Source organism: Helianthus annuus, chromosome 1 (assembly GCF_002127325.2).
Source record: "Helianthus annuus cultivar XRQ/B chromosome 1, HanXRQr2.0-SUNRISE, whole genome shotgun sequence".
NCBI classification, from domain to species: domain Eukaryota; kingdom Viridiplantae; phylum Streptophyta; class Magnoliopsida; order Asterales; family Asteraceae; genus Helianthus; species Helianthus annuus.
Genome location: NC_035433.2, coordinates 53521228 through 53593316, shown reverse-complemented (window position 1 = coordinate 53593316; position 72089 = coordinate 53521228). Strand labels below are relative to the sequence as shown.

Below are 72089 nucleotides of genomic sequence, written 5' to 3'. Positions count from 1 at the left end.
AGGATACTGACGACTCCAAGTTTAATCGACATATAGCTACTCTAATTGAAATGGAAGATGCTAAAAAGCTGGTAAGTGTATACGTTCAAATTATTAATAGATCTTATTATATCTATTAGATAAGTACACTATTAATTCTGTTCTATGCTTTGTTAATGTTAAAAAGAGTATGCTTCACTATTGGTGTGTTATTGTTTAAAAATAATTTTTTATTTGGTATGTCAACTTCATAAACTAGCAGTTAACATGTCATATACTATTTCTCCATGTATTCCAAACCAATACTGAAATAATTTTAATTGATTTATGTCATCTTCTTTTTTTGAATATGGTTTTTTAAATTAAATATTTTATAACTTTTGTGTTATTTGAATTATAAATGTATATTTTTGTATTAACTTAATATATTTTAGTAAAATTTCATCTATCTCAAACTAATAAGGAAACAATAATAATTGATTTATATATATTATTTTGGGAATATTTAAATCATTTTTTTCCAAAAAGGTGTTAAACAGTATTTGAACTTATGTTGTTATATAATATAAAAGTATGATACTTAAATTGATTTGTTTACTAATTTACAATCAGTTTTAGCTAATACGGAAACTAAATTTGATAGACTAATAATTTGATGTATGTTGTATGTTTTATTTGATTATAATCTTTATTATATAATCTTTAAAATTTTAAATTACGGTAATTTTCATTCTTTTATATATAGATATCGAATTTTAATAATTGTAAATAATAGTTAATTTTGTAAAGTCAACCCTTTTTATTTGATGAATAAGATTGGTTATATGATTATACAGTTTCTCTTTTTATGAATTTGTATTTATGTTAATTTGTTTTATCTAATTAAAAATTTATACAGTTTCCTTAATTATGATAGTTTTAAAATCGATTTTTTGTGATTTGAATTTTTCATCATATATTACTAAAAATATTATCTTTTCTAATTTTATATAAAAAGATGATCATTTGTTCTTCAATCATTATTCCATTTAAAAAAAAAACAATCTCTCTTTGGTTAACGTATATTGGATAAGTAAACTATGTTTATTTTTAAAGTCATATTATTTTGTTTTCCACAGTCTATTAATTTTTTTGTTGTCTTCATAACTACAATGGAAAACCAAGGTGAAATTACCTTGCTGAACGATGTCGATGCTCTTAGTACAAACTACACTATCAAAGTGAAAATTGTTAGTTTGTGGAGAAAGAAGATGAGAGGTAATGAAAGAGAGACATATCGTATTGATATGATACTGATGGATGAAATGGTAATTTCTTGATTTTTTTTCTTTTTGTTATTTGTATTATGTTTGTTACATGTTTACAATACCATAAATCTTTTTTCGTTTAATTATACTGATTGTGAGTGCATTTTAACATTTCCTTTGCGTGCTATTATTTATTTACCCCCAGGGTACCAAGATTCAAGCTTATTGCTTACATAAGCTATTTCCAAAGTTTGAGAGACATATAAATGTCAATGAATGCCTTATCATAAAACGGCCATCTCTTGGTGCGCACACTGCATCGTTCAAGATTGTTCTTAACAAGCAGAAGCTATCTTTTTACTATCACACGTTTGTGGAAAAGTGTAGTAAATGGGAAGGTCCGCAGTATGTTTTCAATTTTGTTGATTTCGATGATGTTGTTTCACAGAGAATCAAGGAGGGTACGACAATAGGTATGTTTATTTATATTTACAAAGTTTATATACCACAATATTTGTTGACGTTTTATTTAGTTGTTTGTATGTTATTATATATGCTCACATCTTTTTTCTTTTATTCTTAGATTTCATTGGTTACATTGTTGTTTGTTATAAGATTGAGGACACTAACAAAAAGGATGGTAGTAAAGGGAAACGCCTCAATCTTAAGCTTCAAGATCTCGACTAATATAGTTTTAAAATTTTAGTTTATTTTTTTTTTTTCATATTACGCTATAATTTTTACAAAATGTTGTTAAACTTATATTTTTTTCATATATGTTATTGTAGAGATGTTCAGATCGATTTAACTCTTTGGGATGATTACACTAAGGACACGTATTCTTACATGGTTAGTAAAAATCGTAAAGCACGTGTTGTCGTTGTTGTCCATTTTGGTGTTGTTAGACCTACAAAGGTATTTTATCAATTACACAATTTATACCATACAATATAGATAGATGTTCTTCCTTTATATATATCTGATTGATTGTTTAATTTATTTTTACCTAAAAATAGGTAAATGGGGGATATCTAATAGTTTTGATGGTTCATGGCTTTTCATTAACGACAATTTTGATGAGATGCTATCGTTCAAGGAAAAGTGAGCAAATTATTTATTTATATTTTTATAATTCTATCAACTTTACGTTTTGTTTGTAATTTTTTTAATTACACATTTTGGTTTCTTCAAAACTTTTTGTAGGTTTCTTACAAAACTTGCTGCTTCAACCGAGTCAAGTAAGAACACATTTATTCGTGATTTAAAGAGCATGTCCCATGATTGAGATTATAGGATGGGAAGTTTGTTTACAGACTCATCTATCTTAGCGATCTGATGCGGTTTTTGACACAAGATGAAGTTGTGATGACCACATCTCTTCTGGTAGGATCACTGGGAGATGAAAAGTTAGTAAAAAGGGCTTTGAAGACTTTAGGTGGTAAGAACTTAAACTAGAAGTTAAGCCTAAAATCCAATGATCATTTGATTATAATTTGCTCACACTTACTTGCATTTTTATTCAAATTTTCAGGTTAATACATTAAGAGAAGGAAAAGCAATGGCCTTAGACACTAAATGATACGAAAACAATAGTCAACAAACTGCACCAAATGGTGAATTTGTTTGCTGGCATCATTATTGTGATTTGCTGGCATTTTAGCTTTCAAAATTTTAACATTTATTTATTTATATTTTTAAACTCTGGTTAATTTAATTAGGGATATGAGGCGTTTATAGCTGTTTTTAGGTTGCATCAACCTCACATACTCATTTTCTTCTAGGCAGACTTTCATGTTATTTACGGGGCCCTCACGATGATTTTGAGAAGGAAAATGTTACAGTATAAGTAATTATAAAAAATCACATTTAATTTCTTTTAAAGAAAATGATTAATCATTAAGAACACATGGTAATGTGATCATAGAAGTGGTAATATGTACAGCTTGGGCGGGTTGAGTGAGGGCATGGGTTGACCCGCTACCACCTTTTTTTTATTTATTTTATATGTACTTTTTATGAACAAATGAATGCGAAAATGGTCATAATAAATACAATATTTATGTTATGATAATCTAAACATTTGAATAAAATGCAAAGTTGTCAATTCATTTTTTTTCATTCATTTAATTTAATATTTATCTAAGTAGTGAATCGTTTTTTCTTTTAAAAGTTTGCTTAACAAATTAATCTACAAGGCACTTTTATATTTGTATTCATGATTATAACATATAACTTTATGTTTTTTAAAGGCATATAATTTTTATATTTTATAGATAAAACTTATTTAATTTGTTATTTCATCAAGTGTACTTGCTTCCCTGCTCAATGCTGGCCATGGTGAATAAAGATATCGACTATTATCTTCTTCAACTTTTAAGCTACTCAAGTAAAATCCCCACCAAAGGTTTCTAACCCGTGAATATCTTTTTGTGAATTCTATCGTAGTATTTTCAATTCACACATGCAATATGTGTTTTATATATGTTATTATATATACCATTTTCATTGTTCAACCCGTGTATATACAGGTCAATAACCTAAATAATATTATTAATATTGGTTCGGGTTAAAATAAAATATGACCAAATATGGGTTCATGAACATATGGTTACTGTCTTAGGGGCTGTTTGACAGCCTCTTAATGACCATTCAGATGCTACCTCTTTTTGGTTTAAAACCTCTAAATGAATAAGAGGTAACCTCAAATCTGAATGGTTAAGAGGTAACCTCTGAATGATAAATCATCACATGTCATATTCTTCTACCATCTCATTGGTAAAATTCTTAATGGTTCCATTAAGAGGTAGCATCTTAATGACCATTCAGAGGCTACCAAATAGCCCCTTAGTCTTAATGGGTCATTTTTTTTAAATGTATGAGTTTGTTTCGGGTCAAAATAAATCTGAAGAAATATGGGTTCATGATCACATGGTGATTGTTTGTTTTAAAGAGTATTAATTTGGTTTACGTCATCGCAAGTCAATTCATCTTTTTTATGTTGTCAGGACATTGTGTATAGTGTCGACTTCGAGTGTCACACCCCCAAAATACCACATGCGGAAACACCGCGGGACGTATGACGTACCAGGATCTTAGCCACCAATCACATTGGACTCATAAATGTATTTAAATAAAATTTCCATTCAATAACTTAAAGTGTTACAAAGCGTTACAAATAATTCAAAGTTTACAGCGGAAGCATATCTCATTTGTTAGGTATTTTATAAACCACTTGTAAAGGCCATTAGACCTGTATCGCGATTTCGTGTACCTCGACCCATGACCACTCCGGCCTTCCAGATTGCAAGTTCCAATGATATGAACCTATAGACCTGCAAGCATGCAGACAAGTGTGTCAGACGACGCTGGTGAGTTCAAAGTTTTGTTAACGTGTTTATTTACCAGATATGTGTATAAGACTGTTCAACGATTTATTTTGATGTTGTTATTAACTCGATTACCGTATGTGGCGACTGGATGTGAATGCCCAACCCCAATGCCTCCATTTAGGCATTGGTCATGAGGTCAAGGTATCAAACAACCTTGAATAGATGTAAGGGGTCTTATATGTACACGATGAGAATGCCCAACCCCAGTGCCTCTAACTAGGCATTGGTCATGAAGTCCAGGTAATTAGTTCACGCCCGTCCTTTCGGCCCGGTGTGAGGGTGCCAAACTAATAGCGCTATCAACTAAATAGCTCGTTGCTTCTTCAGCAACATGGTAGATGTATGGGGTCTTACATGATTTATACTGTGTTCAATAACCAACATCCCAAATAAACAGTTTACCCAGTATTCCCTTTAGAAACGTTTACCAGATGTCCCAAACCACCGGGACGCATGCTTAGAAAAGAGCAGTGAACTCACCTTGGTTTGCTCGGTAAGATTAGTTACTCGTTTAACAAAAGTGGTCACCCAACCCTACCGTGGTTACCAAAGTTAGTCAGTTACATGAGCACACAATACATATGTACTTGCATTTACTACACAGATTACGAATAAATAGCACGTATATTATAACGCAGATCATAGCAAGCGATTGGGTGTTAAAGCAATACAAATTCATATCACACCACATCATAAGTGGTTCAGTTTACATTTAAGTACCCTAGTTAATTGTAACAAGTATTCGCGCATTATAAATTAACAATTCATTTTCATGTTGTTATCTAACAAAGATCTGGGCCATGCTTGCAATTAACCCAAAAAGTCCAACCAGTCACCTGTTATCGGGCCACTCCATCTCTGACCCAATCCCCAAAAATATATAATGCATGACCGGTCCAAGTGGAATACACGGCCCGGCTGTTTGTGTGATCCCCACTAAAGTATAGGTCTATGAACTTGTGCCACTTAAATAATTTGTGTAGCCCAATTGTAACAGGCCCAGCTAATGCACTATAACCCACACTTATGAACGGCCCACCATCAATTATGAAGTTCTAATCATGAATTCAAAAAGATATGCACATAACAGTTCTAGAACAATCAATCTTGCATTCTTAATTTTCAACCAATGACAAGTTATCAGTTTAGTAAATTCATGGACATCCGAATCAAGTATTTATTCAGTTTTCAAATAATATGAATCAATTACGTCAAGAACATGGATACATACAGTTTGTCATCGTGAACTATAGCAAGACAGGTTTAGGGTTCTTGTTTACTTTTACTACTTAACATGCCCCTAGGTTACTTATTAATACTATTACTCTGATCATCAACATAACAGGAACGCTATTTAAGATGTGCAAGACCCTAATTGCCTTTTAACAATTTCGAAACCAAGAACATCATACACACAGTTTATCAAAACATGAACTAATCTAACAATTATTCACCCTCATACAAACAGTTCAGCGAAATCCCTTATGTTAAGCACACCACAGTTTTATAACTATTTACATAACCATTTATGCAACACTAATTCATTAAATACATAACAGTTTACCACCATTTATTATAATAAAACCAATTTAAGGATATTTTTTTATCACCACCACTACTCCACGTGACCCTAAACTACTGATTATTATTGTCTCCTTCATGGTTAACACCTTTTTGTCAAATTTAATAATGTAACAACATCAAATCACCAACAGTTATCGTTTTATTCAACCCAACCATGCAAGACCATGGCGACTAGTAAAACCCTAAGTCATAGCTAGTCACATGTTAACAAGTATCGATCAATGGGCCTAATCACAGCCATGAAGATTCGAATTAAACCATAAAAACATACTAACCGGGAGACGTGAAGTCGAAGGAGGTCACGGAGCGGAGCGCTGGAACGAGAGAGAGAGATGTGCGGCTTCGAGAAGAGAGCTTTGACGGGTGCAAGGAGTTGTCGCCATGTATGTGTGGTAGAAAGGGAATTAGGGTTTTCAGATCGAGCAGTTACGTGATGTAGTACAACCCTGCCATGAATTATATACGTGTAATTGTATTGGGCCCTTACTGGGCTTCGAGGGAAGTCTGGGCCGACGAATCACCCCACCAGCGGCGAAACATCAAACTAGCGACGAAACTCCTCATGCTTCTTAGTATTTCGTCGAGGCATCACTACTGGCGACGAAACTCCTCAATGTTTCGTCGAAGAAGAGGTTGTGATGAAGACTCGGATCCTTCTTAATTCATGTGTGCAACAACCAAAGTTACAACTAAACATTCAAAGTCTAGGCCTTAAACATTCCAACACAACGTACAAGATACCACTTGAGACAAGATTGCGAAATAAGTATACGTAGAGGAAGGACCTTGAAATCTCGGGGTGTCACATCATCCCCAACTTGAAAGAAATTTCGTCCCGAAATTTGATAAGCAATCTAAAACAGTACGGTGCTAGATCAAGATGACTGTGGATTTTCTCCAGGTGCCACATCATCCCCAACTTGAAAGGGAATTTCGCCCCGAAATTCACCAATGATATCGGAGGTTGATTCAACCGTTTGGATGTTTCGAGTTCCAACTGACTCTCACGATTGGAATTCGACTATGATAACGAATCTCGACTTCCTGGTTCATGCTTTCAATAGGTACTTTGACAACTGCAATTTGTCGTTAACCTCAGGCGCTAGTAGGTGCATCACAAGTGTTTCATCGAACAACACTTCTTAGATTCGAGACATCAATGACATGGTGAACATTACTCGATTTGTCAGGTAACTCGAGTTTGTAGGCCATGTGACCGATTCGTTCCAGAAATCCGAATGTCCCAACGCATCGTAAACTAAGCTTGCCACGTTGTTTATAACATACCGCACCCTCCCAGGGTGAAACTTTCGATTATGACACATTTGCCCACAACGAACTCCCAATGTTTCCTAAGCCTATCAACTTTCCTGACAGTCCCGCGTTGCCGTCAAACAATTTTCGATCTACGAAATCTTCAAGAGTTTCGAGTATAGGTCCTGGACCTGTGATTAGGTTGACACCCACCTTAATCCAATAAGGAGATTAGCGTTGCTGTCCATGCAATGTCTCAAACGGAGCTGTCTGAATACGGTAGAATGGTATCGACTGTAGTAGAACTCAACCAAGGGTAAGTGTCCTTCTAACTCTTGCTAAAGTCAATCACACACATGCCCGCAGCATGTCTTCGAGTGTCATGGGGGTTCGTTTACTCTGACCAATTGCCCCAAGGTGATAAGTAATGCTCATGTCTAGACGTGTGCCAAGAGTGTTGTGTAATGCCGATCACGCATCAGGTATAGATCAAAAAGCGTCTCTCTCAGAGAAAAATTCACAAGCTGTGAAGACTCGTCAGTTTCCTTGATTGCAAAAGGGTGTACTGGTTGCATGAGACAATCAACGATCACCCATGTGATATTGTTTCCGTTTTGAGTTGTAAGTAGACTAGTGACAAAATCCATGGCAACCTGCTCTCATTTCCATATGGGTGTTTCTTGTTGCTGATCCTTCACCTTGACTTTCCCATAAGTCAAACATCATTCACGTACATAGCTAGGTGGGCCTTCATGCCCAATTACCAGTACGAGGTGTATAAGTCATAATGTCTCTCATCAAAACCCCCGACGATTGGAATATCGAGGCCGGTGTGCTTTGCTCAACACACATTCCCTATAGTTGCTGTATAATGAGATCCACATTCATTTCATCAGGTAGCGACCATTGTCTGACCTGCCAAAGGTTGCTCCTCCATTTCCCGCGTGGGTTCAACTTGGAATTATCTTCCCCTTCAGTTCTCCAGTTTGAACAGAGCGAGTCTGGTCAGGTAGGTTGGAGTTGATAGCGAGTTGCAAAGCCATGCCCGTTCAGGTTTCACAGTCGAACTCGTCCCAAAGTTCCATCCAGCGATGTCATTACATGATTAGTTTATTCGAAACAAGGGTACACGAGAGGCCCTTGTGATCGGTCTAAGTAGTGCATTCGGTACCGTCCAAGTAACGCCTCCAACTTGAAACCAAAGACCACGGTTTCCACCCCAGGTTGTGTGTTGCGCAGTTCCCCTTTGTAACTCTATTACGTGAGTCATTACTCTCTTGTGTTGCATCGGTCTGGGACTCTGATTCGGAGCATCATGGTATACCACTAGATCACCCGTACCCTTAGGTAGAGACGATGCTCAGTGCATTGCAGAGTTGGGATTCAAAAGCTAAAAAGACGTCCTCTTGTTGGACTCCCACGAACACACAGCACCTTGTTGTGTTAAAGAGATTAAATCCGCGCAATCCTTGAGAATCCCATAATGAGTCTGCGATAGTCTCTAGCGAAACCAAGATATTGTTGTACCCCCGGAGGAATCTTTGGTGTCAATCAGTTTCTAACAAAATGGATCCTTGCACGGTCCACGCGTATTTCCACTTCGTTGGTTACATGATCAAAATGCATCTCTCAAATCTAGATGTTATATTTAACAAGACTTCACACGTAATGACTCCTCCCTCAGGAGCTCTAAGATAAGATACAGATGTCGTCCATGATGCCCCTGCCTCTAGGAAATGAGCCAAAACGCCATCAATAACACGGTCGTTTCTCGTGGTCCATAAGTTGCTGGTGTGTTGATTATCTCGATGGTCATGGTGTACAAAATCGCACTGCCCGCATTGCGTTTGATATGCCGTTCTAAGAGCATTCTCCCATTGGACTTCCATCTGATGATAGTTCGTTCGCAGCCAATCCTTGAATGCGAACTTGACTCTCGCAACTAGTCGACAAGTTGTCAATACATGGCCGGGGCAAACGGTTCCTGACTGCCACTTTGTTGAGTTCTCGAAAATCAGTATGCATACGAAAAGGCTTATCTTCACGGACAAAAATGGGGCTCCCCAGAGCAAAAACTAGGTCCGATAAAACTTCTATCCCACAGTCTCTGTAGTTGATTTGACAGTTCTCGCATCTCTCCTGGCGCAAGGCGGTAAGAAGTACGAAGAATTAGGGCTGCCTCTGGCGTGAGATCAAACTGAGATTCTACCTAACAGTTGTGGCAGTAAACCTGAAAGTTCCCCGAGTAGCACACCGAGAGGAATCACGAGCAATTGGTGGATCCTCGATCCTCACCTCCTTAGTCTTAACATCAGTAACGTGTGCTAACATAGCGGGGTAATCCATCCATAGACACTTCTGAGCCTTCTTTGCTGATATGATGCTAACCTTTACACCACTCTGACACTTCAAAATTTAAAGTGACGCAAAATCTCCTTCCCACAGGGTATATCTACGCGATATCCAGTTAACCAATCTACACAACTCGCTGCATCGAAACCATCAAAGATAGTAGGAGGAAAGTCGATGCCGAACACTTGTCCCACGAGGTCGAGTCCGCATCCCAACGAACATATGAGGTTTCCATTGACTTGCCATCGTCCGGTTTCACAACAGGTTCGGTTTCGAGAAGCATCAGGGTTAAACAGATCCGAGACGAAGCGATTTGCTACCCATTCAAGCTACCATGTTGCTATTATTCTGCCGTCGTCCACGTCAATCCTAAATGTCCTTCCGCGAGCACCACTACCATTGTTGTTGTTACGATCACGTGGATTCCCAATACTGTCATCGTTCCCTTGGTTGTTGTCGTCTTGAATTATCAACGGCCAATCCATGCCGTAGGCACCCTCGTTTCCATACTGTTCGCTACTATTACAAGTACCTTGGTGTTGCCATGACTATTGCCTCTAGTGTCGTTGCTTGAAACAGAACCCTACGATCTTTCGCCAACCAAGTCCATCTTTCCACATTTTGTGCCACGCCCTAAAGCGCTAATCACTGTGCTGGTAGTCACACATTTCACACTATAATCAGTTGTCACCGATTATGCCCCGATTGATTCATAAGAGTCGACTCCCATAAGTCACTTACCAAGGTTAAGGATTCGATTGGCGTCAAATTGCTGATGCTCGTTGCTGGTAATCCGGGTCGTCCAAATACTAAGGTTGGTAAGGCACTACGCTCATCCTCTTATCCATCCTTCTTGCGAGTTGACTGAGTAATACACGGTATGTTTCTAGAGCGTCGCAGAAGTGATCGCGCTTCTGGGTCTAAGACGTAAATACGTTAAGTTCTAGTAAACGAAGAAGGGTGAGAAAGGTATAGACCATTCATTCAACGCTGCGACATCCAGCATAGAGACGTTCGTGCAAGCACCTAACATTCTACAGAGTTCGCTAGGCATTCTGATGGGTGTTCAGGTAATACTCGATAGCATCGAGATTTGAAAGGATTCAGAGAAAAGTGAAAAGATCATGATCGAGTAAGAGTCAATCACTACTATGACTCTCATAGACTGTTGTGTTTCACATCGATCAAGTAATAGAGCAGAACCCCCTTTTCACTTGTTAAGCCTCACCGGGACTCGCATGCACCCCACATTATTATTATGTGTGCACCCACAATAATATTGTGATTTGCATGCTCATCTCAGTTCCTCCTAACTCGTGTCAAATGGTTCCTCAAACTCAAGTGTCAAACGGGGAATATCACAATACGTAAGTCATGAATGTCTAGGGAAATACCACACCATTAATCACATAACACATGCAAGTAATACATGAATTCATACTGTTGTGCTAAACATGCAATCCCATGCAATTTCATACGTAAGTGTTCACTAGTTATGCTGTGCAATAAGTAAACGAGAGACGAACCTTGCAGTCTGGAGCTGAGTGTCATGGTCGTATTCAGAACTCGTTCAGTTATAGTCTGGTTTTATGAAAACATTTTTAAAACCAAGTTCACTATAACCAGTGGCTCTGATACCAAACTGTCACACCCCCAAAATACCACATGCGGAAACACCGCGGGACGTATGACGTACCAGGATCTTAGCCACCAATCACATTGGACTCATAAATGTATTTAAATAAAATTTCCATTCAATAACTTAAAGTGTTACAAAGCGTTACAAATAATTCAAAGTTTACAGCGGAAGCATATCTCATTTGTTAGGTATTTTATAAACCACTTGTAAAGGCCATTAGACCTGTATCGCGATTTCGTGTACCTCGACCCATGACCACTCCGGCCTTCCAGATTGCAAGTTCCAATGATATGAACCTATAGACCTGCAAGCATGCAGACAAGTGTGTCAGACGACGCTGGTGAGTTCAAAGTTTTGTTAATGTGTTTATTTACCAGATATGTGTATAAGACTGTTCAACGATTTATTTTGATGTTGTTATTAACTCGATTACCGTATGTGGCGACTGGATGTGAATGCCCAACCCCAATGCCTCCATTTAGGCATTGGTCATGAGGTCAAGGTATCAAACAACCTTGAATAGATGTAAGGGGTCTTATATGTACACGATGAGAATGCCCAACCCCAGTGCCTCTAACTAGGCATTGGTCATGAAGTCCAGGTAATTAGTTCACGCCCGTCCTTTCGGCCCGGTGTGAGGGTGCCAAACCTAATAGCGCTATCAACTAAATAGCTCGTTGCTTCTTCAGCAACACGGTAGATGTATGGGGTCTTACATGATTTATACTGTGTTCAATAACCAACATCCCAAATAAACAGTTTACCCAGTATTCCCTTTAGAAACGTTTACCAGATGTCCCAAACCACCGGGACGCATGCTTAGAAAAGAGCAGTGAACTCACCTTGGTTTGCTCGGTAAGATTAGTTACTCGTTTAACAAAAGTGGTCACCCAACCCTACCGTGGTTACCAAAGTTAGTCAGTTACATGAGCACACAATACATATGTACTTGCATTTACTACACAGATTACGAATAAATAACACGTATATTATAACGCAGATCATAGCAAGCGATTGGGTGTTAAAGCAATACAAATTCATATCACACCACATCATAAGTGGTTCAGTTTACATTTAAGTACCCTAGTTAATTGTAACAAGTATTCGCGCATCATAAATTAACAATTCATTTTCATGTTGTTATCTAACAAAGATCTGGGCCATGCTTGCAATTAACCCAAAAAGTCCAACCAGTCACCTGTTATCGGGCCACTCCATCTCTGACCCAATCCCCAAAAATATGTAATGCATGACCGGTCCAAGTGGAATACACGGCCCGGCTGTTTGTGTGATCCCCACTGAAGTATAGGTCTATGAACTTGTGCCACTTAAATAATTTGTGTAGCCCAATTGTAACAGGCCCAGCTAATGCACTATAACCCACACTTATGAACGGCCCACCATCAATTATGAAGTTCTAATCATGAATTCAAAAAGATATGCACATAACAGTTCTAGAACAATCAATCTTGCATTCTTAATTTTCAACCAATGACAAGTTATCAGTTTAGTAAATTCATGGACATCCGAATCAAGTATTTATTCAGTTTTCAAATAATATGAATCAATTACGTCAAGAACATGGATACATACAGTTTGTCATCGTGAACTATAGCAAGACAGGTTTAGGGTTCTTGTTTACTTTTACTACTTAACATGCCCCTAGGTTACTTATTAATACTATTACTCTGATCATCAACATAACAGGAACGCTATTTAAGATGTGCAAGACCCTAATTGCCTTTTAACAATTTCGAAACCAAGAACATCATACACACAGTTTATCATAACATGAACTAATCTAACAATTATTCACCCTCATACAAACAGTTCAGCGAAATCCCTTATGTTAAGCACACCACAGTTTTATAACTATTTACATAACCATTTATGCAACACTAATTCATTAAATACATAACAGTTTACCACCATTTATTATAATAAAACCAATTTAAGGATATTTTTTTATCACCACCACTACTCCACGTGACCCTAAACTACTGATTATTATTGTCTCCTTCATGGTTAACACCTTTTTGTCAAATTTAATAATGTAACAACATCAAATCACCAACAGTTATCGTTTTATTCAACCCAACCATGCAAGACCATGGCGACTAGTAAAACCCTAAGTCATAGCTAGTCACATGTTAACAAGTATCGATCAATGGGCCTAATCACAGCCATGAAGATTCGAATTAAACCAGAAAAACATACTAACCGGGAGACGTGAAGTCGAAGGAGGTCACGGAGCGGAGCGCTGGAACGAGAGAGAGAGATGTGCGGCTTCGAGAAGAGAGCTTTGACGGGTGCAAGGAGCTGTCGCCATGTATGTGTGGTAGAAAGGGAATTAGGGTTTTCAGATCGAGCAGTTACGTGATGTAGTACAACCCTGCCATGAATTATATACGTGTAATTGTATTGGGCCCTTACTGGGCTTCGAGGGAAGTCTGGGCCGACGAATCACCCCACCAGCGGCGAAACATCAAACTAGCGACGAAACTCCTCATGCTTCTTAGTGTTTCGTCGAGGCATCACTACTGGCGACGAAACTCCTCAATGTTTCGTCGAAGAAGAGGTTGTGATGAAGACTCGGATCCTTCTTAATTCATGTGTGCAACAACCAAAGTTACAACTAAACATTCAAAGTCTAGGCCTTAAACATTCCAACACAACGTACAAGATACCACTTGAGACAAGATTGCGAAATAAGTATACGTAGAGGAATGACCTTGAAATCTCGGGGTGTCACATCGAGCATGCTCGATGTAATATCAACAGAACCGCTCATGTGGAGATTGATTAAAGTTTGGTTGCCTGTGAATTTTAAAAGTGTTGGGATGTTAGTTAAATAATATAATTTACTTTGAGACCACACGTGTAACACAACAATTTTATAACCTATTTTTTCTATATACAAAAAAAAAAAAAAAAAACCATTACATATACTCATCTTGCTTTTGTATGTTTTTATGGCTCTTTATAACTAGAAAAAGTTTAAGAAACCGAATTAAAAATTTGTAGTGGAGATAAGGGAAAGAGAATGCTTTAGAGGTTAAAAATGTTATTTATATACTTTTATTTATTGTAAATTAAATTTTCCTACCCGGAAAGTTTCCGGGTTATAACCTAGTATATACTAATACTAATAAATATCCTATGTTGTTTATGTGGTAGCATGACCCATATTATCACCTTGTCGCACAATTCTTTAAATTTACTTATATTAAAAATAAGAATATTGGATTAATAATCCCAACAATTCGTCGTTGGCTGCCAATAGTTCCAACTTAAAAAATAACCACTGGTAGTCCCAACTACTGACATATTGGCCACCATTGGACCTTGACTAACAGAACTCTAACTCCTTTAGTCTCCGGTCGCCGGAAAACCGTTGTTTGGCCAGAAAAAGATTTCTAAAGGTCCAATCTAAGGATACAAAGAGGTTTGAGACGAAAATGTTGAGTTTTCTGGCTAAAAAGTTGAGTTTTCCGGCCACAAAGAAATTTTCCGGCGAAAAAGAAGTTTTCTGGTGACTTAAATAATTGAGGCTTTTACTAGAAAAAAGTTCCTAAAGATCCGTAATAAGGTTACAAAGAGGTTTGGGACGAAAATGTTGAGTTTTCCGGCCAAAAACGGTTTTCCGTCAACCAGAGACTGACGACGTTAGAGTTTTGTTAGTTATGATCCATTGGTGGCCAATATGTTAATAGTTGGGACTGTTAGTGGTTATTTTTGAAGTTGAGACTCTTAGCGGGCCAACGACGAATAGTTAGTTGAGATTATTAAAATCCAATATGCCAAAATAAAATAATATTATAACATTTACTATGATTACTACCGTGTTATTAGTTAACTTATTTGAGTCATTGTAAATATTTAAGAATTATTAAAAATAGAGCTCAATATATTTCATGAGGTTATAAGTTCATATGTGATCAAAAACCCTAATTGGGTATCAAGCCAATTACGTGCACAAAATTTCTTCCACAAACATAAATCTAGTTTATCCGAATACGGTACCTCTAAGTTATGAAATAAACGATAATGGGTAAAGGAATATATAGCTTAATGGACTTATAACTCATTTAAAGTTTAAATTCGCTAAAAAAGCACAAATCCGATCCTCCTCCTTACAAGTTACAACTCATTATATAAAGTTAAAAATTCGTCAAAAAAACACAAATCCAATTCTCCTTCTAAACATTTCCATACCATTTGTAGAATCACCAAATTTATGAAGTTATTCCTCTTTTAACCCACGCATACTTTTATAGCACACGTTACTAAAAGGGTAGTATAATTATTGTTATTGTTTGTAAATTTTTTTAAACAACTAATTTTCCTCTTTAAAATACTTACACCTCTTAAGAATTTAATCTTGGTTTCCCACAAAAGATGATTTCTCTTGACCACTAGGCTATAGCCTAAGTGACGTTGTTTTTTTAAAATTAATACAATATATCAGGGCCGTCTCCGAAAATCAAAAAAAAAAAAAATTGGCCCTATTTGAGATAAAAATTTTGGGCCCTATTCGCAAATCTTCATATAATATAAAAACTCATCAATCATTCAATCAAATATATAAATACTAAAAACGCATAATACTATGATAATTGTAATGAAGTAGATAAAACAAATTAACAAAAATAGTGTGGCAAAAATGATCAAATTATCGAACCTACTTACTAAGCGAACCGTGTGCTTCTTCTAGCAGACCCTTATTTTTGTTTAGACTAGTCACTTGGGCTTGTTAATTGAGCCATTTTTTAAAAACTTTTAAACAGACCCTTATTTAAAAAACTTTGGGTCTTTTAGCAGGCCCTTATTTATACAAACATCCAATTTTTTTAAATATATCTATATTATATATAATTTAAAAAATTTTCGAGCCCTATATTGATTTGGGCCCTGATCGCAGGCACCTCCTGCATCCGCTGATAGACGGCCCTTCAATATATTCGGGTGAGCATTGCATGACAAGCATAAATCTATATCTATACTATGTAATAAAAGAAACCATGTTAGGGACACATGGCGCTCTATGAGGCAGTCTTTAATTATTTTTCTAAATATTTATTATGGAAAATCAATTATTGATGATATTAAATTTAAAATTTGTAGAAGAGATTTTAATGATAAAGACAAAGATAACTGATAATAATAATATTTATAAAGATAAAGATTTTATTTAATTGGTAGTTTTAATTGTTTTTATATTTTGATGATAACAACAAGGATAACTGATAATCACATATTAAAATAAAAATATTTATTTTAATCAACTGTTTCATTAAAAGGATTTATTCAATACATATAGAAAATATATATTTTTTATACATGTGGTATATTTAGAATCCTACTTCTAATAAAGGATCACATTATCCCGTTTTACACTCTAATGAAATAATAATCTTAAATCATAATATCCAGCTTATCTCTTGTATATTTAATATTTTTTTACTAAAATAGTTCTTTTCTTTTTTTTTCTGCTAATTATCCAACATCAGGTATGTAACGTTCCGTATTTTTGAATTTTCTATTTATAGCTTTATCAGTTGTACTTTCCAATTGCAGTCGTTTGTACTCTCGTTTTACCCTATCTTATATTTCGAGACTTGTATCATAATGAAAAAGTGAATCGTTTTGATCATATGCTTGTTTTGATACTATGTTATGACATGTTAAAACACATTAAACTATGTCGAACACGTAAAAACAGTGGAAAGATATTCTAATCTTGGCTCTCGAAACAAGTACTAGCAAGAGATTACCCTAAACCAGACAAAATCGGGAATTCGTACGATAATTCGGTAAAATACCCAAGTCTTTGGGATAAATCAAATAATTTTGATATACATATTATTATTTAATAAATAAACTAATAATTTAAAATAAATTAATATTTTAAGTAAATAAATTATTTTAAATAAATTGATTAACATTGTAATTAATTAATTAAATAAACACTAAAAATAAAAGGGTTAGTAAACTAACTAGGTTAGTTTGTAAGGAAAAGGACAAATAACCAAGTTGGGTTAACTTGGTTATCCCTTATAAAGGGGAAACAATAACCGGGTCAGAAAAGCCAGTTAGGCCCGTTAAGTACAATCATAAACTACAGGGGCTAAAGTGTAAAATTCAGACAAAAAGGAAGAAAAGGGGGTTCTCCTGGGTGAGAACCGGCTCCAAGCTGGTTTCGAACTCGAGACCTTGACCTTAACAAACAACACACTAACCACTCGGCCGGGCATGCCACATCCAAACAAATCAGGAAACACATTAACTTTATCCTTTGATTACGGCCTTTCCTTTTCAAATGCTAACCGCCAAAACGAAAACAGCAACAACCTGTTGACTTTTTTTGAATGAACTAATTTCGGAAATCTTAATCAATTCCCAATCACTTCCTTTTTATCGTTAATTGCCAATTAAGTGGTCAAATCGTGATCTCGTTTCCGTTTTTACGTGACCTCGTAACCGCCTATATAAACCGAAGCCTCCTTCATTATTCCGACACCACAAACACCTCCGAAACCCACCACCATTCTACCCTTCTCATTCTCTCGCCGGAAACAACCTGCAACCAATTCGTTCAGACCACTGCACATTCGCCGGAGAAGAAACTGAGCCGTTGCCGGAAGACTCGCCGGAGAGGACGACTAAATCCGGTACAACCAATCCGTTTCGTCTTCGTTTTCTTTTCTCTATATATTCTGTTTCTTTTCGGTTGTATACATAACAATCGTTATTTTTTTTACTGTTATTATTATTACAAATGTTATTATTATTAATATTATTATTATCATAAGTAGAAGTATATATATATGTTAAATAAATCAAATTTCTGTTAATAGTATTAGTACACATAAAACCAGTAATATTTCAGCATTATATATATATATATATATATATATATATATATATATATATATATATATATATTGTTAATACAAATTACTGATAGTAGCATATACGGTTATAAAAATATTTATCAGATCCATTATTTCTACCAATTTACATAAATTAGAAATATTACTGCCAAAGTTAATAATTAACTGATATAAAATTATTATTATTTCTAAAACAGAATTATTATTATTGTTATTATATATATCAGAAGTATTATTAATATTATTATCATTGTAACTATCATAGGAAATTAATATTGTTATTGTTGATAATATCATTAATATTAGAAATTTATATCATTGTTGGCTAATTATTTAAATAACAAAATCAGTTATTATCAAAGTATAAGATTTATAAAATTCAGAATTTATAAAATAGAATATATATATATATATATATATATATATATATATATATATATATATATAATTATTCGGTATTATTGATATTATTAATAATATTACTTTTTTTAAGTAAACCCATTTATCATTATTGTTATTACTATTAAATTAGGATATTTCAATGTTAGTTATTAATAATTCAATTATTAAACATAAATTGTTGTATCATTACATAAAAACCAGTAAATACTTAGATCATTATTATGTTAATCTTTTTCCCAACATTAATTAACGAATTCCCAAACATAATAGGGTAATTTCTTGCAATCTCTTGTGCTTGTTGCCACCAGTGTGGATCCAAGTCGATCACTCCTTACTTTCCATGAAAACGCAACGCAATCAAGGTGAGTATACATGACCCATTTTCGTTTCACACTTTTGGGTGCAATATGTATTCTATATCAAACAACACAATCACATCAAACATTTATGCACACTCTATCCATACTCTATGTGATACATTTTAATCATGTTAGACATGTTATGCTACTGTAAACACTCATGACTATGTGTTCATTAACTTTGTACAAGCCTCCCCTAACAATGGTAGCGCTATAGGTTGAGAAACGCCCCTCTCGTTATATTAACGAGTATTGTTAGGTTAAACTATGTTAAAACCACCCGTACACTTTTGGGTTGGACACTTTAATTGCGTTAAACTTTGGTTTGGAGACGTAGAGTAACATCGTTTCGAGTATATACTGTCAATATGATATTGTATTTCACATTTGGATATGAGCAACATTTTAAACACGTATTATGCTATGTATGAAAACTTGTATACTCGCCAACATGCTTTTGTTGATTTTATTTTAATACATATTGCAGGTTGATGTTCAATAAATAAAGAAATCAAGCTAGGATGAAACTAGAAACCCATTTTAGCATAGTATTTTATTATGTTTGGTTTATGATGTACTTGAAAACAATGTATTCCATTTGATATTTATGAAATGAATTTAAATCATATTGTCACAATAGTGTTATGTTGTTTTGAGCAATTTGTTCGTCTCATCCCGATGTTTCCGCCATCGGTTGGGGTGTGACAGATTGGTATCAGAGCCATAACTATAGGGAATTAGGTAGGATTGCCTTAGTTTTCCCTAGTCTATAGTAGGAGTACTCTGATACCAGATTGGTATCAGAGCCATAACTATAGGGAATTAGGAATGCCTTGCCTAGTCTATAGTTTAAGAGCTTATTCACTATGTGTTGCTTAAAACAACTTCCTTTCTATCTTCTTTGCTTCCCTCTACTTTCTTTTGGACTCTTAATATACATGCCTTTCCTAAGGCTAACACAATAGACACTTGGAGGCTTTGAAGACACTCTCACAACACAATTGAAAAGACTCATCAAGATAGGGGTGATTCCCACACTTGGTGACGATTTTCACTCAGCTATACTTTGATTTTTGCACGAAATCTACCCTCAAGCTAAGAGTGATATCCAAACCTTGTTGGGAGTTTTCCATTTCATATTCCAGTGGACCCTTATCTTATGATAAGTACCAACCACATTAGGGTACGATGTTATCAAGTTAGAGGTGAAACTCGCACCTTGTTTAACTAGTCCCACTCCTCGATTTTCGCTCTCGCCAAAGTTTCGATTTCCCAATCGATTAAGGATGTGTAGTAACTGGAAGGACAAATATCGTTAGTCGCTCCTCGATGAGAGTATTTGTCAATTAGGCCAAAGCACGTTTCCTTAATTCGAAAAGGACTTCGATTCACTTTGGAAGTGTCATATGTTACGTTCCGTGACAATCCGTGTTTTATGTTAAATCTCTTTATGTTATCTCAATTTCTATGTGATTTTACATTGAGCGTTATATTCATTTCAATCTAGGAAGTCACAATTTACACTATTGTCGCAATCTAAAACAATTAATGATACTCCTTGGTGAACAAATTAAAGTTATTATGCTTTTATTATACATGTTACACTATGTGAAAATCTATGACATTTCATTCATTTTATTCTATGTGAACAACAATGTGAAACAATGTGCTACATGTTGCATTTATAAAAACAAATTCTTTTAAACATTATGATCAAGTCTCACCCTCATTTTGAATTCGTAGATGTCTTCATCTCGTCAACTTTCCAACTCGTCCAGAAGGTCAAGGGTTAGCTCACAAAAGAAGATGATGGCATTTATGGCCAAGCAGTTCGCTCGTCTTATCCCCAAGGTTGTGACTGAGATCCAAGCTTCCAACACCCCAAACTCTTCCATTGACTCCAAAGTTGCCCAACCTAAGACTATTGCCTTTAACTACAAGCATTTTGCCTCCTGCCACCCAAAACCCTTCACTGGCCAAGAGGGTGTGACCGTTATGTTTGAATGGTTCGACAGCATAGAGGTCACCTTCATCAATAGTGAATGCCCTGATGAGCTCAAGACACGTAGTGCTACCGGTGTCTTTCAAGCAAGAGCCCTAGAGTGGTGGACGAATGAAAGGAACATTCGTTTAAACGAGCTGGCATATGCATTGTCATGGGAGGAATTGAAACAGCTCATGATGGAGGAATTCTGCCCCCGTCATGAACAACAGAAGCTTGAGGAAGAGTTTTGGTCCCTCAAGCAAGTTGGAGACGATAATCTCGCGTATACCATTCATTTCAAGCAGCTGAGCTTTGTTGTACCTCACCTAGTCCTCACCGTTGATAGGATGATCAAGAAGTATATCCGTGGATTACCCCCTGTCATGAGAGACATTATCAAAGCAGCCCAGCTCGACAACATCGAGGCCATTTATCGACTCGCTGCTAGTTTGAACGATAATCGCGTTCGTGATAAGCAAGTCGCAACAACCACTCGGGTAGCCAACCAGGTTACCATTGACCTTGAAGCCCCAACGAATGGCAACGAGGGTAGAAAACGAAAATTTCAAAACTCGGAGTCAGGCAACATAGTTCGCGCGTGTTTCAAGTGTGGAGACACAACACACCTTCGCCCCCACTGTCCCTTATGGAACCAAGAACGACAACCAGCCCCAAAAACTCCAGCCCTCAATGCCAACCAAGCTCAAGATGCCAACACCTAATGATAGAATCGTCACGATCAGCGTTGTTCTTCAACCATCATAACTATTGCATCGTTTCTTTTCTTTTGGTCTTTCATCTTGATTTCGAGGACGAAATCTCCTAAAGCAGGGGAGACTGTAACGTTCCGTATTTTTAAATTTTCTATTTATAGCTTTATCAGTTGTACTTTCCAATTGCAGTCATTTGTACTCTCGTTTTACCCTATCTTATATTTCGAGACTTGGATCATAATGAAAAAGTGCATCGTTTTGATCATATGCTTGTTTTGATACTATGTTATGACATGTTAAAACACGTTAAACTATGTCGAACACGTAAAAACAGTGGAAAGATATTCTAATCTTGGCTCTCGAAACAAGTACTAGCAAGAGATTACCCTAAACCAGACAAAATCGGGAATTCGTACGATAATTCGGTAAAATACCCAAGTCTTTGGGATAAATCAAATAATTTTGATATACATATTATTATTTAATAAATAAACTAATAATTTAAAATAAATTAATATTTTAAGTAAATAAATTATTTTAAATAAATTGATTAACATTGTAATTAATTAATTAAATAAACACTAAAAATAAAAGGGTTAGTAAACTAACCAGGTTAGTTTGTAAGGAAAAGGACAAATAACCAAGTTGGGTTAACTTGGTTATCCCTTATAAAGGGGAAACAATAACCGGGTCAGAAAAGCCAGTTAGGCCCGTTAAGTACAATCATAAACTACAGGGGCTAAAGTGTAAAATTCGGACAAAAAGGAAGAAAAGGGGGGTTCTCCTGGGTGAGAACCGGCTCCAAGCTGGTTTCGAACTCGAGACCTTGACCTTAACAAACAACACACTAACCACTCGGCCGGGCATGCCACATCCAAACAAATCAGGAAACACATTAACTTTATCCTTTGATTACGGCCTTTCCTTTTCAAATGCTAACCGCCAAAACGAAAACAACAATAACCTGTTGACTTTTTTTGAATGAACTAATTTCGGAAATCTTAATCAATTCCCAATCACTTCCTTTTTATCGTTAATTGCCAATTAAGTGGTCAAATCGTGATCTCGTTTCCGTTTTTACGTGACCTCGTAACCGCCTATATAAACCGAAGCCTCCTTCATTATTCCGACACCACAAACACCTCCGAAACCCACCACCATTCTACCCTTCTCATTCTCTCGCCGGAAACAACCTGCAACCAATTCGTTCAGACCACTGCACATTCGCCGGAGAAGAAACTGAGCCGTTGCCGGAAGACTCGCCGGAGAGGACGACTAAATCCGGTACAACCAATCCGTTTCGTCTTCGTTTTCTTTTCTCTATATATTCTGTTTCTTTTCGGTTGTATACATAACAATCGTTATTTTTTTTTACTGTTATTATTATTACAAATGTTATTATTATTAATATTATTATTATCATAAGTAGAAGTATATATATATGTTAAATAAATCAAATTTCTGTTAATAGTATTAGTACACATAAAACCAGTAATATTTCAGCATTATATATATATATATATATATATATATATATATATATATATATATTGTTAATACAAATTACTGATAGTAGCATATACGGTTATAAAAATATTTATCAGATCCATTATTTCTACCAATTTACATAAATTAGAAATATTACTGCCAAAGTTAATAATTAACTGATATAAAATTATTATTATTTCTAAAACAGAATTATTATTATTGTTATTATATATATCAGAAGTATTATTAATATTATTATCATTGTAACTATCATAGGAAATTAATATTGTTATTGTTGATAATATCATTAATATTAGAAATTTATATCATTGTTGGCTAATTATTTAAATAACAAAATCAGTTATTATCAAAGTATAAGATTTATAAAATTCAGAATTTATAAAATAGAATATATATATATATATATATATATATATATAATTATTCGGTATTATTGATATTATTAATAATATTACTTTTTTTAAGTAAACCCATTTATCATTATTGTTATTACTATTAAATTAGGATATTTCAATGTTAGTTATTAATAATTCAATTATTAAACATAAATTGTTGTATCAGTACATAAAAACCAGTAAATACTTAGATCATTATTATGTTAATCTTTTTCCCAACATTAATTAACGAATTCCCAAACATAATAGGGTAATTTCTTGCAATCTCTTGTGCTTGTTGCCACCAGTGTGGATCCAACTCGATCACTCCTTACTTTCCAAGAAAACGCAACGCAATCAAGGTGAGTATACATGACCCATTTTCGTTTCACACTTTTGGGTGCAATATGTATTCTATATCAAACAACACAATCACATCAAACATTTATGCACACTCTATCCATACTCTATGTGATACATTTTAATCATGTTAGACATGTTATGCTACTGTAAACACTCATGATTATGTGTTCATTAACTTCGTACAAGCCTCCCCTAACAATGGTAGCGCTATAGGTTGAGAAACGCCCCTCTCGTTATATTAACGAGTATTGTTAGGTTAAACTATGTTAAAACCACCCGTACACTTTTGGGTTGGACACTTTAATTGCGTTAAACTTTGGTTTGGAGACGTAGAGTAACATCGTTTCGAGTATATACTGTCAATATGATATTGTATTTCACATTTGGATATGAGCAACATTTTAAACACGTATTATGCTATGTATGAAAACTTGTATACTCGCCAACATGCTTTTGTTGATTTTATTTTAATACATATTGCAGGTTGATGTTCAATAAATAAAGAAATCAAGCTAGGATGGAACTAGAAACCCATTTTAACATAGTATTTTATTATGTTTGGTTTATGATGTACTTGAAAACAATGTATTCCATTTGATATTTATGAAATGAATCTAAATCATATTGTCACAATAGTGTTATGTTGTTTTGAGCAATTTGTTCGTCTCATCCCGATGTTTTCGCCATCGGTTGGGGTGTGACAAGGTAATACGTAAGTTTCTAACCTAATAATAAAAAAATAAAGTAAAATGTTATAAACCATGTAATACACAACTCTCTAACCTAATAAAAAATAAAGTGAGATGCAACAATAAATAAATAGTATCTCAAAGTTCATTTTGTTAGAAAACACATCTTGATGACTAAATGTGTTAATAGATTACATTATTCATGTAGACATGCAGTGGCGGAATTGTAATATAATGAGGGGTATCACGGGCTACGGCTCAACCCCGTTTTCGTAGTGTAATTTTTTCGATTTTATATAAAAGATACCCTTTAACAAATACGGGGATACCTCTACAAAATAGGATACTTTAATTTGTTAAAATTCCAAATTTTTATAAGCACAAACCTTTTACAAAACCAAACTTGTATAATAATTAAACACAAATTAAGTATAATATAACTGAAAGACGCCCAATTGATAAACATAGCCCAAACCCCAACATAATTTCTTTTTTTATTAATGTATGATTGCTCGATAAAAAATTATTTTTGGGATACCCCTAAATTAATGGGCTAGGTCCGCCACTATAGACATGTGTTTATTTAAATCGTGCAATACACGAGTTTTTTTAAAGATGTAACTTAGTATATAAAATTATATTTATTCAACCCGTGTAATACACGGGGTTGTAACCTAGTTATGCTAATAATTAACAAATAAATTTAATCTAGTTGTATTTTTTTTTTATATTCGATTAAAAAACTCCTTAAATTTAAATTTCATACAAAACTTTAATAGATATATTCACTCTATAAATAGATAACAATCAGCCACATATTCAATGTTAGAACAGATTCCTGTCTATATAGTTGAAGTGCACTCTTATATTCACTCTATAATCACCTAAGTCTAGCTCTCATTAATACTGACAAAAATCAAAATGATACATCATTTATCACCATATATTCGTGTATATCACTATTAAATGCTGTTTGATATAGGAGAATGTCGCAGTTAAAATTTTTACATTGATTATGTCATGTATCCCTCATTTTCTTTGCGTAACGTCTTCCCAGCATCTAACCCATTTAACAATATTTGGGTGCGGTTTGGACTTCCATCCTATTGGCAAGAGGTGTGTCTCATAGTTAAAAGGTTGTGGGCTCTAACCTTGTCTTAAAAAATTATCCTAATAAATTCTAGGTGTTGCTGTTAAAAATAAAAGTAACAACAATGGTCCATGCAGGGGCGGACTCACATTGAACGGGTCGGGGTCCCGGACCCCAATGTTTTTTTAAAAAAAATAGCAGATTTGGTATATTAAATTTTATAAGAACCTCATAAATACAATTAGGTGGATACCATAGAAAGCTGGTGTAGTGGTAAATCTTCTTCTTTAAGGCAATACGTAGTGGGGCGCGACCTTCAAAAAATATATGAGGTGCATCTAGATTTGGAACATTTTTGCTATGGTAATTTTTTATTGTCTTTTATTTATTTACTTTTATATATTTATTTTTTCGTAACTTATTAGTAAAACTTTTGTATATTAAATTATATTTTAGGAATATGCCAGTTATATGGAAAACGTTATTTGAGAAACCCCACTTGGAACGACCTTCAAAAAATATATGAGGTGCATCTAGAAAAGCATGGAATACCCGGCATGATTGGTAGTTTGGATTGTCGTCAATGGCGTTGGTATAATTGTCCAACCGCATGGCGAGGTCAACATACACGGGGTGATCAAAAAGGGCCAACTTTGGTATTACAAGGTGTTGCGTCATACGACCTTTGGGTTTGGTCGGCCTTCTTTGGTGTAGCCGGGTGCTTTAACGATATTAATATGTTAGAGGCTTCACCATTAATCGAGGGCTACATTTCTGGAACTATACCAAAGGCCGGTTTCCATGCAAACGGGAACGATTACGAGCATGGCTACTACTTGGCCGATGGTATCTACCCTGAGTATTCGATTATTGTTAAAACGTTTTCTGAAACTTTCGATGAAAAAAGAAAGTATTTTAAAAAATTACAAGAGTCTTCGAGAAAGGACATCGAGAGGTGTTTTGGGGTTCTACAGCAACGATGGCATTTTATCAGAAATCCTTGTCGCATGTGGCATAAGGATAAAATACGAATGGCCATGTATGCTTGCATCATTTTGCATAATATGATCATTGAGGATGATGGAAAAGCGATATGCCAAAACTATATTCCCGAAGATTTGGTCGAACTACCCCAAGCGACAACGGAAGAGAGACTCGCAAATGCTCAACTACTGCGATCTAGAGAAATACATAACACGTTGAAGGCGGATTTGGTTGAGCATGCTTGGGCGATTCGCCCAATTCGATTAAACAATGATCACGACGAAGATTCCGAGGAAGAAGTGGTTGAGGAATTCGAAGACGGGAACTTTGAAGACGTAGGTTTAGATGCTGGAGAAAACGAAGAGGAAGAAGGAGAGAACGAAGATGACACCGAAGAATAAATTTATTTTTTAGGTGTAATTTATTTTTTAGGTGTAATTTTTTTTAGTGTAACTTTTTTTTAATTTTAATGTAGTGTTTTTTATTTAATGAAATGTTTTTTTATTTTATAAAACTTATAAATTATTTAAAAAATTGAAAATTAAATTAATTGAGTAATGATTACACAGGGGCTTTATGACTACGGCCTCAAATTGCATAAAGCCCAATAAAGCCCCTTGCTGACGTGGCATGCCACATGGCGCATAACGCCCCTTTGAGGGCTTTATGACTACACATGCCCTAACAACAAGAGGTCATGAGTTCAGTCCTTGTAAAGCTTGTTTTTTTTTTAAAATCTAGTTCAAACCTCGCTCTGATCCGACCCGAACGATGACCGGTCCGAAAATTTTAACGTTTTGTTATGAAAATTTTGAACACCGAAAAAATGGACCCCATTGAAAAAAAAATCATGGGTCCGCTACTAGGTCCATGACATTATAGTCTAGTGGCATTTTGAGGGGTGGGATAATGCTTAAGAACCACCAAGTCTTGGTTTCAATTCCCACAAGAGGGTTTCCTCAGATTTATTGAGTTTCCTCTTGAATTAGTGTATATGCGTTATAACCTAGTGGAGATGGATATGATCGGATTGTTTCGCTGGTGACACGATGATACTTCAGTGATCCGTTACTGATCCAAATTTGCTATTAAAAAAAGTAACAACAATGTCAATAAATGTTAACTTAATTTACGTATCAACATTTCTTCCTTTTAATTACATTTGTTGTCATTCAAGGAAATGAATTCCATTCAATCAAAATAGACCAACTTACATTCTAGTCATATAAAGAAAAAAAAAAGATAATGTATGCAAGGCTGGTTAGCAAGGTGAGAATCTTGACACAATATTTGCATAGTTGGTTCCTAAACTCAATAGATTCCCACTCCTTAATGTTGAATTAGTAACTAGGATCGACCCACTTCAGTTAGTTGACGCCATAATCAACAACCCAAAAACACACTTAGCCATACTACTTGTGTCGACAGTTTCCACTCCGACCGATCAGTCCTATTCCACAAACAAAGTCCAGACATAAAAGCAATGTTTTGAGAACCAGATCAGACGTCGAACCGGTCTCCTTACCGGTTCACGGGTCTAACCAGTCGGATCGGTAGGACCGTACATAAGAACCAAAAAACGTGTAAATATTATAAGAATTAGTAGGGTTAAATATGAAAAATATATAAAAAAACAGTCCAGCCCTTTAAAAACTGGTTCGATCAGCCGGTTTCTCAGTCCAATCGCCAGGTCACCGGTTCAATGTTATTCCAGTCCAATACCTTGACCCGAACTAACCAAACCTCTAGTTCCCAATCTGACCGAGTAGTCAAAGTCTAAAAAAACTGCATAAAAGATCACATCAATAATCAATCAATCAATGGTCATAACTCATATATGTTACACTTATTATGGACGAACGAATATTAAAATAATCATGATATTCTCTCCAACTTTCCATATTAAAAAAGAATATATATATTATGATGACGTCCTTTGGTGTAAACATAAGGTCATATTAAATATTAAAGAAATAAATAAATGTCCACCCTGCAAATAAAAATACATGAAAATCAAACATCACACTCACCATAAAAACCAAACACCACAAAGTGTGGTTTTTTTTGCTAAAGATCGATAGATAGAGCTTCATTTCGTTTCAGTGGCTCCCAATTTCCCCAAATTTCCATTTTATCTATCTTCTCTTCACATCCTTCATTCTCCACACAATTCATTTTCCCCCTTTACTCTCTCTCTCATCACTCTCTCTCTCTCTCTCTCATCATCTTCTTCTTCACTCTGTAGACCTACCTACATGTTCTTCTTCTTCTTCCTGTTTGTTTGAATCTGAATCTGATATTATTAGTATGTCTCTTCAGTCTGTTGCTCATGTTAATGGCTGCTGCTTGAAACCTACCTCTGTTTTCGCCTCCAAACGTGACATTTTGTTTACCGATTTTGTTAATTTTGGCGCGAAACGGAGTAATCGGAGGTTGATCGGTGCTGGTGCGGCTGCTTCCAAGGGTTTTGGAAGGTTACAGAAGGATAGGTTTTGGTCGAATTCGATCAAATCGGTGCTTGATTTTGATCGTGTTGAGTCAAAACAGTCAGATGATTCAAAACCTAAGGTCTGATTTTGTTTTTTTATTTTTTATAATTTTTTAATAATTTTTATTGATTTTTTTATTGATAGTTGACTAGTTTGAGTATCTGAAAATGCTGTTTCAATGATTTAATTGTTGGTAAATAGTTAGTAATTAGTTAGCAACGAAGGTTTAGGAATTATGAATCGATATTTTGAGATAAGATGTGAATTGAAATAATTTTTAAAATAAGAAATGAAATACGAACCGGTTAGTCGGTTGCTTGTTTGTTTAGTAGGTATAGATGTGTAAATAGCAAGCTGAGTGATGATCAATTGGTAGTGAAAATGTCTACTGTCTGTTTCGATGAATTGGCATTGGAAACGGCTTATTCCACAATAAAATGTGTAGATAAGCATCCAGACACTCAAAAGTGTGCTTATCTGCTTATGAAAAACTGAATAAGTAGATAAGTTGTTTAAGTTATTATGATTGACTGACTAATATGCAAAAAAGTTTTTTTGGGTGAGAGGGGATTACACTTTATAGTCAAATTACACATGTGACTCATGTTCATCAGCTTTTTTATTATTTAATTGGATAATGTGGACTTGTATATTCACATGCCTGATAATAAGTCCCAAAATGTAAGGGCTAACTTACCAGTGCATATGATCAAGTTGTCTTGAACTTGATGATGACACTTAATCTGCACAAACCCTTGTGGTCCCAAGTCTCCATACATACATCAGTTTATCTGTTTGTTGACAATTTAAAAAACTTAGCATTTTTTATGAACTGTAATTTATAGTTATTAAAGGCGCTAAGCACACTCAAGGCACATAGGCCTTGCCTGGTGCCTAGGCGCAAAGCGCAAAAAAAGCGAGGGCCTGAGAAAAATTAAGCGCATAATGAAAAAAATTTAAAATATATTATGTATTAGAAAAAGAATACTATTCTTCAAATAAAATAAACAAAAGCTATTATATAGAACTAACTATATATCATCTACTTAGAACCAAAAGTTCTAATTTAGTGTATTAGTGTAGAAAAGTAGTTTTCCTTAGATAAAAGTAGAAATTTGGCTAGAATCTTGTCGGAATTTAGAGAATTTGGCCGGAAACTATCCGGAATCTAGGAATCTCGCTGGAATGTGCGCCCGAACCATCACCTGGAGAATTAAAGCGCAAATTCCTCGACTTAAAACGCAACTGCCTCGCCTCGCCTAAAAATGGGCCTAGGCGCAAGAGGCGATGGCTTTTAACAACTATGTGTAATTTAAAGGGTTTGTTTGGCACATAGGTTCTAAGTTTTTATTCTTTTAAAACTAACTTCTTATTGAAAAAAAAGTAACTGTTTGGATGATAGAGCTTTGGCCTTTTATTTTGAAAAAACAAACTACTCAAAATAGCTTTAAAAAAGGCTTCGAGCTTGTGAAAATAAAATTACGTAAATATCCTCTCACCATAATCAGGTACCTAGTAGAAAATGTTGTGTATGCCCTTTTATGTCATTTTACACTTTTAGTTACAGTTACTTTTACCAAACACTTATAAATAACTCACAAGTCCACCTACTATTGCCAAATACACCTTCAATCCACTGGAAATGCAGTTTTATAACATTTTCATTATGGTTTACTTATCTTTTAATGATTTGTTGACCAATGTGATTTGACTTTTTTAGGTTGCAAATTTGAAAGACATATTAGCCGAAAGAGGGGCATGTGGGGTTGGGTTTATCGCTAATTTGGACAACAAAGGGTCTCACCAGATAGTTCAAGATGCACTTACAGCTCTTGGATGTATGGAACATAGGGGTGGGTGTGGGGCCGATAACGATTCGGGTGATGGGTCGGGTGTGATGACTTCAATTCCATGGGAATTTTTCAACAACTGGGCTGCAAAGGAGGGGATTGCTCCCTTTGATCAATTGCATACAGGGGTGGGAATGGTATTTCTTCCACAAGATGAAAAACTTATGGAACAAGCCAAATCTGGTTAGTTATCGTATTCTTGTAATTGTTAGTTAAGTAAAATGCCATTTTCGTCCCCGAGGTTCGGCCAGTTTTGCGACTTTCGTCCAAAGGGTTGTTTTTCGACATCTGGATCCAAAAGGTTTGAAATCTTGCCATTTTCATCCGGCTCGTTAACTCCATCCATTTTTCTCCGTTAAGTCATGAGTATTTCTGTCTTTTTTGTTAACTTAAAGGGCGATTTGGTCTTTTTCAGGGGTATTCGGTCTTTTTACATAAAGTGAAAAGACCGAATTGCCCTTTAAGTTAGCAAAAAAGACGCAAAATACCAATGACTTAACGGAGAAAAATGGATGGAGTTAACGAGCCGGATGAAATGGCAAGATTTCAAATCTTTTGTATCCAGATGCGGAAAACAAACCTTTGGATGAAAGTCGCAAGACTGGCCAAGCCTCAGGGACGAAAATGGCATTTTACTCTCGTTAGTTATTGAAAGACAGCTTGCCCAAATATTGTAATGGTTTATCATTCACAACATGTAAATGATTTTTTTTTTTCTTTTGATGATGTTTATATAGTTATTGAAAGTATCTTCAAACAAGAGGGTCTTGAGGTGCTTGCATGGAGGTCTGTACCCATCAATACGCCTATTGTTGGTTTCTACGCAAGAGAAACAATGCCAAACATACAACAAGTTTTCGTTAAAATCAACAAAGAAGACGATATTGATGATATTGAACGGGAATTTTACATATGCCGTAAATTGATTGAAAAAAAGGCTAGTTCGGAAACATGGGGAAATGAACTTTATTTCTGTTCCTTATCAAATCGAACCATAGTTTACAAAGGCATGCTTCGGTCTGAGGTTCTTGGAAAATTTTACTATGATCTCCAAAGTGAAGATTATAAATCGTCTTTTGCAATTTACCACCGGAGATACAGTACAAACACGAGTCCTCGGTGGCCACTTGCTCAACCAATGAGGCTATTAGGTCATAACGGGGAGATTAATACCATACAGGTTAGAATACACTGAACTTTCTTTTGCAATTTTTTCGCATGTTATATAAAGAGTAAAGTACACGGATGGTCCTTGTGGTTAACCGGAATTTTGGATTTAGTCCCTAGCTTTTTTAAAGTACATGTATGGTCCCTGTGGTTTGCACTTTGTAACACATTTAGTCCCTAACTTTTGCCAAAAGTACACGGATGGTCCCTGTGGTATGCACTTTGTAACGCATTTAGTCACTAAACGTTGGGGACTAAATGTGTTAGAAAGTGCAAACCACAAGGGCCATGCGTGTACTTTTGAAAAACTAGGGACAGATCCAAAAGTTTGGTTAACCACAGGGACCATCCGTGTACTTTACTCTTATATAAATAATGAGTTTGTCACATATGATTATAATTTATAAATATTGAATTATTCGAATGAAAATCTCATCTTTGAATAAAAATGATTAGGAGGTTTTATGTATTAAAGATACACTATGGGTTACCTGTTCAACCGATTTGACTCGTTTTGTTTTAGCTATCTTTTATTTTGTTTTTTTTACATGTTTAACCTGTTAGAAATGAAAATATAACTTGAATAAAAACATTCATTAGCAAACATAGGTTCGGGTCAAAACTTGTAATTTATTTGTACTGGTCAGGTTGAATTGACCGGAAACACTTCATATCTAGTTAGTTTGTCAAATACTATTAATAAATTACTTTATTTTTAATAACCTAATTTTACTAGGAGGTTTTATGCATGAAAAATACCATGAGATCCAAGTTTTTATTATTTTATTGTAAAACTTAATGCAGGGAAACCTAAACTGGATGCAATCTCGAGAAAATTCGATGAAGTCACCTGTATGGCGGGGTCGCGAAAATGAAATTCGTCCTTTTGGAAATCCCCGGGGATCTGACTCAGCAAATCTTGACAGTGCAGCAGAAGTAAGGCATTCCATGCTTTTTATTCATTTTTATTTTATTAATTATTATTTAACTGATTAAGAATTTTTTTATTTGTAACTATTCCTAGTTGTTCATACGAAGTGGCCGTACTCCTGAGGAATCTATGATGATTCTTGTTCCTGAGGCATACAAAAATCATCCAACTTTGTCAATCAAATATCCCGAGGTATATATGCTGAAACACATGTTTTGGATTTTGTTTTTTTGGACGGAAAATACCACTACAAAGGAGAATATTTTATTTCATTATTGTTTCTAGGCATACGAAGGATACTCTTATAATACGCTAAATTTGAAAGTTTGGCTAAAAAGTTTCAAAATTTGAAAATATGCCTAAAATACCAAGTTTCACTGAGTCTCATCACCAGATTAATGGCAATCCTCGACTTGTGTGATTTAAGTTTAGACCGAAGCAAAGTAACACAAAATAAGAATCTTAAAATTTTGGGAAGGTGGTTGTTGCGAATTCTATTTTCTTTAAGGCTTATATTTTTTCTTGTTATTCTTTGAGCCGTAAACTCACACACCTTTCATTGTTTTAGGTTGTTGATTTCTACAACTATTACAAGGGTCAAATGGAGGCTTGGGATGGCCCCGCTTTACTCCTATTTAGGTAATTAAAAATAAGTTGTTTACAGTTTACTACAACTCCTATTTAGGTCATATCTCCTGCATTATACAACAGATGATTATGACTATTAGGAATATAAATTTGGTCCACTTTCCATGGTAAACATGGTTTTCTACATGAATTTCACTATGTCTACTTTTTTTTCTTTTATAAAACTCAAAACAAAAAAACTTGTGTACAGTGACGGGAAGACAGTTGGAGCTTGTCTTGATCGAAATGGTCTTCGACCTGCTAGATATTGGCGGACTGATGACAATGTTGTCTATGTTGCATCAGAGGTAAGTTTTCTGTGATCAGTTTTTAATATTTGAAAAAACTTACTATACTATTGTTATCTAATAAAAAACTATGGGGTAAAGTTATTAGTTTTGGTATCGTATAAGCTGCAACAAAACTTATAATCTAAGGTTGAGGTTAAATTACCTACTTACCCCTTATACCAATGTAGGTGGGAGTTCTACCAATTGACGATTCAAAAGTTACAATGAAAGGGCGTTTAGGTCCAGGGATGATGATAACTGTTGATCTAATCAATGGTCAGGTTTGTACCAATATCATACCTTTAAACTGTGTCTCAGTTGGAACTTGGAACTATTTACTAGCATTTATAATTTAGTGGATGCCGTTTCAACCCGTCTATTTTTGAATGGGTCGACTTGGGTTGTGTTTTATCTTGTAAAAAGATGTATTAAGTGAACGTTTGTTGATATACGAACAGGTTTATGAGAATACAGAGGTTAAGAAACGAGTTGCTTTATCAAGTCCTTATGGAAAGTGGATAGCTGAAAACATGAGAACTTTGGAGCCTGCAAATTTCCTCTCATCCCCAACTATGGAGAATGAAACAATATTGCGTCATCAACAGTAAGAATTATTAAAATTATTACTGTACTATTATTGGCATCATAATCGTATTAAAGACGTTATTTATGATTTCTATCATTGATTTATGAAGTGGTTGATGTGGGTTGTTATAAACTAATGTTACATAACTGTTTGTGACCAATTTGTTTTGATATGATTAGGGCTTTCGGTTACTCTAGTGAGGATGTTCAAATGGTTATTGAAAGCATGGCTTCAGAAGGGAAGGAACCTACATTTTGCATGGGAGATGATATTCCGTTAGCTGTATTATCTCAAAAGTCACATATGCTTTATGATTATTTCAAACAACGGTTTGCTCAGGTTTCTAAAAATATCTTCTTTTCATATATCTTGTTCCACACTTTATAAATATTGTAATATTGGTGTGCGTAATTTATTATAAATTATCGACAGGTCACAAATCCTGCAATTGATCCACTTCGAGAAGGATTAGTGATGTCACTGGAAGTGAATCTTGGTAAGCGTGGGAACATATTAGAAGTCGGACCTGAGAATGCCTCTCAGGTAAATATAATGTTAAGCAAATTTTTTTTTTTAAATTGTCTCGTTCATTATCATTTACATTAAATGCTATGCGTATGGTACGATTTTCTGGGCAGGTGACTTTGTCCAGCCCTGTGCTTAATGAAAGTGAGCTTGAATCGTTATACAAGGATCCATTTTTGAAAGCTCAAACTATACCGACATTCTTCGACATACGAAAGGGGCTTGATGGTTCGTTGGAGAAAACACTGAATAGGATCTGTGAAGCTGCTGATGATGCTGTTAGAAATGGTTGCCAACTTCTTGTTCTCTCTGACAGAGCTGATGAACTAGTAAGCATCGTCTGTATATACATGCATACACACATATATATATACACACATATATGTGTGTGTGTCTGCATGTATGCATATGTTTAAGAGGGGTGTCGTTTCAGTCCGTTTACTTATTGAATGGGAAGGTTTGAATTGAGTTTATCTCAAATGGGTCAAATAAAAAAAGTAGCTAGAAGTGGAATGGGTAAAAGTAGCTGCAAATGAACCGAACGATTCGTTTATTAAGGAATATATGTGTTCACGAACACTTTCGAACGTTGTTTTCTGTTCGTGTTTGTTTGTTAAGGAAATGAACGTGTTCGTGTTCGTTTGTTAATTTTAGGCAACGAATGCAAATAAACGTTCGTGAACACAAATGAACACAAACTAATGTTCATGAACACAAATGAAAGCAAATGAACACAAACAAGTGTTCATGAACAGAAAATATAATACACTGATACTTATTAAATATTTTATTCATCATTTAACTAAACAAACAAAATTTGTTGTTTTTATTCGTTCATTTATTAAACGAACAAACACAAACGAACTTCCCGTCGAAAGGTTCACGAACTGTTCGCCGAACGTTTGCTTCGTTTGCAGCCCTAGGTATTAGGTAAAACAAGTTGAAAGTCACCCAAGTCTATTTTCAATTCATACAAGCTCATAAATGGTTTATGTTCAAAGATATTGATTATTATAACAAAATGGTTTTTCAATCGATATGAACCCATTTGTTATATATAAATCTGTTAGAGAAATGGATAGAAAACTGTTTTGTGGACCGAGCTGGCCCATTTTGACCCATATTAACTAGTGACCTGTTTCAATGCGTGTCAGATTCGCCCATCTTGACAGTTCAAATATGTTTATATGATTTGTTAACTTTTGTTATATTCAGGGGCACATGTGCATTTTCATGATCTTTTGTGTGTGTGTGTGATTGGCAGGAAGCGACACGCCCAGCTGTCCCTATACTTCTTGCTGTAGGTGCGGTCCACCAGCATTTAATACAAAACGGGCTGCGAATGTCTGCTTCAATTGTTGCCGACACTGCTCAATGCTTCAGTACTCATCACTTTGCTACTTTGATTGGATATGGTGCAAGGTATACTTCAAAGTTAAAATTTTCATACATTAATGTAAAAAAATGGGTCAATATGGGTTATCTTCTATTAATAATGGGTAATATTGAATAAAAATAGCTAAAAAGTAACGGGTCAAAAAACTTAAAAGGCATCCAACCTGTACTTAGATGTTTACAACCTCCTAATTGTTTTCTTGAACAATTGCCTTTTTATTCAATAAACAGGCTTCGTTGCTGTATTTAATATACTGATTATATATAATATATGATATTCAAAAAAGATAAACAGAAAATGTTCTTCCCACCCATTATTTGATATATTAATATTTATGTTTTTATGATTTCCTGTTTGTAGTGCTGTATGCCCTTACTTGGCATTTGAGACATGTCGACAATGGCGTTTGAGCAAGAAAACTTTAAACCTTATGCGGAATGGGAAAATGCAAATGGTTACAATTGAAAAGGCTCAAAACAACTTCAAAAAGGTCCGCATTTATTAATATTTTTACTAAATAAACCACTCAACTATGAACAAGAATTTTATGTTAGTTCATGAGTTCATCTTTATTTATTATTATGATGTTCAGGCGATTAATGCTGGTTTAATGAAAATTTTATCCAAAATGGGAATTTCATTACTGTCAAGGTATATCTTCTCACTCCCTAGCTGTTTTACTTGTTACGCGTCTTTTAACCTTTTTACTAATCTTGCAATTTTGTATATAGTTATTGTGGTGCACAAATTTTTGAGATTTACGGTTTGGGAAAAGAAGTTGTCGATATTGCATTTACCGGGAGTGTGTCAAATATTGGTGGATTGACTCTTGATGAGGTATAAATTATTGTATGCAACCTATTTGGCCGTAAAAGATGAAACATACCCAAATCAACCCGTTCATAAGTATATTAACTGGCTATTCATATTGCAGCTTGCAAGAGAGACTTTGTCATTTTGGGTTAAGGCTTTTTCTGAGGAAACAGCTAAAAGACTTGAAAATTATGGATTTATACAAATGAGACCCGGAGGTATTTATTTACACATTTTAGTATTTCTTATGGTTCATCTTCATAAATGCATACTTAACATTTGTGTGTGTTACTAAAAAGGGGAATATCATGGAAACAACCCTGAGATGTCAAAACTGCTCCATAAAGCTGTTCGTGAAAAACGTGAAAGTGCATATGCAATTTACCAGCAGCATTTGGCTAACCGACCCATCAATGTAAGTAACTAGTTAATGCCACCGCCCGCGTTGCGGGGCGATGGCCGAATAATTATCAATCAATTAAAAAAACACTATTATTGTTTTGTTAGGAAAAAAAAACTAAAACGATGACAAGACCGTAGTTCAGAGCTCAGGGCAAAACTGTAGCTTGTAAGGGTTAATGAGTGAGTTTTAGTAAGCTCCTTGACGTGGAAAAAAATTAAATCCAGTAAACTAATATAAAAAAAACTTTTATAATTTTGCTAAAAAAACTAAAACGATAGCAATACTGTAATTTGAACTGAGGGCAAAGTTGTATTTGTTGACTTGGGTAAAATCATAATTTGCCAAAAGTTAAAGTGGTGGCAATACTATAAATTTGAACCGGAGACAAAATCGTACTATAACTTTGCACTAAGGACAAAATCGTTATTTTAAGCTGGGGACAAAACTATATTTTTAATTTGAACTCGGGCAAATTCAAAATTTTGAACTGATGGCAAAATCGTAATTTTGAATAGGGGGGCAAAAGCATAGTTTTATTTTGAACCGGGCAAAAACATAATTTTAAACTTAAGGCGAAATAATAATTTTTGAAAGGGGCAAAAATGCGAAATCGTCATTTTTAGTTTGGGCGAAAGCAAAAATTTATTTTGAACTGGGGCCAAAATTGTAGTTGTAATCTGGGGAGAAAATCATAATTTTGAACGGATGGCAAAATCGTAATTTTGAGCGAAGGACAAAAACGTAATTTTATTTTGAAGTGGGGGCGAAAACATAATTTTATTTTTAATGAAGGGCGAAATCGTAATTTTAAAACGAATATAAAACAAAAAACATGTTGGTCCAATGGGGGAGTGCCAGGCAGCTGCGTGGCACTATTCCCCCATCTTGAAATTGTATATATGTAAATAATGTTGTTATGTTCTTTTTTTTCTGAATTTTTTTTCTTTATTATTTGTTCATCATCATAAGCTTCTAAGCAGTAACCTTTGCATATTATTCCAATATTTTGTTGAGTAATTTTATATGTTTTTTTCGATTTTAACCATCAACTTTAAGTAATAGAAACCAACTTTCAATTATTACCGATTTTAGTAAGCAACCTCATTCTATCTGGTCTTACCTCTAGGTTATCCGCGATCTTTTTGAATTTAAGAGTGATCGAGCTCCAATTCCAGTGGGAAAGGTGGAATCTGCAGCATCTATCGTTGAGCGTTTTTGTACAGGTGGCATGTCTCTAGGGGCTATTTCCAGGGAAACCCATGAAGCAATTGCCATTGCAATGAATAGGATAGGCGGGAAATCTAATTCTGGAGAAGGTGGTGAGGTAATTATTATCTTTTTTTTTCTTATAAAAAGTAATCCTTCTTTTTTTGCTTTTCGATTGTTTTTTTAGTTTTTTTATCGTTTTTAAAAAAAGTCCTGATATTTTTTTTTTCCAATATCCAAACACCATTTTGGTGCATTTTGATTTTTTTAATAAATGCTTAATGCATTAGTTAGGGTTGCTAACAAATCGAACGAAGGAAGTATGTGTGCTCACGAACTATTCATGAACACTTACCGGACGAGATTTTCTGTTCGTGTTCGTTCTTTAAGGAGATGAACGTGTTTGTTTGTTAAATTTAGGTACCAAACGCAAACGAACGTTCATGAACACAAACAAGTGTTCATGAACAACACCGATACTTATTAAATATTTTATTTGTCCAAATTGTTAAGTACCTATATAAAATATAAAAATTTAGAACACTAGTGAACTATCGAACACAAACGAACACGTTACCGAACATTCACGAACATAAATGAACGAACACGGCTTCTGTTCATGTTCCTTCGTTTAGTTTTTAACTAAATGAAGAAGTTTCTTGCTCATGTTCGTTCACTTATTAAACGAACGAACACAAACAAACTTCCCGCCGAACGGTTCACGAATTGTTCGCTGAAAGTTCGGTTCGTTTGCAGCCCTAGCATTATTAAGACTAAGAAACAAATATTGTAAAAATAATAATCCAAATCTTTAAATAAAACGATATAAGAGGTTGTGTGCATAAAATTTGTCTTTGGGCTTCTTTCAACCCGATATGTCCATTTCCCTTTTAGTTAAATTTTATATTTGACCCATAAGCCATTGACCTGTTTGAAATAAAACAATACTGAAACCGACCCATTTGTTAATGTCGTTGAACTCAAAATTTCCACCTCATCATTATGTTTTGAAGTTGTGACATATTTAGTAATGAATTCCAGGATCCCATTCGTTGGACCCCACTTTCTGATGTTGTTGATGGATACTCTCCTACACTGCCACATCTTAAAGGTCTTCAAAACGGAGATCTTGCTACAAGTGCCATCAAGCAGGTAAAAAGACTTTTAACCAATGTTTTGACAACCGGACCGGGAACTGGGGGTATGACCGGTCCGGTTCACCCTATCACACCGATTTTGAGTCGAACCGGCCGGTTGGACCGGAAAACTTGGTGGTCAAACTGGATTTTGTAGGGGTTGAACCGGTTTTTTATTAATATTTTTCATTTGGACCCTATTTATTTTTATGATATTTACGGCATAACCTGGTTCTTACATCCAATTTGACCGGTTCGAGGTCCGGTCCGGTCCTGAAAACATTGCTTTTAACATGTTGAAACACCCGACTAATTATCAGGTTCTTATTATTTAACATCACAGAATCACTTAGCGTAAAATTTACGAGGTCAAGAAAATGTTAATAGTTTTTTCTCTTGTATTATCAAACAATAAAATGACTAATAAGACCTGTATATCTCAAGGTTGCATCAGGGCGGTTCGGTGTGACTCCAACGTTTTTGGTCAATGCTGACCAAATAGAAATCAAAATAGCTCAAGGAGCAAAACCAGGTGAAGGTGGTCAACTGCCAGGAAAAAAAGTCAGCGCATATATCGCAAGATTACGTAATTCGAAACCTGGAGTCCCTCTTATATCTCCACCTCCACATCATGACATTTACTCCATTGAAGATCTTGCTCAATTGATATTCGACCTTCATCAGGTTAAAAACATAATTGATGATACATACACTAATAATATATAAATCTATATAAGTCGAGAATAACGCGCCGTACCATTTTCTGTGAGCAGATCAATCCTAAGGCTAAAGTATCCGTCAAGCTTGTGGCGGAAGCTGGTATTGGCACTGTGGCTTCTGGAGTTGCAAAGGGTAATGCCGATATCATACAGATATCAGGGCACGATGGTGGGACCGGTGCGAGTCCAATAAGTTCGATTAAGCATGCTGGTGGTCCTTGGGAACTTGGTCTCACTGAAACGCATCAGGTATTTTATTTTAGAGTAAAATGCCATTTTCGTCCCTGAGGTTTGGTCAGTTTTGAGACTTTCGTCCAAAGGTTTGTTTTTCCGCATCTGGATCCAAAAGGTTTGAAATCTTGCCATTTTCATCCGGCTCGTTAACTCCATTCATTTTTCTCTGTTAAGTCAGGGGTATTTCCGTCTTTTTTTGTTAACTTAAAAGGGTTTTGAATACGTGTACATTATGCTAAATGCTTGTACATAAAGTGAAAAAGACCGAAACACCCCTGACTTAACGGAGAAAAATGGATGGAGTTAACGAGCCGGATGAAAATGGCAAGATTTCAAACCTTTTGGATCTAGATGCGAAATAACAAACCTTTGGGCGTAAGTCACAAGACTGACCAAACCTCGGGGACGAAAATGGCATTTTACTCTTTATTTTATTTTACAAATTTAGTCATATGATTAGCTATTCTTTGTTATGTTACTCAACTTAATGGTGTATAAACCATTCTTTGCAGACTCTAATTACAAATGGTCTTAGAGAACGGGTTATTCTTAGAGTTGACGGTGGTTTCAAAAGTGGATTTGATGTTCTAATGGCTGCTGCAATGGGTGCTGATGAATATGGTTTTGGTTCAATTGCTATGATTGCTACAGGATGTGTTATGGCCCGTATCTGCCACACAAATAACTGTCCAGTAGGTGTTGCCAGTCAGCGAGAAGAATTACGAGCTCGTTTTCCTGGTGTGCCTGGTGATCTTGTGAACTACTTTTTGTATGTTGCTGAGGAGGTAATTTTTTTCTTTTAAGGCGGTGTTTATACGATGCTAAATATTGGAAATCAGGTAATGAGTCCTAATAAAATGGTTTGTGTGATGGCGTTAAGATGTCTTTTCATGTTCGAAATTGATACAAGGAGATAATCTCATAATCTGATGTTTTGTGTTAGAAAAACTCTGATCATTAAGGCTATTATACATAAAAATATTCAAAAATTATAAACTTTTGAGGAAAAGAGAGATGCCTTTAAATTGGAAAGATTTTTTTTTTAAATTATGTTAAAAGCAGTCGATACATATTTTTACCTTTGAATAATCAATTTTGTTGCAGTTGTTATGAATTAATTATTCAAAGCGGATTATTAAATAATGGAAAACAATTAAATAATGATTATTACGGGTTCTGGTCGGATTAGAGGATTAGATTTAACTTTCATATCCAAGCACCCATAAATTATATTGATGTGGTTTTCTATAATAAACAATTATTTACATTGTATTGTTGTGCTAGATAAAAATTATTATTATTTATTATTATTATTATTAATTATTAATATTATAAATTTGTAGATAAAAAACTAAATGAAAACTATTTTATGTACAGGTTAGAAGCACGTTGGCTCAACTGGGGTATGAAAAGCTTGATGACATTATCGGACACACAGAATTATTAAGACCTCGAGACATTTCATTAGTTAAAACTCAGCATCTTGATCTTAGCTATGTCCTTTCGGTATGAACCTATGAATTCTTTTTGTTTTTTTTTTATATTTGCATTTGTGACAGTTTTATACATATATTTTTATTTTTCAGAATGTCGGGATCCCGAAATGGACCAGCACAACTATTAGGAAGCAGGATTCTCATAGTAACGGTCCTGTTCTCGATGACATTATACTTTCTGACATAGAGGTAATTCTTAGAAGTGGCAAAATGTTTGTACAAAAAGCGTTTCGGGTCAACCTAAACATGTATAATAAATTACTTTTTTTACAGATATCAGATGCGATTGAAAATGAGAAAGTGGTGAATAAAACATTCAAGATATACAATGTGGATCGCGCTGTTTGTGGCCGGGTAGCAGGTGCTGTTGCAAAGAAGTACGGAGACACTGGTTTTGCTGGGCAGCTAAACATAAGGTAAGACACTTCTCGCTTCTTTTGATTGGGGCAATCTCATACCCCGGCAAACTTGCAAATTATCATATATACCCATGCAAAATTATAAATATCTATATACCCTTACAGCGTAGTTGAAATATCATATATACCCAATTTGTTAAAAACAATTTAATAAAAGACAATTTTGCCCTTATTATTCTAAAACTTTGAAATCTCATATATGACCTTGAACTTCAAATATTATATTTACTCATTACTAGCTTAATTTATTTAGCTTAAATGTTATATATGGAGAATACTGTTGTTTTGGGAAAAAGATTAAAAAAAAATAAATAAAGAAATAAAAATAAAAATGGGTAAAAATAAATTTAAGCTCAAAATGTGTTATATAAAGATATGAAGTTAATAGATTATATATGAAAACTTAGAATTTAAAAACGTAAGGGTAAAATTATTATTTATCAGATTGTTTTAAATAAATTGGGTATATTGATATTTTAACTATTTTGTAAGGGCGTATATGATATTTTTAGTTTTGGTATATATGAAAATTTTCAAATTTGCAAGGGTATATATGAAACTAATCCTTGATTTAAAGCATTTATAAACTTATAAGGTAGCAGTAATATGGATAATTTATATACGAATATCGGTTGTCTATTTTTTCAGATTTGAAGGAAGTGCGGGACAATCGTTTGGGTGTTTCCTTACACCTGGAATGAACATACGACTAGTAGGAGAAGCCAATGATTATGTTGGAAAGGTTTGATTACTAATTTGCATAAGTTCATTATATATACTATAAGGGGAAGGTTCAAATGAAAACCACTAGTTAACGCGAAAACTCGAAAACTAATTAAAAAAAGCCAAAAAAACATGCAAAAAAATTTTTTTTTTAAAAATTTTTTTTTTCAATCAAATTTTCGCAGGTTTTTTTATTAAAAAAAAAAAAATTTTCAAAAAAAAAAAAAAAAAAAAAATTTTTTTGTGTAGTGCACATGTGTAATACTGCACATGTGTCTGTGTACTACACATGTGTATTATTACACATGTGCACTACACAAATTTTTTTTTTTTTTTTTTTTTTTTTTTTTGAAAAAAAGTTTTTTTTTATATATAAAAACTAGCGATTTTTATTAAAAAAATTGAAAAAAAAAAAAAAAAATTTTTTTGTGTGTTTTTTAGGCTTTTTTTAGTTAGTTTTCGAGTTTTCGCGTTAAAAGTGGTTTTCATTTGAACCATCCCCTATACTATAAATACGCTATTTTGTCACATGACACATCAACCAACTTTAGCCCTTCAACTTTAATAATAACATGTTTAGCTCCTTAACTTTGGTAATGACATGCTTAGCCCCTTAACCAAAACAACTTTAGCCCCTCATATTTAATAATAAACAAATTTAGCCCCTCAACTTTAATAACGACATGTTTAGCCCCTCAACTTTGATAATGACATGTTTAGCCCCTCAACTTCAATAGTGACATGTTTAGCCCCTTTAATAAAGCATGTTTAGTTCCTCAACTTTAATAATAAACAACTTTAGCCCCTCAACTCTAATAATGACATGTTTAGCCCCTTAACTAAAACATCAACAACTTCAACTCTCACGATTTGCTTATTTTTATCTACATTTCGAACCCGCGCCGCGCGGGTGGTAACCAACTAGTGAAATTAAGTCCATTTTTATTGGATTATTTTAAAGTTTGATGTGGCAAAATGAGTAATTTGTTACATGGGTGGAAATGGGCTGGTGCCGGATTCCTTTTTACCAACTGTAATTAAAATTTACCCATTCAAAAAATCATAATCAGAATTGATCCATATATAAGTAAATGGGTCCCACCTTTAGTATTCTGGAATGTTTCGTAGATTCTTAAGTTGTTGGTTATCTTGTTAGGGTATGGCTGGTGGTGAATTGGTTGTTACACCCGTTGAGAAAACCGGTTTTATCCCTGAAGAAGCTGCAATTGTTGGAAATACGTGTTTGTACGGAGCAACTGGTGGCCAACTTTTCGTTAGAGGCAAAACTGGGGAACGCTTTGCGGTCCGTAATTCGCTTGCTCAAGCGGTGGTCGAGGGCACCGGAGATCATTGTTGTGAGTACATGACTGGCGGCTGTGTGGTTGTCCTCGGAAAGTAAGTAACTAATCCAAAATTACCTAATTACCCCTTACTGTTGATTTTATGTACTGATTTTTTAATTATATTTTCCAGGGTTGGCCGGAATGTGGCAGCTGGTATGACCGGAGGTTTGGCGTATCTTCTTGATGATGACGATACCCTCATTCCCAAGGTTCATATGATACATGATATTTTTTTATTATATTTTCTTGTTATGCTAATTTTTGGTTATGTCATGCATGACACAAGCAAATCAGATATTTTCAGTTTTTAAATAATCAATTGATTTTTTATTTTTATATAACCGTGACAGATAAACAAAGAGATTGTGAAGATCCAGAGAGTGGTTGCACCTGTGGGGCAGATGCAGCTGAAGAGCCTTATTGAAGCACATGTTGTAAGTACAAAATGCATACAACATGTGTTATTACAACGATTATCCGATTATATCACATAATCAGTTTGAAAGCTCACGATTCTTTACTTTGTGTAGGAAAAAACCGGGAGCACCAAAGGTGCGGGTATCTTGAAAGAGTGGGACAAATATTTACCTCTATTTTGGCAGTTGGTGCCACCTAGTGAGGAAGACACACCCGAGGCTTGTGCTGAATATGAACCAACGGCAGCCGGGCAGGTGACCGTGCAATCTACATAAAACCCACCAGTTTCTGCATCTCCATGTTTAGTTGAAAACGATTCTTTTGACACGGCCAAGTAGATTCATTCAGGTTTGACTCGAGTGATGGTCAAAGGCGTTAGTAATGACGTCTGAAGATTATGGTGAAAAAAGTTGTTGATGTTTCGTTTGGTCTAGTCTGGTTGGTTGAAAACATACCCCTTTGAAGGTGTGAAAATGTATAGACCATAGAGATGGTGCAAGAAATGTAAATTCTTAGGGTAAAATACTTGAATAAATGAACTTTTGTGCAAGGATTGGAGCACTATAATCCTTGTATATGTATGTGCATATGTGGTATTGCTACATCACATACCTCATTTTATATTTTCACATGGATCCCTCAAATTTCATGCTAAATCTCTTGGTCAGCACTAAGACCATCTGTTATGGATCACGCCTCGGGCATGGCCACCCCCATGTTTGGAACAATGTTGGACTCGTCGCCGCGTCGCCAAGAATCCACCCCTTCGTGTGTGGTTGGAACCACGCCTGATCCCCACGCCCCACTGGCACGGTGTTTACGCCCCATTCACGTAGGAAACTTACAAACACGCTGGAGCCAGCTCGGATCCCCTGCACCCTCATTGACGCCCATTACGTATGATCTAACATTATTTCACGTAGGAAACTTACAAACACGCTGGAGCCAGCTCGGATCCCCTGCACCCTCATTGACGCCCATTACGTATGATCTAACATTATTCATTATTCTTTACTGTGTCTTAGAGAAGAGCGTCAACATTGTATCGGTCCTCCACAGACTGCCACTTCTGTATCGGTCCTCCACAGACTGCCACTTCGTTTTCTTATAAAATCAATGACGAACCTAAAAAACCTTACAGGGCGCGTGCTATCTCTCTTCTTCCCTCACAACTTCTTACCTTCTACCATGGACGGTCTGTATAGTGTTCGGACTTTACAGAGCTACATGCCACCGTAGCACCAACTAGGCAACGAAACACATGGTAAAGGGGCACTTTAACTGGTAGGCTAAAAGGCGTATTTGACGAACAAACAAGGGGTTGCGTCGCAAGACTAGTTATAACTACGAAAACACTTTGATCGAATACACACTCATTTCGCTCAATTTCTAGACATTACATTCTCACAATGATCTTCATGGAGAACCCTTCGAATGTTGCATAAGGTTCTATTTTGAGGGTAATTACTTGCAGAAAACTAGATCGTTATCTATTAGCGTTCATAATGAGGGATAAGTAAACCCCAGTTAAGTATTTGAAACTAACTATAGTTTGTACTACATATTGCACATATTTGTTATTAGCAACAAAAATTACAATAAAGATTTAGTTACTTTAACAATACCAATGGAGAAACTGGGCCAAACCACAAATGGCGCTATCGATGAAATTGAAATTTGAAGCCGAAAATCGGGGGCCTTAAGTTTGGAGGCACTAAGCTAAGGTTTTTTTTTTTTTTTTTTTTTTTCCTAATAGAACAAGAGTCGGCCAATGAATATCATGTCAAAATAATGGCGACTGACGGTTTGTTAATCAATCGGTTGTGATGAATCAGTTGATGGTGCAGAGTGAAGATAATTTAGTGCTGAAACGTGACGCTGTCTATAATTTTAAGATGTTTATCAATCATTGTTATCCGCCTTATACATAACCATTATTGAAGGTGCTATTCTGTTTAAGACCTTCCCCCAAAAACAAGAACATTTCCATTCATCTTACAAAATCTGATTAATGTAGGCAGTTTGCAAGTGGAACAAATCCGACAACAAGAGTTAGCACAAGAACAAGTTTTAAGAATAAAGAATCATATCTAACAAATTAAATCCAATCCTGCTATCACATTTAACCTTTCTACAAATCATTATATTCTTCATAGACATAAAACTATGTTTGTCTTCTGCCACATGACATCAAGATCAGCATATACTTTTTAAATTCATCGACCTATGCAATCTTCATCACTCGTCCACATCCTGGAGGATAACTTCTAACAGCTGCAACTCGTCTTCGGCGAGAACAAACCTCTTCACACCTTTTAACACTCTCATTCGTTACGTTGTCACCAACACTCTCACACGCCCACCCAAACGATCCATCTCCAACGCGCTGCTTCCTCTTCTTCTTTAACTTTCCAACTGACAATTCAATCTTCAACCCATCGTCCGCTTCATACCATCTTATTTCTTTTAAACTCACTCCATGAATTCTAACTTCATTGTAAACAACACCCAACTTCTCTATTCCCTCATCCGAACCACACGTTGCCGCATTAAAAATTCGCGGTACGATGTCATGACTCGAACCACAGCTTTCACTAGAAGTAGATCCCGATTCTGATTCTGATTCTGTTTCGAGAGGGATGAAATCAGCATGTGTTTCCATTGACTCACTACTACTGCATCAACAAATACGTATATTTAATATATGCATGTCAAACAAAATCCTTGATTATTGATCGGTGGTGGGTTTTGGTTAAACAGTTTAATAAACAAATTAATATTTACTACGAGAATGAGATAGAAAAATTTACCAGGAGTGAAAGCAGATAAAAGATTATGGTTGCTTTGAAACCGAGATCTTGAAACTTGTAACTAAAACGTTAAGAACGATGATGGGAATTTTAGGGTTATGGTTTGGAGAGTGTAGCATAATAATACTTATATAGATAGATATATAGTTACAGAAGATATAATCGACCGTTAGAAACGGGAGATTTTTTAATACAGACTTTGTTTTCACGCAAAGCTGTTTCATATGTAATTTTCTGATTATTTGAACTGGTCATTCTTACACACGTACGATCATTAATTCATTATTGTTGGTAATGTTGTGTATAATGTTTATTTATTATTTTTTTTAAAAGGTGTGAATTATTTGCGAATGTCGGGAGGTTTAACATACGTTGTTTTAACCGGGTCCGCGCTAGAGAGCCCCCTTGCACAATAGATCCCCAATTTAAACCTCTCAATGCGAAACCCCTAACACCCAGACTCGAACTTGAGACCTAGAGGGGAAAACTCATCCGGGCCCACCATAGGTGGAACTTAAATACATGTGACCACCACTAGAGCTCTAATGATGGTTTATAATGTTTATTTATTATTTGTTGTTAATGTTAATTTGATTTTCTTTAGGGTAAATTACAATTTGCGTCCTTTATGTTTCTATCAGATTGTAATAGATAACCTTTAAGTTCAATAATTACAGTCACAATCATTTTTTCGGAAAACTCATTACATCTTTCGTTCTTTTGGACTAACCAAGTTAGTAAAATGACTAAAATACCCTTAACTGATTAGATTTAACTGAAAATATTAACTTGGTTAGTGCTAAATGACGAAAGATGTAGTGAATTTTCCGGATAAAGGATTGTAACTGTAATTATTAAAGTTAAAGGTTATCTATCCATTACAATCCGATACAAACATAAAGATGAAAACTGTAATTTACCCTTTTCTTTATCCTCCGTTAGAATATTGTTGTGTATAACGTTTACTAGTTTATAACCCGGTGTATTACACAGATTGAATAAATGAATTTTATATACTAAATAATAAAACAATATATCTTTAAAACCTTCTTTTATTGCACGGTTATAACCCGGTGTATTACACAGATTGAATAAATGAATTTTATATACTAAATAATAAACAACTAGGATTACGACCCGCCGCAATGCGGCGGGGATTCTTTATTTATAACTAAGTCGATCTACGACCCACACGTTATGTTAAACCTGTCAAACGGGGTAAAAATAGACGATGTAAAAACGTTCACCCCCACACACACGTTGTGTCGTGTTAACTCGCAAAATTTGGAACGAAACGTAAAAACGTTAAGCCAAAGACGCACGCTGTGATGTGTTAAGTCACAAAATTTATAACCAAGCATAGAGGGCAAAATTTGCGGAAAATGAAAACTATAAAGGACCAAAGTTGAAAGTAAAGTAAGTTATGAGGATAGATTGTAAAAGATAAAAAGTTTTGGGTTAAAAATAAAAAACAAATAGTTTTGGGTTAAAAGTAATTTATGAAATACTTTTGGGTGAAAAGTAAAAAAAATCAAATTTTTTTTTGGAAAACCCCCAAAGCCAACGTTATGACAACCACATGCATAACAATTTTTTCTTTGAAAAATCCCCAAAGCACACCCCGCGTTGCGGCGGGGCGTAAAACGGTGTCAAATAGTACTAATGTCACACAACCGTCATCGACAACCAACACTGAGTAGACCTATAATATGCGTATTGCGACGAACCTGTCAAACATGGAAAAATAGAGGTAAAAACGTTGAACCACACATGCACGTTGCGTCATATTAACTCGAAAATTTTAGAACTATACGTAAAATGAAAATTTGCGAAAGATGAAAAGTATAAGTGATAAAAGTTGTGAAGTTAAATTGCAAATAATGAAAAGTTTTGGGTTAAAGTTAAAAAAACAAATTATGTAGGGTTAAAATTGGAAAATGTACAAACCTTTGGGTTAAAACAAAAAAAAATCAAGTTTTTTTTTTGAAAAACACCCAAAGCACAACTTACAAGTCCTTATGCACAAAAAGTTTGCTAATTTATATAGGTTTTAATATGTCTTTAAAACCTTTTTATTGCACAGTTTGAATAAATGTAATTTTATATATTAAATAATAAGAAGTTATATCTATAAGAATCATATGTATTGTACGGGTTGAATAAATGTAAATTTGTATAACAAATAATAAAAAGTTATATCTTTAAAACTAAGTGTATTACATGTGTTGAATAAATGTGATATTGTTTACCAAATAATAAAAAAAAATTATAACTTTAAAAACCTTCATGTATTACACGAGTTGAATAAATAAGATTTTATATACCAAATAATAAGAAAATTATATTTAAAAAAACTAATGAAAATACTCAGTACGCGATAAATATGGTGATTGCGGAGATGATTATTGAAAAGAAGATACAGTAGTCAAACATGTTATTCAAGAAGCAATTAAGCAGCTATTTGAGTGATAAAATATAAATTATATTAAAAATACTTAATAAATTTAATTTTATATATAAAGTAATACTGAAATTAAAAAGTGCATATTATACATATAATTATATTATGTCTTAAGTTATTGATGCCATCCAAAATGTTTTTCGATTTTGTGTCTAACATTATATATACTATGGTAAAAGTTTATAGTTTATTAGAGATTATTACATCATCGAAAAGAATAACAAAAAAAATTGTATATTACAAATAAAAAGTAGGTGTCTGTAAAAAAAAGTAATAATTTGGGTTAAAGGAAACTAACAGTTGTAGTTGTTATATAACACACTAGGTTAAAACCCCGTGTATTACACGGGTTGCATAAATATAATTTTATATAATAAATAGTCAAGATTTATCTTTTAAAAATGAACTTTAATGTATTATTTACTTATTATAACATTTTACTTTGTTAAATATGTATTCTTAACTAATTTTTGCTTAAAATTATTATTATTATTATTATTATTATTATTATTATTATTATTATTATGATCAAAATAAACAAAGTTTATCCTTATCTAAATATTTATTCTTATCTAATATTTTTGTTTAAAATTATTATTATTATTTAATATGAGAGATAAATAGAAAAATAATGTGAGAAAGCACCAGGAAGTGACACACGTCCAAAAAAGATTTTTATTTATTTATATATAAACGTTTATATTCTTATCTAATGTTTTATTTAAAATTATTATTATTATTATTATTATTATTATTATTATTATTATTATTATTATTAGTATGATCAAAATAAAAACAAATGTTTATCCATATCTAAATATTTAATCTTATCTAATATTTTTGTTTAAAATTATTATTAATATTTAATATGAGAGATAAATAGAAAAATAAGGTGAGAAAGCACTAGGAAGTGACACGTGTCCAAAAAAGATTTTTATTTATTAGTATAGGAAGATTAGGTAATATAAATAATGGGATAATATGATATAGAAAATCAAATGAATAATATTATAAATGAGAAGTATACATTAAATTTAAATAAAATAAGAATTATGTATAATCTTCCTATACTAATAAACAAAAATCTTTTTGTACACATGTCACTCTCTGGTGCCTCCTCCCTTTTAATAATAATATTACTGAAGAAACACTAGATAAATGGTCGGAACCGAAGTATATAGGGGGTTTGAATCCGCATAAAAGGGTTAGTTCTCTCTCGATTGATTCAGTTGCTACCGAGCTTCTTCTCCGGTGATTCTGCAAAACAGAGCACCGTTAGCCTCGTCAAGGGGAGAAGGGGGTTCTCTCCTTGACCCGACTCCGGTGTGAGAATAAGTATTGGTAATGGAGAAGATAAAGTATTTGAGAAGTGAATGTGATCTGGGTTTATATCTGAATAGTTCTCGTATTTATAACCGGGAGTTTGGGAGGGAAAACCTGTTATTGAAAAGATAACGGAAGATGCTAACGCCGTAGCGGTTACGTTTCCTTCCGTCAAGTTCTTCTAAATCCACGTTAAGTTGCCTTGATCCGATGTGAATGCACACGGATCGTGACTTGATCTATGGCTGGGGAATTGCCACGTGGAAAGTGATCAAGTGGAGATCATTCTCCAATTACATGTTATCGTTGTGATTTCAGGAATGTTTGTGGTAATGACACGTGTCCAGACGGTTATAACCGTCTGGGTGGTGCACGATCATATTCTTTTAGAAGATTACTGCTGTAATCTAGTGTGACACCTTACCGTGTGTACACAGCTGAATAAATCCCAAGTCTGGGTAAAATGCTATCCAAGTTTGGACATTTGGAAGGAATAATTAGCAAAGGGTTTTAACCCTTTGCTAAATGGAAGGCGACGCAAGGATTTTATGCTTTCCTTTGGGCGCGCGACTATCGCTTGTTGATTTCTTCCTCCCTTCTGTAAGACCAATGCGCGGTCGCGCAAGGTCAAAAGGTTGAAAGGCTAGTTGGTGGTATGGCCTCAAATCCTTTTTATGAGGTTTTTGGGACCTTACCCCTTCAAGTCCCCCCAGTCTAGTGTTGTACTTATGCAAATAAGTGGAGCACTGGACTTATGAGAGGGAGAGATTTTTGGGCGCGAAAAATGAGGAATCTTCTATGAGAAGATTTAATTTGTTTTGGAGGTTTTGGAAATCTTTTGACTTTAAGGGATGGTACAGTTAGGTCTGTATGACAGGCTGACACTGTAAGGTATATGCTATTATCCGTGTTTTTCACGCGCGCGTGCAGACGCGTGTGTACTTTTCTGCTGTTTTGGGGAACTGTGATACCCGGAAAAGTCGTTGTGACAGTTACCGATGCTATTTATTGCGATAAGTATATAACGTTTGGGTAACCTCTTTGTGCCATCATTGTTTTGTTAAAAACTTTTCCCCTTCTTTTCTTTTATTGAAAATCCACTATTCCCCTTCTTATGTCAACCGGAGAACATCAAGAAGGTCTTACTGAAGAGATGTCGACTGAACTTCCACCGTTGAAGTGGTCGAGAGCGTCCTTTGACGGTTTAGTTCAAAATTTCAAGTTTCCAGAAAGCTGGGGTGCTTTGTACCTTGAAGAGGGGCAGACAGCGGCGGATGCCCCGGCCGGGTATATTACCCTATTTTGGGATTTTTTTCTATGATGGCAACTTTCGTTTGCCTGTAACAAAGTTCTTTCTTGAAATTCTTGAGTTTTACAATATTCATCTTTCACAACTGCATCCTATTGGCATGGTCAGGGTTCGACATTTTGAGTTTGTGTGTCGGACCATGCATATTGAGCCGACCGTTCCTCGATTTAGGGTTTTCCATCAAATGCATTGTACCCAGGGGTTCTATTCGTTTGTTCAGAGAGCCACTGCAAAGAAAATTTTGCTTCATCCCCCGAAATCTTTCCATGATTGGAAGCAAAAACTCTTCTTTATTAAGGCCGGAGTGATTCCGGTGAGGATGGTTTTAAGGGGGAAGGAAGATGTTCCCGTTGAAACACTCCGGACCCCTTCTGATGAAACTTGGTACCAAGATTTGAAGGAAATTCCTAATATTGCTTTGCCGGAGAGAGCCCTTGTTGGGGCTGGTATGAGCTTGAATTGGAAGATGGACCGGGACGACAAGCCTGTGTATACAGAGGGAGGTCATGGTATGGTTGGGTTCGCCCCCTTCCTTCTCTTTTTTTTTTTTTTTTGAGCATGTTTCCCTTTCTTGCAGTTGTTTCGTTGTATGTTGTTGCATATAAAAGAGAAGGGGGAAAATGGGTACTATTAAGAAAAAACCTGACGAAGAGCTTTGGTATCATCGTATTGCGAGGAATTTTTCTCTTCCGCGGGACGCGGATTTGTCTGAACAGCCTGCTGCTGGTGAAGGTAAGATTGTGCATACTGTTTGTTTTTTTTTTTTACTTATTGTTCGCGTATTTGAGTGAATCGTTCTTGCGCTTTATAGGTGAGTTGTCAAATTTGGGCATAGGCCCTGAGAAGAAAAGACGCGCGACGACTAGTAACGTTGCGCCAAAAAAGAGTGATGCTGAGAAGACTCAATCTTCTAAAGCTAAGAATGTTGGGGAGAAGAAAGGTATGCGCCATTCTTCTGACAAGTGTGATTATGTGGTGGTTTCTGATACTTTGGAGGGTCTTGCGCCTGCAGTTACTATTTGGCGACCGAAACCAGAACCAAAGGACCCTGCTGACATTCCCCCATCTAACCCAGATGATCCAATTGATTTGGAATCTAGCCCTGAGCATTTGGTGCAAAGGGGAAAAAGGAAACAAACTGATACTGACGCGGAGAGTCAACCTCCTAAAAAAGTTCAGAGGAAGAAAATTACCCGAAGAGGGAATCTTGATGCTTTTGTTACAGAATCTGTTCCTGGTAAGTAGCAGCTTCCCTTGTTTTCTTTATGTGGTGTAGATTCTTATGGATTTTTATTTTTACAGAAATTCCCGTTGCTCCAATTCCCACGAACTTGCAACCCGTGGTGAATGAAGAACTTCCTCCTACCCCTCCACACGCTTCTGTTGCTGGCTAGTTGAACCCTGCAGAGGGTGCAGACGATGGTGTGGGGAAAACTGTTGAAGTTGAGAAGCCTGCTGATGTTGACTTAGGTGTGGTTAATGATACTGATAATCCTCCGTCCCCTGAGGTGACTGCTCAAGACCTGGGGGGAGGGACAACTGAGAAAACTCCTACTCCTTCTCCTTCAGACACTATGCCGGAGCATGCTGAGAGGACGACGGTTGAAGAGAAAGATTCGTCTGCTGGTGTTAGTAAACAATCTCCCATCCGCCCAGAGGAAACTTTGGGAGATTATTACTACCGGAGCTATTCGGAGAAAGACGCTGCTGACCTTCACGCCCCCGTTTGGAATTTGAAGAAAGGGGATACTTTCGCGGACTGGCATGTGTGCCAAGATTGGTTGCAGGGGATACTTCCACCTGGGGAGGTCAAGTTTCAGGAAGACCGGTCTTGTGAGCAGGCCTATTAGTCTTATGTTGCTGAGACTGCTTCTCATGTCTCTACCACCCACCGTATTGTTCGTGAGTGGTATAATATGCATAAAGAGCAGAAATATTTTATGGCGGCTCAGAAGAAATTTTCCAACGATGAGAGACGTCTGGCTCAATTGATGGCTAAATTAAAAGATGATCAAGCCAAGTTTGAGGCTGAGCGCAAGACTGATGAATGGTCTGTTGCTGGTTGGAAAAGAAAGGCCGAAGCTGAAGCTGCTCTCCTTTCTGAAGAACGTAAAAATTGGAGGAAAATTTGCGAAAAAGATAATGCTGAGAAAGCCAACCTTCGCACTATTATTAGTAACCTCAAGGCTGAGGTTGAAAAGCTGAAGAATCAGGATGCGGAGGTAGAAAGATTAAAAAAGGAGAAAGCTGATATAGAGGCTGCGCTGGCGGAGGCGCGTTCTCATAGGGAACGAAGTGAGCAACGGGAGGTACAAGCTTTAACCACTCTTGCCATTAGAGATAAAGAACTAGAGGAACTTACTGCTTTGGTTTCTGGCCAGGAACAACTGAAGAAAGACCTGGAGCTTGCGCGTTCCGAATATACTGAATCCTCCCGCCGTTTGACTGAGGTTGAAGAGAAACTGGAAAATTCAGAAACGGCGCGGGTCACAGCGGAAAGCGAGCTTGAGCCTTTAAAGAATGATATGGCCTGGTTGAAAGATCGCGGGATTGCTTGTGTAAGTTCCTTTCCCTCTTTTTTTTGTGAAATCATATATGCGCCTGCTCTTGCTCTTTTTTACCAATTTCGCTTGGTTTCGTAGGTTGCTGAATCTGTATTAAACTTTAAAGAACTGGATAAAACTGTTGCTAAATTGGTGGTTGCTACACGGCGGGATGGATACGCGCAAGGTTATGCGGAATGTTCCCATCATGTGAATGACGCGCTGAAGGTTAGCTGGGATGGTAGCAAGGCTGCTACTTTTGGCGTGAATACTGCCGCTGCGCTTGCTTCCATGAAGACAGAGTTTAATAATTTGCAACTTCCAGTTATGGAGTTGATAAATGTCGCGCTGCAATCGGATGATCACGTGGCGCAGCTTAAAGAAATCTTTCCGGATGAGGGTGAAGATTTAGTGTAGGATGTAATTGTTTTGAACAATTTGTTTTTTGTGGGATGTAAATCCTTGTTTTGTTATTGCGCTGTTGTGCAAAGGTTCAGGACAATGCTGTGTGTGAAGCTCCTTAGGGCGTATTTGTACGCTGAAGATAATATGTTTCTATTTGTTTTGTTGAATGTCTTTACAATATTTTGCATGAGTACAATTACTTTTATTTTGAGTAAGGCGAATGAGATTGGTATGAAGCTCATGTGTGAGTTTATGGTCGTTTGTGACGTGATCACTGACCTCGCATGAAGCTTGTTTTACTACCATAATGTTTTTGCACTTACTAAAAAGAAATTGCATGCACTTTGTAAACAAAAATAATAGAAACTTTGTAATTTTATTCATGGATAAAGCTCAGAGGCGTTACAAAGTTTTTAATAATTAGATGGAACTTAACTTACTCCCTGACAGTTCCGCCGCATTCGATGTTTTTCCTGCGGGAAACCCTATAGAGTCCTTTAAGTTTTTGCCCGTTTGTTGGAGCTCTCTTCTCCTCGGGTAATCTGCTTAATCTCCTTGCGCATATTCTGGAGTAGATGCGTAAACTCCCCATTTTTGAGGACTTTCTCTATTTCTGTGCGCAGGGATATGCAGTTGTTTGTGTCACACCCCCAAAATCCCACCTGCGGAGTACTACCGCTTGGAGGCGTGACTGACCAGGATCCAGCCACCAATCATACTGAACAAGCATATAAATAGTTATAAAAGTTTAACCATTCACGATTGGTGTTCCAAAACAAATAAGTTTAAGTTGCAAGCGGAAGCATAAGTTTAAAGTTATAACATAAGTTCCAAAAGTTTCAAGTTTAACATAGTCTTGTAGCAATCCCTGTCCCACAACGATCTTCCTCCATGCAAGCTCCCACTGAGTACCTATGGTCCTGCAAAGCATGTAGTAACGAGTCAACAACTAGTTGAGTGAGTTCACGGGTGGGCGTTCGTTTTAGTTGTTTCGAAAACAGTTTACTTTATCTGGCATCCTGCCGTGGGGGTTACCCCATAGTTTTAAAAACGTGACCAGTTCGTTCCCAGTTACTCCGGCACTCCGGCCGTGGGGGCTACCCCATGTAGTTATCAGGCATTTCGGCCGTGGGGGCTACCCCATGTACATCATCTGGCTCTCCAGCCGTGGGGGCTACCCCATGTGTATCATCTGGCTCTCCAGCCGTGGGGGCTACCCCATGTGTATACTAGACTCGTTACCGTATCGATTGCTGACTGTAGTCATGTTTATGTGCCCTGAAAACATCAATGTCTATCATCATTGACGTGCCCCAGATCCATTAGTTCACGCCCGTCCTCTGCGGCACGGTGTGAGGCTTGTCAGACCTAAATAGCGCTATCTAACTAATGACCCGCTCGCCATTGGCCCGGCGATTAGTCGATACAAAAAGGAGGGACTTCGTGATAGAGTTTTAGTCTAGTACGTTTATCCGTCCATCCGGACGAGGAATCACATTCCTGAACCACTGACGTCCTACCCAAGGTAGACGAGGAACCACGTTCCTTAACCCCGTTCCCAACCCAGGGAATCCCATGCTTTGTAAAGGGTGTGAACTCACCTTGGTTTGCTCGGCAGTCAAACACAGAAAGTCAATCAAGTCGCAAGTAGTCAATAACGTCCTAACACGGATATCACGTATAATCAGATTCGAACCAAGTAGTGCACAAATGTTCAACACGTTTGGCAAGCACGTTTAATCAGTAACAGTTCATAGGTAACAGTTAATCACATGTTCAAAGTCCAAACAGTTGGGCTCGTGATAACAGGCCCAAATAACTCATCAACAGTAGCACAGAAGTTCATAAATTCGGCCCACTAACTTAGGCCCAAAAGTGTGGTCTCGAGTCGCAACCGGACTCGCAAGCATGGTCTCGAGTCATGCTGTGTGTTGATCATGGATGGTTGCGAGTCGCAACTGGTGTCGCAACCATGGTTTCGGTTCATCATGCTGAGGTCTCGAGTCGCAACGGGACTCGTAACCTGTGGTTTCGGCTTGTCCTGTTATGGTTGCGAGTCGCAACCGCGTGGTCTCGAGTCATCACGCTGTGGTTGCGAGTCGTAACCGGGTGATTGCGAGTCGGTAACAGTCGTTTTCAAGTTCACGTGTTGATGCAGATGGTCAGATTAATGGTACAGTATAATCAGGCCCAAATCCGGAAATAACCAATAGAATTCCACTAACATATTTCCTAATCAGGTTATTAGTCAAAGATGGATCAAAATCACAAGGGTTTTCAATCTTCAACTATCATTCAAAGTGTTCTTCATACATTCAAAGCATATATTCAAGTTCTTCATAACATAAACAACACTTATTCACCCAAAATCATGAACAACTATCAAGATACAATTTACTAGCATGCATCCTACTTGACAACCATATTTATTAGCCGATTTTTCTTAGTATAAATACCCAAACTTTTCGGATCAAACCCAAATGCAACCAATATCATCATTCACCTTTTTGTCATACCATGAACCCATTTTCAACATCAAATATGTATAGTTCCACTCATAACAAGAAACGTTCATGAACCGATTTCTTTTCAAAACATTATGTATAACTCATCTTAACATATTGTCACATAATCTCATCTTACAAACATAACATAAACACACTAACATTTAACAAAGCATTAAGAACACTAAGCGGTTATGGGTTTCGAGGGTGTGTGAAAGGCTTCCAACCGGGTGTGTGTGTGAGCCGATCCAAGTCCAAAGATCCAAGAATGGTGGAGTGTGTTTGTGTTCTAGAGTTTAGGTGAGAGAGAGAAGTAGGAGAGTGTGTGTTGTAATGTTCAACAAAATGGTAACACTAACTAAGGTAGTGTATTTATAGTCAAAGTTCCAAGTGTGTGCACCCTATGGGTTTCGGCTAAGGGTTTACGGCCCAAAGGCCCAACCGGCCAAAGGTTCTCGGCCCAAGGCCCAAAACCGATTACTAGTCACTCGAGACCTCATGGTCTCGAGTCGGGTTCCTTGTTGTTTCGTGTCGGGTTCTCGGTTCACATATAACACGTACACATATATATATAATATACACGTAACAAAGCACTTATCACATAAAAAGGTTCACGTTATCATTTTAACTAGTCACATAACGTACAAGCAAGTTACAACGAAAGGTTCTAAATTTCGAGTTGTCACAGTTTGTGGTGTGTCCACTGTCCTTATGATATTCGCAGTACTGTGCCAGGTGTTGACCACGTTTACTCTTCATTGGAATCGGTGGTTTGAACTGGTAGTCCTCAGTACTCAGAACCTCTGCCGGGGTCTTTGTTAGAGGAGTCCACTGCCTCTCCCTATTTTCGTGCTTGTTTTCTCTTTGTGCAGAGAGCTTGTTAATTGTTGTGCGCGCATCTTCAGAGGAACGATTTCCTGGTGACTCGCGCCAGGATTTTTTGAACCTTCTGTCACCGGTCGCACTTAGGTCTGTGGGCCTGTTGTGTGGTGGTGGTGGCCTGTTTGTAGTAAGGTTTTTCTCAGTCTGCGCATAAACCTTAGCCGCCGCCATTATCTTTTCCCAACTCTTGGGAAGGCCCTCTGTTCCGGATAATACTTTGACCATGTCGTCACATCTAACCGCGTACTTAAACTGAGCACGGATTAATTGTTCGTGAACACCACCGATCTCCAACACTTCCTTATTGTATCTGGTGATAAAATCCTCCAGATTCTCGTCATCTCGACGCCAGATGTTCCAACGAACTCGAACAAGAGGTATTCTGGTGCTCTTGAGGACCTTAACATCCCGGTCCGTGATCTCGACAGGTTCTTCGACGAATTTCAACTGTTCGTCGATCGTGAGTTCCTTCAGAGGAACTACGTGCGTCTCATCTGACAGACACTTCTTCAGATTTGACACATGGAAAACGTTGTGAACTGCCCCGAGTTCTGCTGGTAATTTCAGTCTGTAGGCCACCTTGCCTATTTTCTCAAGAATTTCGAAAGGTCCAACGTACCGTGGATTGAGTTTGCCGCGTTTACCAAAACGAACCACACCCTTCCAGGGTGAAACTTTGAGTAAAACCCGCTCCCCAACCTGGAGCTCGAGTGGTTTCCTGCCCTTATCGGCGTATGCCTTCTGACGGTCACGAGCGGCCGCCATGCGTTGTCGTATTTGAGCGATCCGCTCAGTAGTGTCTACCACATGTTCTGGACCAGTGATTTGACTATCCCCCACCTCTGCCCAACAGAGGGGTGACCGGCATTTACGTCCGTACAATGCCTCAAACGGAGCAGCTTTAATGCTGGTGTGGTAGCTGTTATTGTACGAGAATTCTACGAGTGGCAGATGCTTTTCCCAGCTGTTGCCAAAGTCGATTACACAAGCGCGAAGCATGTCTTCTAGTGTTTGGATAGTACGCTCGGACTGCCCGTCCGTCTGCGGGTGGTACGCTGTGCTCATATCAAGACGTGAGCCAAAAGACTTGTGCATTGCCTGCCACAGTTCCGTAGTAAAACGTGCATCTCGATCAGAGATAATAGAAGTGGGCACCCCGTGCCTCGAAACAACTTCCTTGAGGTATATTTCTGCTAAAGTGGAGAATTTATCCGTCTCCTTGATTGCCAAAAAGTGTGCGGATTTTGTGAGTCGATCCACGATCACCCAAATAGTATCGTTCCCGCGCTGTGATCTAGGTAAGCCAGTAACGAAATCCATGGAAATTTGCTCCCATTTCCATTGTGGTATCTCTGGTTGCTGAAGTAGGCCTGAAGGTTTCTGATATTCCGTCTTGACTCGCGCACAAGTCAAACACTTGCTGACGTAAGTTGCTATGTGGGCCTTCATGCTAGGCCACCAATACGTAGTTTTAATATCGTGGTACATCTTGTCCGAACCAGGGTGTACCGAGTAGCGAGATTTGTGCGCTTCATCCATCACAAGTTCTCGTAAATCGCCATAGTGCGGGACCCAGATGCGCCCTGTTACATAATAAGCACCATCTTCCTTCTGTTCTAAACGTTGCCTTGACCCGCGTAGTGCTTCAGCTCTAATGTTTTCTGGCTTCAGTGCTTCTATCTGAGCAGTTCGTATTTGCGAAGGTAGACTAGAATGGATCGTGAGTTGTAAAGCTCTTACGCGCTTAGGCGTAGTGTCCTTCCGACTGAGGGCGTCTGCCACAACATTGGCCTTGCCCGGGTGATACCTGATAGAGCACTCGTAATCATTCAGCAGCTCGACCCATCGTCGCTGCCGCATATTCAGTTCCTTCTGCTTGAATATGTGTTCTAAACTTCTGTGGTCGGTGTAGATGGCGCACTTGGTTCCGTACAGGTAATGCCGCCATAGTTTAAGTGCGAAAACAACAGCTCCCAGCTCTAAATCATGTGTCGTGTAGTTCTTCTCGTGAACTTTGAGTTGTCGTGAGGCGTAAGCTATGACTTTATCTCGTTGCATCAATACACAACCAAGACCTTGAATTGATGCATCACAGTAAACCACAAAATCTTCTGTGCCCTCTGGCAATGAAAGGATAGGTGCACTGCAAAGTCTATCCTTTAGATGCTGAAAAGCTAACTCTTGTGCATTTCCCCAACGATAAACAACGCCTTTCTGCGTTAGTAAGGTGAGAGGCTGCGCGATCTTAGAAAAATCCTTAATGAATCTCCTGTAGTAACCTGCCAATCCCAAAAATTGGCGAATTTCCTTTGGTGTGCGAGGCGCAGGCCAGTTCTTAATAGATTCCACTTTGGATGGATCAACGTGAATCCCATCCTTGTTCACCACATGCCCTAGGAAATGGACCTCTCGAAGCCAGAAGTCGCATTTCGAGAACTTTGCGTAAAGCTGTTCCTTCCGGAGGAGTTCCAAAATAAGTCGTAGATGTTGTTCGTGCTCTTCCTTGCTCTTAGAATAGATCAGGATGTCGTCGATGAAGACTATAACAAACTTGTCCAGATACGGTTTGCACACTCGATTCATCAAATCCATAAAAACTGCCGGTGCGTTCGTCAGCCCAAACGGCATGACTAGAAACTCATAGTGCCCATATCGAGTCCTAAAGGCCGTCTTAGAGACATCCTCTTCCCGAACTTTCAGCTGGTGATATCCCGATCTCAGATCGATCTTTGAATAGTAGCTCGACCCCTGCAACTGGTCGAACAAGTCGTCAATACGCGGTAGAGGATAACGATTCTTCACAGTCACCTTGTTGAGTTCGCGATAGTCGATACACATTCTGAAGGTACCATCCTTCTTCTTCACAAATAACACTGGAGCTCCCCAAGGCGATGAGCTAGGACGAATGAAACCCTTATCCAAGAGTTCTTGTAGTTGCGTGGAGAGTTCTTCCAACTCTGATGGCGCTAAACGATAAGGTGCACGGGCTACAGGCGCGGCTCCAGGAGCTAGATCAATCTGAAACTCGACTTGGCGATGGGGCGGAAGACCAGGTAATTCCTTAGGGAATACCTCAGGATAGTCGCGTACAACGGGAAAATCTTCTAGCTTCTTCTCCTTTTCTGTGGTATCAGTAACTAGAGCCAAAATCGCTGTGTGGCCCTTTCGTAAGCATTTCTGGGCCTTAAGAAGAGAGATGATGTTCTCAACAGCACTTCTCTTGTCGCCACGTATCATGAGAGGTTCACCACCTAAACCAGGAATACGAACGATCTTTTCGTTGCAAAGAATCTCTGCTCGGTGTTGGGATAACCAATCCATCCCAATGACAACGTCGAAACTACCCAAGACAATAGGAATAAGATCGATGGCGAAGGTCTGGTTAGCGAGAATAAGCTGGCAACCCTTGACTACGTGTGAGGCTTCCAAATTCTTACCATTAGCTAGCTCTACAGTGTGCTTGTCGCTCAGGGGTGTAGGAATACGCTTAAGCATCTTACTGACTTCTAGTGACACATAGCTAGTATCGGCACCCGAATCAAATAAGACTGTAACATAAAAGTCGTCGAGAAGGAACTTACCCGTCACCACGTTGGGATCATTCCTTGCTTCACCTTGACCAATCACGAACACTCGTCCCCTAGCACCATTGTTGTTGTTGTTCCCATTGTTACCATTCCCCTGATTGTTGTTGTTGTTGTTCTGATTCAGTTGGGGACAATCCTTCTTGAAGTGGCCTTCAGCTCCACACTGAAAGCATCCTTTGTTGTTACCCTGCTGCTGTCGCTGGTTCTGCTGAGGTTGCTGACGATTCTGATTGACGGGGTATGCGCTTCTGCAATCCTTTGCAACATGACCAGGCTTGTTGCATCGATGACAGTTGCCCCTGGTGCATGGCCCACTGTGGTGTAGGCTACAACGATTGCACTTGGGGTGATTCCCCTTGTATCCACCATGACTTTGACCACTAGATGACTGCTGACCGGGGCTCTTGTGATCATCTGTCTTTCTCTGCTGAGACTGAGTTTGCACTGAAGTTGAACCCCTGCTTGAAGTTCCATCCCATTTCCGTTTATCTCCACTAGAAGCACCAGAAGTAGTTGCAGCACCTATACGCTTCGGTAACTTGTTCTGCTCCACCGCTTGATCAGTAAGACGGTGAGCCAACTGTACAACCTGCTGGATAGTAGTCAACCTCGCTGAAGTCACATGACTTTGGATCTCTGGCACCAAGCCCTTGAGATAGAGTTCAATTCGCTTATACGGAGGATCCACCATAGTAGGACACAACAAGGCAAGCTCATGCGATCTCTTAGTGTATGCCTCAATTTCTGATCCTGACATCTTGAGATTGTAAAACTCATCCTCCAGTTTGTGAATGTCGTCACGACTGCAGTATTCCTCCCTGATCATTTCCTTGAAGTTTTCCCATGGGGTGGCGTTGGCAGCAACCAACCCTAACATCTGCACTTGAGCATTCCACCACGTGAGAGCCAAACCCTCGAGAGTACCAGTAGCATACTTCACCCTGCGCGCTTCAGGGCATTCGCACATTTCGAACACAGACTCCAGTTTCTCAAACCAGTGTAGGAGACCTACTGCTCCTTCAGTGCCGCTAAAAGTTGTGGGTCGACAGTCCATAAAGGTCTTAAAAGTGCACACCGGTGCCTGAGCATACTGACCTAAGGTATGTGAAAGAAAGACAGAGTTTAACACAAAGGTTGGTTCACGAGAGTAGGATCCAAATGATCCTAGAACATTTCGGACTGCAGGATATACCTCCTGCGTGTGCGGCTGCGAGCGCTGCGGCAACTCGCTCGTTGATCAAAGCCGTCAACTGGGCTTGTGTCATGTTAACGCGTCCAGACATGGTTCTTCATAATAAGAGTAATACGTGTGAGAGAGGTTCGCGAAAGTACAATAGTAGGACAGAGTAAGCACGCACGTGTTCAAACAACAGTAGCTATACTAATCAAGCATACTATGAGCAATGTACTACGTAATTAACAAGTAGGCAATATACATACATCATATTACCTAGAACATCGAGCCTTGCATGAGGAGCGAAGTGTCGTTGTGGACCGTTGAGCACTAAACCGGTTATAGTCTGGTTTTAACAAAAACGTTTCTCCTTTATTAAAACCAAGTTCACTATAACCAATGGCTCTGATACCAATCTGTCACACCCCCAAAATCCCACCTGCGGAGTACTACCGCTTGGAGGCGTGACTGACCAGGATCCAGCCACCAATCATACTGAACAAGCATATAAATAGTTATAAAAGTTTAACCATTCACGATTGGTGTTCCAAAACAAATAAGTTTAAGTTGCAAGCGGAAGCATAAGTTTAAAGTTATAACATAAGTTCCAAAAGTTTCAAGTTTAACATAGTCTTGTAGCAATCCCTGTCCCACAACGATCTTCCTCCATGCAAGCTCCCACTGAGTACCTATGGTCCTGCAAAGCATGTAGTAACGAGTCAACAACTAGTTGAGTGAGTTCACGGGTGGGCGTTCGTTTTAGTTGTTTCGAAAACAGTTTACTTTATCTGGCATCCTGCCGTGGGGGTTACCCCATAGTTTTAAAAACGTGACCAGTTCGTTCCCAGTTACTCCGGCACTCCGGCCGTGGGGGCTACCCCATGTAGTTATCAGGCATTTCGGCCGTGGGGGCTACCCCATGTACATCATCTGGCTCTCCAGCCGTGGGGGCTACCCCATGTGTATCATCTGGCTCTCCAGCCGTGGGGGCTACCCCATGTGTATACTAGACTCGTTACCGTATCGATTGCTGACTGTAGTCATGTTTATGTGCCCTGAAAACATCAATGTCTATCATCATTGACGTGCCCCAGATCCATTAGTTCACGCCCGTCCTCTGCGGCACGGTGTGAGGCTTGTCAGACCTAAATAGCGCTATCTAACTAATGACCCGCTCGCCATTGGCCCGGCGATTAGTCGATACAAAAAGGAGGGACTTCGTGATAGAGTTTTAGTCTAGTACGTTTATCCGTCCATCCGGACGAGGAATCACATTCCTGAACCACTGACGTCCTACCCAAGGTAGACGAGGAACCACGTTCCTTAACCCCGTTCCCAACCCAGGGAATCCCATGCTTTGTAAAGGGTGTGAACTCACCTTGGTTTGCTCGGCAGTCAAACACAGAAAGTCAATCAAGTCGCAAGTAGTCAATAACGTCCTAACACGGATATCACGTATAATCAGATTCGAACCAAGTAGTGCACAAATGTTCAACACGTTTGGCAAGCACGTTTAATCAGTAACAGTTCATAGGTAACAGTTAATCACATGTTCAAAGTCCAAACAGTTGGGCTCGTGATAACAGGCCCAAATAACTCATCAACAGTAGCACAGAAGTTCATAAATTCGGCCCACTAACTTAGGCCCAAAAGTGTGGTCTCGAGTCGCAACCGGACTCGCAAGCATGGTCTCGAGTCATGCTGTGTGTTGATCATGGATGGTTGCGAGTCGCAACTGGTGTCGCAACCATGGTTTCGGTTCATCATGCTGAGGTCTCGAGTCGCAACGGGACTCGTAACCTGTGGTTTCGGCTTGTCCTGTTATGGTTGCGAGTCGCAACCGTGTGGTCTCGAGTCATCACGCTGTGGTTGCGAGTCGTAACCGGGTGATTGCGAGTCGGTAACAGTCGTTTTCAAGTTCACGTGTTGATGCAGATGGTCAGATTAATGGTACAGTATAATCAGGCCCAAATCCGGAAATAACCAATAGAATTCCACTAACATATTTCCTAATCAGGTTATTAGTCAAAGATGGATCAAAATCACAAGGGTTTTCAATCTTCAACTATCATTCAAAGTGTTCTTCATACATTCAAAGCATATATTCAAGTTCTTCATAACATAAACAACACTTATTCACCCAAAATCATGAACAACTATCAAGATACAATTTACTAGCATGCATCCTACTTGACAACCATATTTATTAGCCGATTTTTCTTAGTATAAATACCCAAACTTTTCGGATCAAACCCAAATGCAACCAATATCATCATTCACCTTTTTGTCATACCATGAACCCATTTTCAACATCAAATATGTATAGTTCCACTCATAACAAGAAACGTTCATGAACCGATTTCTTTTCAAAACATTATGTATAACTCATCTTAACATATTGTCACATAATCTCATCTTACAAACATAACATAAACACACTAACATTTAACAAAGCATTAAGAACACTAACCGGTTATGGGTTTCGAGGGTGTGTGAAAGGCTTCCAACCGGGTGTGTGTGTGAGCCGATCCAAGTCCAAAGATCCAAGAATGGTGGAGTGTGTTTGTGTTCTAGAGTTTAGGTGAGAGAGAGAAGTAGGAGAGTGTGTGTTGTAATGTTCAACAAAATGGTAACACTAACTAAGGTAGTGTATTTATAGTCAAAGTTCCAAGTGTGTGCACCCTATGGGTTTCGGCTAAGGGTTTACGGCCCAAAGGCCCAACCGGCCAAAGGTTCTCGGCCCAAGGCCCAAAACCGATTACTAGTCACTCGAGACCTCATGGTCTCGAGTCGGGTTCCTTGTTGTTTCGTGTCGGGTTCTCGGTTCACATATAACACGTACACATATATATATAATATACACGTAACAAAGCACTTATCACATAAAAAGGTTCACGTTATCATTTTAACTAGTCACATAACGTACAAGCAAGTTACAACGAAAGGTTCTAAATTTCGAGTTGTCACAGTTTGTGGTGTGTCCACTGTCCTTATGATATTCGCAGTACTGTGCCAGGTGTTGACCACGTTTACTCTTCATTGGAATCGGTGGTTTGAACTGGTAGTCCTCAGTACTCAGAACCTCTGCCGGGGTCTTTGTTAGAGGAGTCCACTGCCTCTCCCTATTTTCGTGCTTGTTTTCTCTTTGTGCAGAGAGCTTGTTAATTGTTGTGCGCGCATCTTCAGAGGAACGATTTCCTGGTGACTCGCGCCAGGATTTTTTGAACCTTCTGTCACCGGTCGCACTTAGGTCTGTGGGCCTGTTGTGTGGTGGTGGTGGCCTGTTTGTAGTAAGGTTTTTCTCAGTCTGCGCATAAACCTTAGCCGCCGCCATTATCTTTTCCCAACTCTTGGGAAGGCCCTCTGTTCCGGATAATACTTTGACCATGTCGTCACATCTAACCGCGTACTTAAACTGAGCACGGATTAATTGTTCGTGAACACCACCGATCTCCAACACTTCCTTATTGTATCTGGTGATAAAATCCTCCAGATTCTCGTCATCTCGACGCCAGATGTTCATGACATCGGATGTATCCCGCATGGAACGCCTTTGCTGGCTGAAATGTGTTAAAAACTTTTGGCGCAGGTCTTTCCATGACTCGATTTGCCCCGTCGGTAGGTTATCAAACCAGATTCGCGCTGGGCCAGTTAGTGTTTGGACAAACAAATGACACCATAGCGGAAGATTCCAACCGCCAACCAACCCTGCACTGGTGAAGACTCTCAGATGATCATCGGGGTCAGTTAACCCATTGAATTTCCCGACGTTAGATGGCAATTTCGCCCTCTCCAATGGAGCCAGAGCTATCTCCAGTATAAACTTCGAGTTTTCCGCTGCTTCTGCAGGTCGGTAAACTAAGTCATAATTATGCTCTGCCTCAGGGTTATAAACCGCTCGAGGTCTGGATTTGTTAGAGTTTGGCTGTAGTGTGCTGAACACGCTAGTATTTGCACTCAAACGATATGTTTGATCTGACTCATCGGTGTGAGTGTCCCATTGGGAACCCAACCTATCGTGAACCGATTGTCTTCGACGAGGGTGTGGTTCATCATAGTGTTGTCTCTGGTAGCTACCTGTACCATCATAAGTTGATTCTTTTCGCTGGGAAGCATGAGCTCTAGATCCCGGCCTTCGTGATTGGGCCACGGGAGTAGTTTGGGCACACAACTGTGTGTATACTGCATTTAATGCCCTTTGTGACCGGACATACCATGATATCGGAGTTTCTCCTGGTGGTAAGATTGACTGAGCGGGATTTGCTGGTAATATTCCTGGAGTAACAGGATCATTTGCCCGATTGGACTGAACCTCATTATCGTCTGAGGTTTCTTCTACAATCCCTTCTACTGGTAAATTGTTTCCGACATTTGGTCGAGGACCAGGTTGTCGGTGAGAAGATGAATTTTCTGCCATGTTCAAAAACAGAAAAATGGAATGAACTGAATCGAAACGAGGTAGAAACTAGAAAAACTGAGAAAACGGTGGGCGCCAATGAAGAAACACTAGATAAATGGTCGGAACCGAAGTATCTAGGGGGTTTGAATCCGCATAAAAGGGTTAGTTCTCTCTCGATTGATTCAGTTGCTACCGAGCTTCTTCTCCGGTGATTCTGCAAAACAGAGCACCGTTAGCCTCGTCAAGGGGAGAAGGGGGTTCTCTCCTTGACCCGACTCCGGTGTGAGAATAAGTATTGGTAATGGAGAAGATAAAGTATTTGAGAAGTGAATGTGATCTGGGTTTATACCTGAATAGTTCTCGTATTTATAACCGGGAGTTTGGGAGGGAAAACCTGTTATTGAAAAGATAACGGAAGATGCTAACGCCGTAGCGGTTACGTTTCCTTCCGTCAAGTTCTTCTAAATCCACGTTAAGTTGCCTTGATCCGATGTGAATGCACACGGATCGTGACTTGATCTATGGCTGGGGAATTACCACGTGGAAAGTGATCAAGTGGAGATCATTCTCCAATTACATGCTATCGTTGTGATTTCAGGAATGTTTGTGGTAATGACACGTGTCCAGACGGTTATAACCGTCTGGGTGGTGCACGATCATATTCTTCTAGAAGATTACTGCTGTAATCTAGTGTGACACCTTACCGTGTGTACACAGCTGAATAAATCCCAAGTCTGGGTAAAATGCTATCCAAGTTTGGACATTTGGAAGGAATAATTAGCAAAGGGTTTTAACCCTTTACTAAATGGAAGGCGGCGCAAGGATTTTATGCTTTCCTTTGGGCGCGCGACTATCGCTTGTTGATTTCTTCCTCCCTTCTGTAAGACCAATGCGCGGTCGCGCAAGGTCAAAAGGTTGAAAGGCTAGTTGGTGGTATGGCCTCAAATCCTTTTTATGAGGTTTTTGTGACCTTACCCCTTCAATTACATATTATTTTTTATACACAAAATATAATATAATATTAATTATTGTAGTTAGAGATAAACGTATAAATTCAAATTTAATTAATAATTATCTATAACAAATATAAATGTATCAAATAATATAATAAGTATAATATTATTTAATATAGTTAGAGATCAAACGTATAATTTCAAATTTAATTAATAGTAAATTACTTTTTGAGTCCCTATGTTTTAGTGGTTTTAACCACTCTCTAACCGCTCATTCACACCCTCTGTAAAAATTCAAAAAACTTTTTGTAAGGCCGAGTTCTCTAAGTTTTCACAACTTGTAGAAAGTTTCATTTTACCCTAACCATGTATATTTGTTAAGATATAATATATTATTTGGATATAAACAATAATTACTAATAAAGTATCAAATCACATGTACAACTACTTATAGTATATAACTTAGAAGACTAAAATTACAAACGGGTTATCTAAATAAAGTACCAAATTATCTTTAAAGCGAACACTAAATGGTTTTTAAAAGGCATATTTTTTTTTTTTGCTATTAAGTATATAACTTTATATTTACTTAAGCTGTGTAATACACGTGTTCAATATTTTCTTCCAATTTTAAATTTTTGTTAATATCAATATGTTTTCATCTTAAAAAATGGTCCAACTTCCTAATAACATTGAGTTTTAAATATTAAACTTAGTTTCAATCATATTACGCAACTAAAAACATTATCATCATGCTAAATAAAGACATTATATAATATTATAAAAATTTTAATTTGAATATTTAAATGTCGACTACTAATTAAAAAAGTTATTGTAGACGCTCAAATTTATAGTTTAAAAAACTTAATCCTATTTTTTAAGCGTGTACTTTATTTTTAGTATGATTTTTTTTAAATGCAATATTTTCTATACAATGATGATATTCGTATCTTGTCTCATGATCCATATATCTAAAAATAGTATTTATATCAAAGAATTTTTTATATCAGTAATATACATAGTAGAATTTAATTACAGTTCATTTACCATAACCTCATAACTTATAATTATTTTTAAAAATACTTACAATTTTATGATCATTATTTTTTTAGCGTTACTTCTTTTTAAGACATATAATAAAATGGATTGTAGTATCTCAAAAAAGAAGTGAAAACTTAGAAAATTATTTTGAATAGCGAAAATATAACTGTTCTTTTGTTTTACTATTTTATCTAAATAAGTCATTTCATTAATAAGGATTATATTCAAGTTTATAATTTACATTTTTTTGTCATTTAACCCGTGTAATACACGGGGTTGTAAGCTAGTTAAGTAGTAGAGATTAAACTAAATAATATTTAGTAGGATAGTTATCTATAATTAATTAGAAGAGATTAAACTAAATAATAATTATTCATAAGAGATTAAACTAAATAATATTTAGTAAGAGGGTTATCTATAATTAATTAGAAGAGATTAAACTAAATAATAATTATCCATTAGAGATTGACGGAAAAATAAAAAAATACATGACTTAATACGATGTCTCCCAAATGGTTTCTTTTATTAAATAGTATAGATAGATATAAATTTATTATTTGTTGTTAATTTGATTTTCTTTATCCTCCGTTAGAATACGTTAAGGTAGAAGAAGAGTATCGAAGAATATTGTTGTGTATAATGTTTATTTATTATTTGTTGTTAATTTGATTTTCTTTATCCTCCGTTAGAATACGTTAAGATAGAAGAAGAACTGTGTGATACCTTGCTTCGCAAATTTGCTCTGTATGAAACACATTCCTTATCTAATTTGTAATTTAGCTACATGTTTTCTTCGTTGAAGCCTACAAAATCCATGATCACCCTTTAATTTTTTGATTTATTTTATTTTAAGCAATGGTTTGATTACTCTCATCTCATCATATTTCACATTATCATAACACATGTCTAGTAGGTTAAAGTGTAAAAACATTCACGCTCTACATGGCGCACTTTTTTTTTTACACTTCACATGACCATGGCACATAGTCTTAGTACGACCTTGGTATGTCACTTTATATTTTTTTACTTGTTTTATGTACAACTTGTGGTCATTGGAAGATGTATGTATATGGAGTTGGGGTCACCAGAGACCATTACTTTTGGTGTTTCACATACTATGTACA

The 72089-nt window shown here is 36.9% G+C and overlaps 4 protein-coding genes across 5 annotated transcripts; 3 read left to right on the top strand and 1 right to left on the bottom strand.

Moving 5' to 3' along the window:
- The first annotated feature begins 26557 nt into the window (after window positions 1-26557).
- Window positions 26558-27205, top strand: LOC110931160. The gene is made up of 2 exons (XM_022174566.1): window positions 26558-26730; window positions 26815-27205. Exons 1-2 carry the CDS (start codon window positions 26558-26560, stop codon window positions 27203-27205), a joined length of 564 nt encoding a protein of 187 aa, XP_022030258.1.
- A 1709-nt stretch (window positions 27206-28914) lies between these two features.
- Window positions 28915-46203, top strand: LOC110928568 (ferredoxin-dependent glutamate synthase, chloroplastic). Its single transcript, XM_022171582.2, has 31 exons — window positions 28915-29372; window positions 31014-31326; window positions 31881-32323; window positions 33115-33246; window positions 33335-33433; window positions 33810-33880; window positions 34080-34176; window positions 34347-34439; window positions 34617-34762; window positions 34924-35083; window positions 35177-35287; window positions 35383-35598; window positions 36534-36691; window positions 37026-37155; window positions 37258-37316; window positions 37397-37502; window positions 37600-37696; window positions 37778-37893; window positions 39008-39205; window positions 40129-40239; window positions 40668-40907; window positions 40997-41191; window positions 41689-41961; window positions 42554-42682; window positions 42763-42861; window positions 42946-43088; window positions 43740-43833; window positions 44971-45209; window positions 45288-45366; window positions 45508-45591; window positions 45688-46203. The coding sequence occupies exons 1-31, from the start codon at window positions 29112-29114 to the stop codon at window positions 45847-45849; spliced, it is 4854 nt and encodes a 1617-aa protein (XP_022027274.1). The 5' UTR covers window positions 28915-29111; the 3' UTR covers window positions 45850-46203.
- Window positions 46204-47642: 1439 nt separating this feature from the next.
- LOC110927508 lies at window positions 47643-48488 on the bottom strand. Of its 2 annotated transcripts, none has more exons than XM_022171096.2 (2): window positions 48385-48488; window positions 47643-48249 (listed from the first exon to the last, which is right to left on the bottom strand). In XM_022171096.2, exon 2 carries the CDS (start codon window positions 48234-48236, stop codon window positions 47799-47801), a length of 438 nt encoding a protein of 145 aa, XP_022026788.1. In that variant the 5' UTR covers window positions 48237-48249; window positions 48385-48488; the 3' UTR covers window positions 47643-47798. The 2 variants fall into 2 exon arrangements, with proteins under 2 accessions (XP_022026788.1, XP_022026789.1); XM_022171097.2 differs by having other exon boundaries at window positions 47643-48246.
- Window positions 48489-55417: 6929 nt separating this feature from the next.
- LOC110931159 (myosin-11-like) lies at window positions 55418-56437 on the top strand. Its single transcript, XM_022174565.1, has 2 exons — window positions 55418-56035; window positions 56120-56437. Exons 1-2 carry the CDS (start codon window positions 55418-55420, stop codon window positions 56435-56437), a joined length of 936 nt encoding a protein of 311 aa, XP_022030257.1.
- The last annotated feature ends 15652 nt before the right edge of the window (window positions 56438-72089 follow it).

Coding starts and splice junctions, on each gene's coding strand:
- LOC110931160 (XM_022174566.1), top strand. CDS start 26,558: ATGTTAGAGGCTTCACCATTAATCGAGGGCTACATTTCTGGAACTATA. Junction 26,731..26,814: donor ACTTTCGATGAAAAAAGAAA/GTATTTTAAAAA, acceptor GCATTTTATCAG/AAATCCTTGTCGCATGTGGC.
- LOC110931159 (XM_022174565.1), top strand. CDS start 55,418: ATGGCGGCTCAGAAGAAATTTTCCAACGATGAGAGACGTCTGGCTCAA. Junction 56,036..56,119: donor AAGATCGCGGGATTGCTTGT/GTAAGTTCCTTT, acceptor TTGGTTTCGTAG/GTTGCTGAATCTGTATTAAA.
- LOC110927508 (XM_022171096.2), bottom strand. CDS start 48,236: ATGGAAACACATGCTGATTTCATCCCTCTCGAAACAGAATCAGAATCA.
- LOC110928568 (XM_022171582.2), top strand. CDS start 29,112: ATGTCTCTTCAGTCTGTTGCTCATGTTAATGGCTGCTGCTTGAAACCT. Junction 34,177..34,346: donor TTGTCTATGTTGCATCAGAG/GTAAGTTTTCTG, acceptor ATACCAATGTAG/GTGGGAGTTCTACCAATTGA. Junction 45,210..45,287: donor TGTGTGGTTGTCCTCGGAAA/GTAAGTAACTAA, acceptor TATATTTTCCAG/GGTTGGCCGGAATGTGGCAG.